Source organism: Zootoca vivipara, chromosome 8 (assembly GCF_963506605.1).
Source record: "Zootoca vivipara chromosome 8, rZooViv1.1, whole genome shotgun sequence".
Taxonomy (NCBI): Eukaryota; Metazoa; Chordata; class Lepidosauria; order Squamata; family Lacertidae; genus Zootoca; species Zootoca vivipara.
Window position 1 is genome coordinate 80,146,945 of NC_083283.1, and position 72,089 is coordinate 80,219,033.

Genomic DNA, 72,089 nt, shown 5'->3' on the forward strand with positions numbered 1-72,089 from the left:
TATTGATCCCAATGGTGGAGCAGTTGCTGTGATTTCATTCAATAGATGAGGAGGGCAGGGTGCAAAGGGGGGGGGGACTGGCCAGGCCTCTGGTGGAATGTCAGTCAGCAAAAAAAATTAAAAAGAAAGAAGAAACACAAACACGAGAAGTGTGTTTTCACCTAGCTAATTATTGTTTTACATTCACTGCTCTTATCACAATCTGACATCAGCTAGCTGGTGTTGAAATTATGTACAAAATATATAATAATTGGGGGGGGGTGTTGGGGAGGGGGAACCACTAAGAAATGCTGCTATTCTTATATAAACATTCTTATCACGTAATTCCTCAGATATTTTACCAGAGGAAGAGGAACTAGAGCTGCCAACTGACCTCATCTAGTTGTCCTTTTGAGAGTAGGTCTCAAACACTCCTGCCTCCACCCCCATGATTTGCTTGGGAATGTAGGATGCCAGGATCCTGGGGTTTGGTGGGTAGCTGTGAGATTAGAAAAAGTTGGGCAGTGGTAAAACAACAACAACACAGAAGTAGCAATGGAATTTGTGTGATCTGGGTCACTGGCAAAGAAAAAGTACAAAAGGCCGAGGTTGACCAACATAAACTTTCAGGAACTGACTCCTTAAGAAGCATCACGCTTCTGTCCACCTACAGCTACTTTTCATATAAAAATACCCCTGCCCACCATCTTAATGTTTAGCACTTAAAAATATTCAGTGGAAGAGGGGTCAGTAAACACTTCTGTGATGTCAAGGGCCACAAGCCAAGCACAGAAGAGATATCAAAATAGCTTTGATGTTGATGGTGCAAACTTTGCACGCCTCTGTTTACCTGAAGTGGTCTTGGGAACTTTGTGGCCAATGAGTCCTGGAGGGATTACAACTGAATAAACTTCATTTGTTTGATGAGAAGAGACTGGGCTTTGAACAGACCTTTAAAGGCTTCTTTCCAATGGAGTTAAAGGGGGAAAAGTGGATGTTTTACAGCTGTCACTGGCATATGTCAATAAATACCTGATTTATGATTATGCCCACGCAACACATCACCCAAGTCCTCCCTCTTTTATTTGATTTAATAGGCCTTTCTTCCAATGTTTTAAAAAATGAGATAGTGGAATATATAGCTATATAAAACATTTGTATGTAAGCCTAAAATCCTCTTGAAGAATCAAGGAGGACAACCAACAGCACAAACCACTGCTTTTCAGAGTTTCTTGATCAACAGAAAGAGGCCAGCTGTCAGCTTTCCAGAATTTAGAATTTAGATTAGCTGTGAGGCCACACTTCTGTTAAGACTGCATCTGGTTAGGAAACAAAGAACAACCTGCCTTTGGTTGCTCTCGTAATGTAAGTACAGTGGTACCTCTGGTTACGAACTTAATTTTTTCCGGAGGTCCATTCTTAACCTGAAACTGTTCTTAACCTGAGGTACCACTTTAGCTAATGGGGCCTCCCACTGCCGCCGCACCACCGCCGTGCGATTTCTGTTCTCATCCTGAGGTAAAGTTCTTAACCCGAGGTACTAATTCCAGCTTAGCGGAGTCTGTAACCCGAAGTGTTTGTAAGCCGAGGTGTTTGTAAGCCGAGGTACCACTGTACAATAACAGTCATCAACACTCTTAAAGATAAGGGCTTCTCTTTCCAGGGACTGTATTCATGGGCGCACAAGCTATGCATACAGGAAGTGCTATCCTAAATCCCTGGTTGCGTACCAAGACCCCCAGAAAATTCCCACCAATAACTCAGACAGACACATTATTTTAGGTTTTGTTTTTTGGCATAATTTTGGCCACAACTTTATTCAAAATTACAAATTAATTTGAGTGTTGGCCTTAGGCTTTGGTTAATCTTCTGCCCCATGGTGGGACAGGACCAGCTCTGACTTCCTACGGTAGGAAAGTCAAGTAAACACCCCATGGTGGAGGAGATAGCTGAGTCCAGGCCATCTCCCCCACCAGAAATGTTCCCCAAGGCTCGTGCTCTGTATTGGCCCCAGCCCCGCACCATTGCGGGGGTGTAAGGACTAGAGCCCCGGAGCCCCAGGATTCCTTTAACGGAATACTTCTATAAGAGCAACACTGAGGGGCATGCCCCTCCATGCGATGCCCCTCCCAAACTCATCAACCAAAGCCTAACCCGCCAACCTAACAAGTTGTGACTATTGCTAAGCAGTAGGCGAAAAACCAGATGGCAACAGCCAACTAGAAAAAAATCCTACTGGCCCCTGAATACAGGCGGCGCCATAGCAAGGTCAGTCTAAACCTGCAAAGAAAAGGCGGTGGGCGGGAGGGAGATTCAAATCTCTAGCAGGAATGAGCTTGGGACTAAAACGCTGAGTACTTAAGCACTCGCTCTGTCAATCAAGAAATGGATACATGCATTTTACCCCAGCAACACTCAGCCCTCCAATCATCTTCACTCTTAAGCTTAGACCCACCCCTAAACACACACACAGTCTTTTTCTGCTGGGTCCGGCCGCAACCCCCATTATTCCCTATGGGGTTAATGAGCTTTCTGGTAGCAAGTGAGAGGAAAGGCCCGAGTCACTGTCAGATAAAAATGCAGATTTGGGAAGGTGGAAATTCAGCTTTCAGGGTCCCTTCCTAACGTGGCAACTTTAGGAAAACCATTTGATTGGAGGTGGCAATTCCCAGATGTGGGAAATTACACTTTCTTGGTAGGTTCAATGGAATTCCTTCTTGTGCTGACTCCAACTTTATAGTATATATCAGAGTCAACATATTGATGAGCAGATGTCTTAAAATAGCAATAATGATAACCCTCCTGTGTATCTACTGCTTGCAGGATGATAGATGGTGCTTGCTCCATGAGAGCTAAATAGCAATTAGCAGTAGTTGTGTTTTTGGGTTCTAAAAACAGAGTGCCTGAGATTAGAACCATAGACCAAAGAGAGTTATGCTTGTACAGCACAAAGGGTCATTTCCATGATCCTTTAAAGAGAGGGCACCATAGAGTTGTCCCAACACAATGGACTGGAGAATGCCTAGAAACCATAGAACATGCCTTGCCCCATTCCTCAATGTTTGCCTCCCTCCTCATTGCGGTAATGTGCCTTTTCTGGTCAACATATATCAAAGTCTATATTTATACGCCTTAACTCTACTGTTGGGAATTTGGGGTTATGCCTGGCTGTCACAGCCCAAGACTAAGGAGGTGTTATGCTGGCATGAGAGGCCCTTCACCACATGAGAATGACTCCATTTCCATAAGACAGCTTCTCAAAATCTCTAACTGTATCCTAAATTTGGGGGGCATGGGAGTGTTGAGCATCAAAACACCACATGTACATATACGTGGCCTTGACAGGATCCTGTAAGCATGGAATTTTTAAGGAGCTGCTTTAAGGCCAAAGGAAAGGAGAATTTAACCAAATATATATATATGCAACAACACAATAGAATCCCACATGAATCAATGTTATATATCTCAGAATGATCAGTACCACTTCAGTTTAATGCATTTTCTCTGAATTATACCATAAAGAGGATGATAAATGAATGACAGTTTACTAACAGGGCTGAAATGTTTAGTCAGTTCCTTGGTCAATTGAAAATCTTCTGCTCAATTTAAAAGATGTTTCCAGTTAATTAGGTAGCACTTTTTATTCCTTCTTCTTTTTTATATAAAAAAAGAACCTTCAAATTTTTTAAATCGAGGTACTTACAAAAATTGTGATAGCAGGCAACATTTTAGAAGACATATTCTTCTTTCCTCACACAATGGAAAGCATATCTCTTCTAAGATATCACCTAATTCAATGTGTCTACAATTACATATGTGATCTAAAAGCAAGGTACTCCCCCCCCCTTTCCAGAATGACTGCCTTTCTACTGGTATGCAAATGTATGCAGATTTAATTGATTTAGACTGCAGTCCTATACCCACTTACTTAGTAGTAAATGCTATTGTATTTGATGGGATATTCTTCTGAGTAGACATGGATAGGATTGCACTGTAAGTTATTTGTGGATTAAAAGTCATGTGAATAATAGATTTTCTTTCATTAGGTGACACTCTCCTTCTAATAGTGCGAGTTTAGAAAATGTTTATCCACCAACAGCCTTTTCCGATCACTTTTTAGAAATGTAAAGCCACTTCAGGCAATACTTCAGCCACATCACTCTTATGCGCAATTACCGTATTTACCTTAATTATTTAAAAACAGTATTATTCATGAACAGTAATAAATGAAGAACACTGTGATATTTTAATTTACTTATAAAGTGTGTCTGGCTGGTTATGTACCGCGTCTGAAGTACCACAGCTGGCTTATATTCGAAGGCATTGGTAAACTTTATAGAATAGTTTTCTGGTGGTAGTGGTTAGAAGGTTTTGAAATATAAGACAATGTTGGGAGTGGGAGGAAAATAGGAACTCCTCCCCACACTTGGCGAATCAGCAGTGGGAAATAGAAGTTGGTTCTCCACATACAAAGTGGGGTAAAAAGGTAAAGGGGCCCCTGACCATCAGGTCCAGTTGTGTCCGACTCTGGGGTTGCGTCGCGCATCTCGCTCTATAGGCCGAGGGAGCCGACGTTTGTCCGCAGGCCAGCATGACAAAGCTGCTTCTGGCGAACCAGAGCAGCACACGGAAATGCCGTTTACCATCCTGCCAGAGCGGTCCCTATTTATCTACTTGCACTTTGATGTGCTTTCGAACTACTAGGTTGGCAGGAGCTGGGACCGAGCAATGGGAGCTCACCCCGTTGCAGGGATTCGAACCGCCAACCTTCTGATCAGCAAGCCCTAGACTCTGTGGATTAACCCACAGCGCCACCTGGGTACAAAGTGGGGTAACTCTCCACAAACATCCATACATTTCCTCTCCTTTGTTCAGTCTGAAATTAATAGAAGCCAAACTCGTGTGGCATTATTTCCAAGTTCTTGCTGCTGGACTGCGGCTGCTTTCTGCATTAGTGATATTGGGTTTCATGGTGCCATGCCTAAGGGATAGCATTTTTGCCCAGGTCCTGCTGGTTCTTTCTCCCTGTCACTCGAACCAAACTACACTTCAAGATCTGCTCTCCCTTTTTTTAAAGGCTGCTTTCAGTCGCTGCTCTGTTTCTCTGAAACAATGGCGAGGATTAACATTGTCTACTATTCACTGTGGAAGATGGGCTGTCAAGTAAAGGAAGACAAATGTGATGTCCTGATTGATTATTTCCTCAGATACTAAATCAATGAGCTTATTATCACAGTAATTATGTTACTAATGCAAACAGATGCTGTGGGCAGACAACTGGTTAATAAATAAGCACAACAGTGTTTCTTTTTAGCTTGTTCTTGCCCCCGAACCTGTGAAATTTGTGATTCTTTAATCTGTAGCTAATATGCCATCAATGCCTTATGTAATTGTTACTCCATATGTTTCAGCTCTATTTTACGACAGAAACGTCTTGGACTGCTTTGAAGGATAAAGGTAAAGGTAAAGGGGCCCCTGACCATCAGGTCCAGTCATGTCCGATTCTGGGGTTGCGGCGCTCATCTCGCTCTATAGGCCGAGGGAGCCGGCGTTTGTCCGCAGACAGCTTCCGGGTCATGTGGCCAGCATGACAAAGCCGCTTCTGGCGAACCAGAGCAGCGCACGGAAATGCCATTTACCTTCCCGCCGGAGCGGTCCCTATTTATCTACTTGCACTTTGATGTGCTTTCGAACTGCTAGGTGGGCAGGAGCTGGGACCGAGCAACGGGAGCTCACCCCGTTGCAGGGATTCGAACCGCCGACCTTCTGATCAGCAAGCCCTAGACACTGTGGTTTAACCCACAGCGCCACCTGGGTCGCTTTGAAGGATAACAATTCCTTAATCTATCCATGGAAACAGGACCAGGCATGACGAATGTGGTCTCTGGGCTACACCCATTGGCTGCACTGCCTATCCCATACTGTTCCTGTTTCCATAAGTTCCCAGAGCACTTTGCTCTCCCACATTCCCAGCACGTCTTAGTGACATCTATGCTGGCTTGGGCATGTCTACAAAATGGAAGATGGCAGGATCCCCAAGGACGTGCTCGAAGGGGAGTTGGATTTGGACACCAGGCCCATTGGCAGACCAACTCCGCATTACAAAGATGTCTGCCAATGGTGACATTAATCCCACTGTGTGGGAATCCCTTGCAGATGACCAAAGTGACTGGAGATAGACAGTCAGGTCCTGTATCCACAGCAGTGACCAAAGGAGGAGTGACCACTGGGAGGAACACAGAGAGAGAAAAACGCCATGGTGCACCTGCAGCAGCACAACCAGACACCTTCATCTGCCCCAGCTGCAACAAAACATGTCACTCCTGTACCAGTCTCTACAGCCACAGCAGGCACTGTAACCTTGCAACTGTTTGGCTTTACCCTCAAAGGCACACACCTCTATTGTCTCCCAAGACAGACAAGTTCCCAGAATGCTGTAGGGCTGGACCACTCCAGGCTTCTGCCATGATGCTAAAATGAAAGTTAGTGTGACACGAGGGATAAAATGCTAGGCTTTGGCTCAGTCACAATGTCTGTGTGGTCCTGTTAGTGCCACACTGAATTTCTCTTTCCCCACCTCTGCCAGGGCTGGCGCGTCCATTAAGGCGAACTAGGCAGCTGCCTAGGGCGCCAAAATGGAGGGGGCGCTGGCCAGCCTGCCCGCCGCCCGCTGCCCCCCCCGGTGCTGCCTGGGGCCACCTCCACTGTGCCTGTCACCTGTTGAGCAGCTTCAGGCTGCTATCCTGAGGCCAGCACGTGCCTCCGGAGCGCGGCCTGAAGCCGCTCAACAGCTGACAGCCACAGTGGAGGCAGCTCCAGGCTCGCGCTCCCCGCGTGAAGCTCCGGAGGCGCACGGGGAGCGTGGGCCTGGGGCCACCTCGCTGCGCCTCTCAGCTGTTTTTTATTTTATTTTTATTTTTTATTTTTATTTTTTCCTATTTCCTATTTTTATTTTTTCTATTTTTATTTTTTCTATTTTTATTATTATTTTATTATTATTAGGGGGGGGGGCAGAAGGTGATCTCACCTAGGGTGCAAGAAACCCTAGCAAGAAACCCTGACCTCTGCATCACAACCATCAGTTAATAATATAAGAAATTGCATTCAAACATTATCAATGGGAAGAGAACATTTCAGAGGAATTGTGCTTACTTTAGAGGTGGTTTGGCCATGCATTCCACAAGCCATTTCAGTGCTGGTCTGCACTCTGCCTCAGTTCAAGCCTAGGGGAAGAAATCATGAGGTAACTCCTCCAGCAGGGCTTTTTTCAGACCAGGAAATGCAGGCATCTGAAGAGGCTGCAGAGCTCTGGAGAAATGTTTCCTAGTCCGAGGAGGGAGGTCCAAGAGGGATGGTCTGAGGCCATCTCCTTACTGAGGCTCTTCAAGGCAGGGCCTGGTCATACCTCAATGAGTGAACCACACAGTATTGGGTTCCATGATGGAAGAAAGGCAGGAGAGAGAAATAAATAAGGAATATCAAAAATAATATAAGTAAAAGAAAGACTGATAAGCAACAGGTGACACACACCTTGCTTACATCCTGTTTGGATTTCTGTAACATGCTCTGTGTGGGGCTGCTTTTGAAAAGGGCTCAGAAACTTCAACTGGCTCAAAGTGCTGCAGCCAGATTGCTGACTGCAGCTGGTTATGGGGAGCACACAACTCCTATTTGTGTGTGTGTGTGTGTGTGTGTGTGACAGTTAAGTCCAGTTGCAGACGACTCTGGGGTTGCGGCGCTCATCTCGCTCTACAAGCCAAGGGAGCTGGTGTTTGTCCGCAGACAGTTTTTCCGGGACATGTGGCCAGCATAACTCAGCCGCTTCTGGTGCAATGGAACACCGAAACCAGAGCAGCGCACGGAAGCGCCATTTACCTTCCCGCCGGAACGGTACCTACTAATCTACTGGCACTTTTTGGCGTGCTTTCAAACTGCTAGGGTGGCAGGAGCTTGGACCGAGCAATGGGAGCTCACCCCATTGCGGGGATTCAAACCATTCTGATCGGCAAGCCCAAGAGGCTCAGTGGTTTAGACCACAGCGCCACCCGCGTCCCTGTATTTGTATATAAATATATACACAGAGAGAGAGAGTTTCTTTAATGGTTGCTTTTTCTATGTTTTTATCAATTCTTATTATCTGTAAGACGTCTTGAGTCCCTGTCAGTAAAAAGGTGGGATATAAATAAATATATATTAATAATTAAAACAACAACAACAACAGGTGAGACAGGTGAGATATTTCTCTACCTGTCTCCAGGGGACTCTTCAGAATTCTGAATAGTCAAGAGCCTGTCTTACATGTGGCTGTTTTTCATGTGATGTGTGTAACATGTAGCCAAGACCTTAAACATTTATACAACAGGAAAGATGGAGACCAGCAGCAGTTTTTTCAGAGCACCAAAGGCCAGTTAAAACAACTGTCATTGCTCATGGTCCATGTATGCCTATCATCTCTGCTCCCCTGTTTGGCAAGATTTCCTATTGTTTCAAAACACTGTCTGAATAGAAATGACAGTGGTTCAGGAGAAATACACGTGTATGCCACAGGATATGCTGCTTCTATTGTGTCACCTTTAACTCTCTTCAAAATTATCATTTGTCACAAAGCCTAAGCCATACATGCCATCTTAGTTCCATGACAGCGGTACCTTTGCAGCCAAATGAGATTATTATTTGATGTTCTCACTTTGGTTTGTGAAGATGTTGAGCTGACCTGTTTCAAAGTTTAAAAACCGGCTAGTGTACAACACAATAGTTGGGCAGAAGAAATGTGATTATGCAGATGAGTTTGTTAAGAAAATTTACACATAAATGAGAACATTTTCTTCACCCTAGCTGCTGTTACACAGAAACACTGGGAAGTAAATTATCTGCAGAAGAGTACAAGATAAAAAATGTATTAGAAGCTGTAAGAACTAAATTGAAATGTCAAACATAGTTACTTATATAAAAAAGCAGGTGATAGCCTCTTCGTAAGCTATCTATTTTTTTTTTAAAAAAAAGAGGAGTAATCAAAATGAACTAGACTGACTTCACTTTTACTACCAATAGTTCTGGCTCAGTTTCACAGGATTTTGCCACCTAATTACAGAAGTCTTCCCCCACCCCTCAGTGTTCAGTGTTTCATTGAAAAAAAGAAAAGAAAAAGATTATACAGCTCACTAACTGCATTAGGGGTCCATGGGGTCATGAAGAATCAGACACAACTAAACGACTAAACAACAACAACTGCATTAAGAAAGACAAGCAAGACTTTCACGGGATCTATGTTTCTGGGCTGTACCATGCTACACTGAAACTGGGGGGGGGGTAAGAGTGGGGGTGGGGGGGTACCATTAGCAAAACCATCTTCCCTTCACCAGCATTTTGGGAGCTTATCGGCTTGGGTGGGTCAGAGTGGCACTAAGTCAGTGCTGGATTTACGTATAAGGTAAACAAGCTATATCTTAGGGCCCCACTCTCTTGGGGCCCCCAAAATTTTTTAAAGGGAATGTACATTTCCAAAATATAAGATTAAAAAAACAAATAAAATAAAACCTACATACAGCAACAGTGTTTTGTGTTGTGGTGTAAGTAATGGGCCCCGCCTGCTAGCCTGCTTCCTAAAACATCACTGGTTTGCTCATTTCTACATATAGGGTGCCTACATTCTGCATGTGCAAATGGCTTTAGATACCTATTAGGTCCATAAATCATAGCTGTCAAGTTTTCCCTTTTCTCGCGAGGAAGCCTATTCAGCACAAGGGAATTTCCCTTTTAAAAAAGGGAGAACTTGACAGCTATGCCATAAATTACCATATAGCATATATACAACACAAAAAGCAATGGCAATTTGTTGTTGCCAAAGGACGGCTGGACGTATAAAGGGCCCCATTACCTTCAGTAGCTTATCGGTAGGTCCTCATCAAACCTAAATCTGGCCCTGCACTAAGTTCAGGGATGTAAAGCCACTTTGATGCTACTTTGGGGGCATTTTCAGCTTTAAAAGACTTAATTCTGTACCAGCAGTCTGAAGAAGTGCAAACAGCAACAGATCTATTGCATGAGTCTAATATGTTTTCCTGTCCATTCATTTGCAGGCTCTTGCCTTCTTACCCTGCAAAGGTAATGTTCAGAATGAGATGGGAAGAGTTCGTCAGGTCAGGCGGCTCTTGTGCAGCAACAGGAGATGCTGAGACTGGAAGGAGTGTCAGCGCAATACTTTTTGGTCCCTAAAGTGGAGTCCCAACTGCACTTCCTGTCCTGCAAGGGCTAAGCCTCCTTGTGTGCTTCAATCCCACTGGCACCTGGTTGGTCATAGTTAGAAATGGATGCTGAACTAGATTGGCTTCTAGGTTCTGTGGCACCATTCAGATACCAATTGCATGCCAAGGCCCCATAACCCACAGTTCCCTTATGGACAATAATTACATGGACATAATCATTCTGGTTTATGGGTTCAAATAAGGCCACTACTTTATTGGTTACAGATGTGAGTGGTTTGGCTTAGGCATTGAGGGGAGGCCAGGTTATATCTTGACTCACGCCCATCTGCAGGGAGTCTGTCTAAGGGTAAACCACCAATAAGGGGAACCCTATCACTTACATCAAATAGGAGAGCCCTGACCATAGCTGCCAAGTACCCCATTTTCCCCGGGAAACCCCCGTTTTTTCATACCGTTTCCCAGCGGTCCCCTGTATAAGTTCGTCTCCCGTTATTCTCCCTAATTCCGCTCCTGCCGGCAGCCATTGTTTTTTCTGCTTTGCCCATCTATGGGCACCGAAAATGGCCGGCGCCGGCAATGGAAGTTGCGTCTACGCATGTCCGGAAGTGCGTAGATGTGACTTCCGGTGTCGGCGGCGGCCATTTTTGGTGCCCATAGATGGGCAAAGTGACACCGGAAGTTGTGTCTATGCAACTTTCGGTGTCATGCGGCTGCCGGTCCCGGATTCTGCAGTCCAGGACTTGGCAGGTATGGCCCTGATGGGTCCCCGTTGGGGTTGTGACATAGCCCTAGCCCACGTCCAGGCATTGGACAGAATCCACACCTTAACGGGATACCCTTACTGAGGAGGGGCAGATGAAGGCTACAACCTCCTCTTCATCCAAACAAAGGCTTAGCCAATGCCTAACCACCACTCAAGCCCAAAAGAATTATCACTTTCATTCTGATGCATGACATGTCCAGTCTTTTATAAGGAGCAACACAACAGAGTCCTTTCCTATGGGGCCTGAGACTTCTGCCATAGCATAAGATGCCCTACATAGACACATGACAGACAGACAAACAAACAAACAAACAAACAAACAAATAAAGGATGGTACATTGGGGTTGGATGAGTTAAACCAGGCATCCCCAAACTCAGCCCTCCAGATGTTTTAGGACTACAATTCCCATCATCCCTGACCACTGGTCCTGTTAGCTAGGGATGATGGGAGTTGTAGTCCCAAAACATCGGTGGAGTTTGGGGATGCCTGAGTTAAACCCCTCATGTTGCAGATAAGGAGCATATTTTTGAATGAGTCTGATGTAAAGGGGGGGGGCAAGCTTATATAATTCTGATCACAAACAAAGGAAGGGAATGTTTTGTGAACTCCCCCCCCCCCCCGGAAAATGTTCTCCCTTTCCATTTTGGAATGACTCCTTCCCGAAGCAGGACTGCTTGGCTCCTTCAGTAGCAGGTTCAGGTGGCAAGTTAAGACCTTGCGATTTGGGAGGGCATTTGGGAACAATTCAATTTTCTTCCAATGCATTTGGAAGATACAAAACAACAGCTGGTGCAAATTACTGCAAGGTATTGGTAGACATTAGCATTGCTACTGGAATTCACCTAAAGCATATCAAATGAACTAGATACACCAGTGCAGGATACATTCATGGGAGTCCAGTGGCCGTGAAGAAACACTCCATACAGTTGGGCCTTGTTTTGCATGCTTAACTCTACCCTAAAGCAAAACGCAGAGGTGAATTTGTTTGGAGGTTCCTGCTTGGGAGAAACGACTGAGGAATTACGAGGAAAGCAATATATAATTATTGCAACCAGGCCCGTGCAGAGCTTGTCTGAGGCCTGGGGCAGGATTCTCGTTAGAATAAAGTTATAAACTCAAACAAAAGAGCAGCCAGTCCGGTTATACAAGATAGCAAGGTAGCACTGATAAACCAGCTAAAATTTAAATTCAGAGGAAAAACGAAAGTTCAAAAGCTTTTTCGACTCTTCACTGATCTATCAAGTATTGTGCGCTTCTCAACCATGCTTGCAAAACTAATTTGCCCATGGCTGTTTCACCCCTGGTTGACTTGAAGGCACAGGGTGTTCCTAGCACAGTGCAAGGCCCCTGGTGATGCCTCCCAACCAGCTTAGCCCTCCGAGGCCCGGGGCAAGTGTACTGGCTGCCCCCCCTTCTGTGCAGGCCTGATGGCAACTCATGAGATTTCCATAGGGGTTCTGCACATTCCCAGTAAAAATTTGGGGGTGGGAAAGTGCTTATTAAATATAGCAAGGTATAAAGCGCTTTATATAATTAAATATAAAGAGGGTTGTGGACATAGCTGCCAAGTTTTCCCTTTTCTCACGAGGAAGCCTATTCAGCATAATGGAATTTCCCTTTTAAAATGGAGAACTTGGCAGGTATGGTTGTGGAAGGGCTGGGAAGAAATTTAATAAAGGGTTTGGCTGGGGCCTAGGCCCCTTTCAAGGGCTGAGTAATGGGGTCGTGGATATTTAAATATTCATAATGGGATTGGCGGTGGGGCCCCCATTTAATCTCAATCCCTTTCATTTTGGCCCACTCTTGCCTTGGCGTTTGAATCTCCCTCCCACCCGCCGCTTTCTTTTGCAGGTTTTAGCCTGACCTTGCTTTGCCTGTCATGGGGGCCACTTGCTTTGCAAGGGTCTAGTAGGAATTTTGCCATTTGGCCGATTGGCTTTGCCTCTTGGTTTTTGCCTGCTGCTTTGCAAATCATCACAACTTGTTAGGTTGGCGGTTAGGCTTTTGGTTATTGAATATGGTTGGAAGAGGGGTGTGGCATCCAGATGACTACCCCCCACTTCTTTTCTTGCTCCACATAGAAGTATTCCGTTAAAGGAATCCCGGGGCTTACGCTCTCGTCCTTACATCCCCGCCATAGGCGGGGCTGGGGGGGGCAATTGTAAGAGTACGAGCCTTGGGGAACATTACGAGCCTCTCCCAGGGGTGTTTACTTGACTTCCCTATACCCTTGGGGAAGTCAGAGCTGGTATTGTCCTAAGTGGACAGATTGTGAGTCCTGTCCCAAGTGGACAGATGAATTGAGTCCTGTCCCAAATGGACAGGTGAAGATGGTCCTTCTTAGTGAAGAACATATGGTTAACCAAAAGCCTAAGCCAACACTCGAATTAAAAAATAAATGTATTTAAATAAAGTTGTGGCCAAAATTAATGCCAAAAACCCAAACCTAAAATATTGTGTCTGTTGTGAATTTTTAAGGGGGGATTTCTGGCAGGCTCGTCACACAATTAAATATTTTTGAGTATGTGATTTGATCTTATTCATGGCTTAATAAAAGGAATAATAAGGAGTCAGAAAGACAAAAGCCCAGATTATCAGCCCAACCTTTCATTTTTTTAATTGGAAATGTGTTTTTGTGCAGTTTGAACAATGTTTTTTTTTGGGGGGGGGAGCCGAGAGGAAGCCAAATGTTTCCAAATTTCAGCTGTCTTTCAAACCGTCTTTTAGAAGCCCATCTTTAGTGTTCCTTTCCCCCTCGCTATTCTTGCCCCATACTTTTGGTTTGGTGGGCACGCCTCCTGCCTAGCCACTTGAATGCAAAGACAATGAGATCTGAGAGCATAAAGCATATCTCTTTGACTGAAGCCTACTAGCCGTCAGGCCTATTCAAGTTGATGGGAAGTCGTGCCACTTGAGCAGGACATGGCTGGCTTGTTAGTTCCTGACAACAAACTGTGTTTGCTACATGGTGCATTCATGGGCAGTGTCTGCTATTGTCCAAAGCTGTGCAAGTCTTTCCTTCGCCTGAATTCTGTCTTCTGTGGCTGGGCAACTGTATTGGGAAATGTAGCCAAGCAGAAAAGGCCCCCCTCTCTCTTCTGTGATTTCTCACATTTAATTACTTGATTTCCCCTTTCCTGCAGTCAGAGAGAAAATGGAATTACATCATGCACCATGTAGCTTTGGAAAAGCATTGATTGTTTCTAATAGAGCCACTGGTGACAGCCACAATAGAAGCGTTCCTTGTTTCACATCGGATATTAGATACCCCAAACAAGGCTGAGTGTCCTTGGTCTGAAGATCTTCAATGGCGAACAAAGAGGACCAAGTTTCTGTTGTGTCATCCTCAACACCTCCCAAAGGGAAATCTTTATTTAGCCGCACTTGCAAAGTATTCCTTGCTTCTGGGGTTTTTTGGGGGGTGAAGCTCACTGAAGTCTTACTTTCCATTCTGAAATTCCAGGTGGTTTCCTTTTCTTTCCATTTTTCTCAATTGTTTACCTATTTTTTCTACACATAATTTAGTGAAATTATAAATCCCCATTGACTTTAGATGTTCTATAATTTTTAATACTACATTACAACTCCCCAGTTGTTGTTGTTTTTCCTGTAAGGTTGATGAGTGAAAAGGTTAGGCTACTGAGTGAACTTCATAGAGGAGTGAAGACTTGAACCCAAGTTTTCTTGACCCAAATCCAACACTTTGCCTGATATATTAGACTAAACCATAAGTGCACAACTTTGTGTGAATAGCAACATAGTAGCTCAAATGGATTGGATGGGTGCATCAGCCATTCGTAAGCATAGGATGGTATTGGATAGTTTAAAGATTGCATCCTGTGCCCTGTAGATTTCTGAGTGCATAAATATTAGATGTCACATTTATTGTTCCAGTTAACATGATGAACACATAAATATAGAATTTTCCAGAGCTTAAGGTGGGCATTTTGCACCAAAAAGAGTTTTGTTTCCCTTGAAAGTTCTCAAATGTTTTTTGTGATACAGGCCTACAAACTCACACCAGCATTTCATTTAAGGTGAGATTTCAGTGATCCGTTAGCTCAGGATGAGATTTCATTGGTGATTCCATAAAATATGGACGTGGGCAGGCATAATGTGGCATGATATGAGCAGTATTTGCTTGTAGAACTTGTGACCCAGTATACTGAACACAGCCTACCCGTCATACATGACATCCTGCTAAACATGTGAAATTCCCCTCCCAGTTTTTGTAGTCCAAAATCCTGGCAGGCTGTGGGGTTCCGGTTTCCACCTGCAGGAATGGCGGACCTGTTTTCCATCCCTCTGACCTTCGTAAGGAATTTGGCGGTTGCTAGGGGAGTAAATGGCAACCCCCTGCCCTCTCTGGGGGTTACGGAGAGGGGCCGCTGGTCCGCGATGCCCCCAGACCCACTCCGACTGTTTATGGAGTGGGGGGAGCTTGGGCTCAAGCCCTTACGACGGCCAGGACTCCCGGACGCTAATCTGCATGGCGGGGATTTCCATGATTAAAGAAGATAATTAGGCTTAAATCTATGGACATACTTCAGAAGGAGGGGCAGAAGCGCTGTTTACTGCCGAGAAATCTATGCTGCTGAAGGTGAGGAGTTAAAGGCTGTATTTCATCTGGAAGAAGGATTGATGGGGACAGAGCGATAAGGGAAGCGAGTCTTTTTTAATTTTTTTTTCATATGAGTTACTTCGTACCTTCCCAGACGCGATGTCCTGGCTTGTTTGGAGTGAAAGAGAAGCAAAAGACTGTGTGAGTTGAACTTTATAAACTGTTGTTATTGAGCATATTCTTTGAAGATGAGGAGTTGCTGATGAGAAAAGCCCCCCTCTAGTTGGACGGAAGGAGTGCCTGGACGCGTTCGGAGGATTTATGAGTTGTGACGCACTTTGAATTGGAGCAGCGACCTGAAGCTAAGTTCAGCTATAGGGCAAGGAGAACCATTAATATACCAAGAGTCAATGCATGGTGTGAGATCTGGTTCTTCGGCCTGGAAAAGCTGTAAATTTTATAATGATCGTTTAATCTACATGGTTATGAGAGAAAACGAAAGTGATTTGAGTTTTTTTAAGATGGCGCTGCTTCGTGTTGAGAGCCGACGCAATAGGGACGCTCCGGACCAAGAAGATTTATGGGGGGGCTGGACTGATTAACTCACACAGGAGAAAGAACATTTGTGAAACTTTGTTTGACATTTATCTCAGCAGCTGGGAAATAATCGGTTGAAAGAGGAAAACATCTATGTGACTGTAAAGGGAAAGATCTGGATTATTATGGATTTGGAGAGACGATTTGAACTTTAGAAAAAAGACGACAGTGGACGGTTGCGAGGAATCCCCAATTTCTTGAAGCATGGGAACCCTAAAAAAAATTTTTAGATGATTTGGCATAACATTCGGTTTGATTGATATATATGTGTATAATTTGAAATAATGAATGTGATATAATTGGTTTTAATTGGAAAAATTAATAAAATATATTTTTAAAAAAAACAAAATCCTGGCAGGCTGCATTGGTGGGTCACAAGGCAGTGCTACAAGACAGCGTTTGTAGGTTTTGTATAGCAGGCTAAACTTTTGGACTCTAGAGAGTGAAGTATCTTTGGTTATCCTAGTTCAGGCTTCCTCAACATCAGCCTGCCAGATATTTTTGGCCTACAACTCCCATGACCCATAGCTAGCTGGACTAGTGGTCAGGGATGATGGGACTTGTAGTCTCAAAACATCTGGAGGACCGAGGTTGAGGAAGCCTGTCCTAGTTCACAGTAATGTCTGTAACTGGTTCTGATGAAGCAAGCAGACCGATGTATAAGCAATGCGTTATGGCCTGTCAGGGATTAGGTTTAAGGCTGATCCGCATTTATTTAAGGCGCTGTGCTGTACCCCTCATAGAGCTATAATTCCCAAATTTAACAAATGCAGTGCCCAGGATTCTTTGGGAGGCCATATGCTTTAAATGAACATTGGTTGGGCTCGAAAACATGCTATGGATCTGCCCTTAGTTATATATTTGTCTCTTTATAATCCTATTGCTAATAGCAAACTCATACGCTTTGTCAATCCATACGTAGCCAAAATGCACCATCCATACTCAAGGAGGAGGCATCAACAGTTTTGAGGAGAAACAGAAGCTTTTCAGTAGTACAAAAAAAAAACCTTCAGAAAAAAAACTTGGGGGAGGGGGAACAGCCCAATGAACACTGAGCACTCTCAGTGGTCATAGAATGCTAACCGACTGTTGTGGGAATATAGAAAACTGGGCCTGGGAAGAACAGAATGTAGTATCCAGAAAAAAGTATGGATGGATGGATGGATGGATGGATGGATGGATGGATGAATGAATGAAACCCTGAACAAGAGCATTCTACACTGCAACCTTTTGTTGCAGGTCCTACTTGTGGTTCTATAATTTTGTGCTTCTTTAAAAATGAGAGGGTATTGGTAGGTTTGCAGTTTTCACGCAAAAGAAGGTCCAAACCACACATGCCCCTCCTATATATTTCAGGTCAAGAGAAGTGTACGGGGAAGTGCAGGGTATCTTTAAAGCTTTCTTTTCCAAACCTCAGCCCTGGCACCACACTGGCAGCTGCTATTTAAAAATGAGCTATGCTATGGCATGGTGGTGATCTTAAGATGACCATAGGAACTATTTTGCCAAAGGACTACCTAGCCCATGATTAGGGGTGTTGAGAGAAACACTCCTCACATATTGAAGGCTGAGCAGGATCACACCCAGTGGCCACAGCCCCTGTCAGCAACATATCCACCAGCTACACAATAACACACACACACACACACACAGGCCACATATCTGGGGTATCACTATCAGTATTGAAGCTGGGATCGCTAAGCCAGTAGAGCATAAACATCTAATCTCAGGGTAAAATATTCCTGCATTGCAGGGGTTGGACTAGATGACCCTTCCGGTCCCTTCCAACTCTGGCAATTCTGTGTGCTTTGGGGGCATAGCTTCTTCGCACACAATTTTAATGTGTGAGGGGGTGCACCTGAATCCTCTAATGTTACCCACAGTAACTAGCCAGAGGTCCCTGGAAAGCTCACGGGCAGACCATGAAGAAAATGCCCATCCTTTGCCTGGCCCTCAGGATCTGACCCTGATTGCCTCTTACATAAAAGGTTTGTTCAGCCATCATAGTTAGTCCTGTTTTCCATGGCCTGCTTCCTTTAATTTGCTGTTCATCGTTGAACGCAATAGCATTGGCATCCAACCACAGGCTTGTATGAGAAAAGTCTGCTGGGAAAGAGTCTCAGCTATTTAAAGCCATTCGCCCATATGAATTTACCTATGAGCACAGGTAATCTCCAGAGATCCTGCTCTGTATCCTCCTGCTGTCTTATTAGAAGAAGGGCAGTGCCTAAATCATGGCCATCTTTCCTGAGGGAAGCACTCTTGGTCACTTCAGTTGTAGGATTTAGATGGCATATTAATTCCATTTAATGAATGGAATTGCTTATGAGCAATAACTAAGTTATCTCCCTTTTGATTCTGTTGTTGGGCTCCTGCTGTTGCTGCAGTTTGATTTCCTGCTATGATAATGTTTTTGGTTTCCCCCTTTGCTATACAGTGTTTGGATGCATTGTGGAGCCTGGTGGGTGGAAAGGTGGGAAACACACACACACACACACACACTGGTACTTTGGATGTTGAACTTAATCCATTCCAGGAGTCCGTTCAACTCCCGGAACCGTTCAACAAACAAGGCATGGCTTCCAATTGGCTGCAGGAGCCGCGTCGGACGTTCGGCTTCCAAAAAATGTTCGCAAACCAGAACACTTACTTCCGTGTTTGCGGTGTTCGGGAGCCAAGCCGTTCAACAATCAAGGTACAGTGGTACCTCAGGTTACAGACGCTTCAGGTTACAAAGGCTTCAGGTTACAGACGCTTCAGGTTACAGACTCCGCTAACCCAGAAATAGTACCTCGGGTTAAGAACTTTGCTTCAGGATGAGAACAGAAATTGCACGACGGCGGCGCGGTTGCAGCAGGACGCCCCATTAGCTAAAGTGGTACCTCAGGTTAAGAATGGACCTCCGGAACAAATTAAGTTCTTAACCCGAGGTACCACTTTACCACTGTGTGTATATATATATATTCGTAATAAATTACTGCTCCATACTTAGGATGCAACTTGTAACCTTGGTCAGTCAGTTTTAATTATTAATATTAATATAGACCTAAATACCCACTATTTGCAGCTAAAAGAAAAGCTTGTAGCCATTCTGACACTGGTTGCTTTGGAGATAGCTAAAGAAAGTCTGGGAATTGAAATGGAACTCTGTGTTGCTAATTCAAATATAATTAATGTCTTTAACAATGCTACCGCATTATTATGGGCATTGCATTATATCTCAGTTCTCCAGTTCTTGTGACTGTTCATATAAGACAATCATTAGAATATCACTGGCAGTTTTTCATTTTGTGATTCCCCCCCCCCCCCTGGTTACTGGTAGAGGGGAGGGGATGGCTTTCTCAGTCCCCTTTGGCACGCAAATATTTTTTCCCCCTCCACCTCTGGCAATTGCCTTCACACACCTGAGACACTCACATAATTGGTTGAAGCATCTAGGGGTCAGCAAACTTTTTCAGCAGGGGGCCGGTCCACTGTCCCTCAGACCTTGTGGGGGGCCGGACTATATTTTGAAAAAAAATATGAATGTATTCCTATGCCCCACAAATAACCCAGAGATGCATTTTAAATAAAAGGACACATTCTACTCATGTAAAAACACCAGGCAGGCCCCACAAATAACCCAGAGATGCATTTTAAATAAAAGGACACATTCTACTCATGGAAAAATATGCTGATTCCCGGACCTTCCGCGGGCCGGATTTAGAAGGCGATTGGGCCGCATCCGTCCCCCGGGCCTTAGTTTGGGACCCTGTAGTACATCATCTGGGATAGGACTGGTGCAGCCTGTGTTGGTGTTGATAAGTCTCTCCTTTGCTGCCAGATCAGTCCACAGTATTGTACAGAACTTCACACAAATATCTATCTATCTATCTACACACACACACACCATACACATTTGTTATATCAAAGGCAACTCTGGGTAATTTTAGGGCATTCTGTAATGTCAGAGAGGCAAGTAAGGCATCAAATTAAAGCATAGAATGGCTTTGCCAATTTAAGCGCTTCCTTAAGTCACATGGATAACTAAAAATAAGGAAATAAAATTGATGAAGATTGAAGATAAGGATTATAGGTAAGATAATATGCATGAAGAAGAGGAAGGAAAATGGAGGCTGAAAAGGTATTACTCTGAAAGCAAAAGCACAGCCAGGAATGCTTTTCCACTCCTCTCTTTCTTATTACTCAGTGACTCACTTGATGAATGCCTTTATTACTTCCATAACCAAGTGACTCACGATTCACTGTGCAATCCTGTACATGATTTCTCCAAAGTAAGTTCCATTAAGTCCAGTGTCATTTACTCTAAAGCAAATGCATATCGGATTGCAATCTTGCTGACTCCTATTCAGGCATTGAAAGAACATAGGTGGGAAGAAAATCTGGAGGGAATGTGGATAAAGACTCGCCGACCTCTTCCCCAACTTAGAGATGGAGGAGAAGTTTGCTTCAGTTCGCATTTAATTTTAAATATACAAAATTCGCACTTCCCCAAGCCATACACGGACCCAAACCAAGCCAGCCTTCAAAATTCGCTTAGTCAAAAGTAATATAGTTTGAAATCGTGTAGAAATTATTGAGTGGGGTATAATGAAAGTTGTGATATTAGATTTGGATTTGACCCGGGAAGGGAGGGACGGGGAAGTCGGGGACAAGATTGAAGTAAGATATTGTTAGAGATATTATTTTTCTTTTTATCCTTTTTGTGCTTTTTTCTCTCTCTTTTTTCTTTTTTTGTTTTTGTATTTTTGCGCTTTATTCTTTATTGTAAAAAATCTCAATAAATATATTTAAAAACAAAAAACAAAATTCGCTTTTCTCTGAATTTTGCAGTGCAGTTGTCCCACCAAATAATTTGTATAAAAATGCACATACTAAGGTACAGCATGCATGCAGATGCATATATATTAGGGAAACATGCTTTGCAAAAAAATGTGTATATTGGACAGAAATTTCTACAAACATGTCTGTTAGGAGAAATTCAAACTAAAATGCTGGCGAATCTTCAGAAGGACTTTTAAAGAGATGCAAACTGTGAAAATGCAGAGCAATGAACCTAAGATTGGAAAAATGAAAAAACTGGGGGAAGTAAGAATTCTTCCATGCCTATGCTGACAGTCCCCACCACCTCCACTCCTCATCTTCCCACATTGAGCAGGGAAGTCTAAAGGGCATCCTCCATGTGTTCAGGTGAACATGTTTCAAATCCTCCCTACGATCCGGATCTCAGTTTCAACATGGCCTCATTGTAGGAAGGTCAGTTGTGGAGAAAGGTAACATCCGAGGCTTGTTTTGTGCACTTTCCCACACAAAGGTAATATTTATGCATAATAAATCTGAAGCCAAAGAAGAAGAAAAAACTACTAGGTTTAATTTTTTTAAAAAAACAATCCCCCTGACACTTGTTCAAAGGGTTCTTTCATTTTTAATTTCCAGGAGCATGAATGGCAGAGAGCGGACGGAGGCAGCCCTTTGCCAGCCCTTTGCTCGTTTACCAGTTGACTTCGTGAGTTATCTAATTAGGCATTTATTTAAAGGGATGCGTGGAACTGAAAAGCCCCATGTCAGGTTCTGAAATCAGAGGAGATAAAGACGAGGCTCTTGCATTTTCCCCTCTCTTTCGAACGGCAAAGGTAATTAGCCCATTTAGCTCTGCGCTGCGCTGCTTTTCTGTGCCTGAAAGGAGTCTGAAACAAGATAGCATTTCAGAAACACTCTTTGAAACACACCACAATGAAAAATTCCGCTTTCTCTTGTATGCCACATAAAGAAAGCCATCCGATCCCACCCTGGTCAAGGGATCAGTGGCAACATGATCAATGATGACTTTGGAATTTTGGCCATTGCTACTAGCTAATTTGGCTTTTCTTGAGATCCAAGACAGTTTTGCTTTCCTTTCTTCTTTTGCTTCTTTTGTGACCATTAATGTTGTAATTTTCTTCTCCGCCTGCAGTTACCGTCTCGGCACTAGTCACTGATATACATATATAGATTTTAGAAACAACACATGGATTTAGTTCAATGTCCAGCCGTTAAGCTTATAGTATTAGTGGTGACTTTCCGATGGCCAACAAAGCCATGCATCACCTATAATTAGGGGAAAGCTATATACATCAAAGCTTGGGAAGTTCCTAGACTTCCAAAAGTTGAAGGGGAGCAGAAATCTTCAAGGGAATAATTGTGGCTTGTCTTGTAAGATACCCCCCCCCCAACTTTATTTTAGATTCTGTATTTGGAAAGAAAGATCATGAACAGAACTGTGAGGGCTGAAATGCTACAGAAATAGAAAAATGTGAGATAAATCTATCTATCTATATATATATATAAAATGTAAAAATCGTGAAAGTGCGGGATCCACTTGACCGATCGTCCTGAAACTTTGACACAACAATCCAGGCCACTCCCCGAGCGTTGTTAGAAAAAAATCCCTCAAATCTCACACCTCCACAGGTACAAACCTCTTTTTCAACAAAGTAAAACAGCGCCCTCAAGTGGATTTCCTCCCACAGTACACCCCTCCCTTCCTGTGAAATCTACACCACACCCACAAACATCCAGCAGAGGTGTTGAAGACCAAACCAACTGAAAACAGGCCTTTTCCAGCAACAAGGCCCAACATTGCCAAGTGGAGGTAGGGGCCTGCCTGGGGGTGGTGGATGGGGGGCGAATAGGGGGCAGGGATATGTAATGGGTCAGAACAGGGTGGGGGGAGAGACACAGGGGTGAAACCTGCCCTCTCCACAGTATCTCGCCTCGACTCAGGGGGACTCTGAGGCTCAGGGGGATCTGAAGGGGGGGTGCTATTACCCTTCATTTCACAGACTAGCGCACAGCAACGTGTGCAGGGCCAGCTAGTTTATCCTATAATATGTTGCTGTGGGGTGGGGGGACCATCTCCAGATTTAACATGCAAAATGGCAGTTGGGTAGCAGAATCCACAGGGGGGACAGATCCCAGGGTAGATCTCTATTCACTCACTCTTCACTGGCAAGGAGGGAGGTGCCATGTTGTGGTTCCCCTCAGGATAAAGCATTTGTGTGTGTGTGTGTGTGTGTGGAAGAGGCAGAAAGGGAGGCTGAAGGATTGCGTGAGCACTCATGCGAATGTGCAATTCACAACTCACTGCCCCTTAGTGCATGCAGTGCCCAGGGCCAAAAAGGTGCCCTGTACAAATTCATTTTAACATGGCATTTGCTGCTCTTCTTCTTTAACGAAACGGAATGAAACCTAATTTGGGATCCGTCAGACAAGAGCAAACGAAAGGGCAATGCCTATTCTCTTCCCCACCCGCTTTTGTGGGATTCACCCTATTTTGACCACATGGGATTTGGAACACTATCCCTGGAGAAAGGGAAGAAGGCCTTTGTTGGCAAAAAAAAAAAAAATCAACCTTCCCGCATTGAAAGATTCCCTGTTAAACATAGCATGCCCCCATTCTGTATTCCTCCCTGGATTCAGCAGGAGGTCGACAGCATGACAGCCTATCTCCCAGACTTCCCACTGTACCAGCCAGACTAGGATATCGGATGAGCCAACATAAAGGTAGCAGTGAGAAGCCTGCCATCCCTGAGCTGCATGTAGATGAAAGTGAATAATGCAACATGCACCATGCAGTCGTGTCCTCCCCATACTGATTGCACCGGCACAACAAATAATTATCCCGGGCACCCAGACGTCAGCTGAATCAATTAGACTCTTCCGAGAAGCTGAAAACAAAAGCTTGCATTTGGAATAAAAGCTGAGCTTACCAAACTGGCTAAAAGAAGACGGAAGTCAGGCGGTTTAACAAAATTAACAGGAATGAGAGTTTGACTATCTGGCTTCCTTTTGCAAGAAATGTAAGGCTGTCCTCATCTCCTGGAGGAATGTTCTCTCTCTCTCTCTCTCTCTCTCTCTCTCTCTCTCTCTCTCTCTCTCTGTGTGTGTGTGTGTGTGTGTGTGTGTGTCAGCCTTATAAATCAACCCACAAATGCTACTGCCCCACACATATGCTACAAACCAGTCTACTGAGCAGTGGTGACCAATGAGGTGGTTCACTAGGCAACATTGCTGGTGGTCACAGTGCCTTTACCTGTAACTCAGTGGTAGAGCACTTGCCTTCGAAGCAGAAAGTTCCAGGTTCAATCCCTGGCAGGTCCAGGTATTGTTGGAAAAAGCCTTCTGTTAAGAGAGGCTGCAATGGAATCCCCGATCTAGATCTTGGCTAGAGTAGAAAAGAATCTGCTCTCCACCACAAGAATGAGTTTCAAAGCTTTACTGGAAACAGTCTTAAAAGAGTTACAAACCAATGTTACAAAATACAAAATAACACATTGTTCTTAAACAAACTAGAAATGCCGTCCCTTCTTCTGTTTAGTCCTTAATACAGTTCAGTAAGAGAGAAATTGCGAGTTCATCATCCTGCTGTTCATCTGCAACTCCGGTTTCTAGGATGATCAATTAGTCTAGACTGGGATAAAAAACATCCAACCTTTTCTGCCACATTCTCCAGAGTGAAACCGCTTGTGCCTAATGCAAATTTCTCTTTGCAAAAAGTTTTCCAACACAATGTATACAAACATGACATTTTATCCATATTAAACTCATATCTTTAACACCTCCTGTCTGAACTCATGGAGATCTGCTGCCAGTCTGTGTAGACAATACTGAGTTAGATCTGACTTAGTCTAAGGTAGCTTCATATGCTCCTATGTCATTCCCAACTGATTGACACCCCAGTCTTACTAAGCAATAATTCAATGGAAAACAGTTGCATGATTGGTCTGGTTCATATGGTGCCAGACCATTAAGCGTCTTAGCAGAAGTCATGGGAAAGTGGCTAAAAGAATAAAAAAAAGAATAAAAAAATAAAACTTGTCACAGATTACCAGGAGAGATCTTTTTCCAAGCATGTTCTGTCTCCTTCAGTCTTCTTCTTGGAAGCAGGTTTTTATAACAACAACAACAACAACAACAACAACAACAACAATTTATTTTTTTATACCCCGCCCATCTGGCTGGGTTTCCCCAGCCACTCTGGGCAGCTCCAAACAGAATATTGAAAACACGATAAAACAAGATCAATAGGAATCAGGATGACAATTCTGTGACCTCTGCCAGAGAATTCTACCAAATAAGCGAACCACAGGTACAAGATGTTAAAAAAATACGATTAATCACAGCAATTGGCTGTGACTCAATTTTATGCCTCTGTAATATCTATATTATATATGAGGTGTTAGGGGTGTTAGGTGAGGGATGGTTAGGGGTAGTAGGGGTAGCCAGAGGATTTGTTAGAGCCACCTGGAGTTATCTGTTTGTTTTTGCAATAAATCCTCCTTTTTAATTACCTACGCTTACTGTGTTATCAAGCCGGGAACCTGGACTCCTGGCACTTGTGACTCCTAAAAGCTGTCAGCATGCTACAGCTGTCACACTCTGGGAATTGGCTTTGACTGGCCAGCTAAACCAGGTGAGGGTAGCTGATGGGCAGGGCCAGCTCTAGGGGTAGGCTGGGTGGCGCGGGGTGCCAGGGTGCCAGGCAGGCAGGGGGGCGCCGCAGTGATAAACACCGCAGCCAGGGCACCCGACCTGCTTGAGACGGCCCTGCTGATGGGTCTCAAACCCTTGGTGAGTTAGGGACTTCCCCTGCATGCAAAGACAGGCTCCAGCGGATTGAGGATGAGACCAACAATCAAGAAGGGAATTGAGGGGCAGACGGGGCTCGCCAACCAGGTGGGAAGGGAGCCCATCTAGGAGAAGGAAAACTCTGATTCTAAACCTCTTCTGCCTTGCAGGACATCTTCAGGAGAAGAAAAGCTTGAGGAGTAAACCCTGCACAAATCCAGAATGGAGTCCCTAAGATGGTTGGATGGCACCTTGTACACCTCCTTCTAGCAACTCCTGCAGCCAAGCTGGTGCTAAACTTCTTGCTCTGCTTTCCTTTGGACCACACCAGTGAGGCCGAGAGGGGGGTCTTGTTGTCTGGCCAGCCAAGCACCTCCATTCACACTGCGCCTCAGGGAGATCACTTCAGTGCTCAGGAGCAGACAAATGTTTCATGATATTTCATAATCCTTTGCGCAATTAGCCCATGGCATATGTTGAACAAAGGAAATCCTTTAAGGGAATATTAATTGGTATACAGAGGAATAGGGGAATAGGAGTCTGTTATGCACACCTCTCAAACCAGCCCCTTTGTGACTGTTTTGAGGGCAAAGCTCCACTGTCAGTTTTCCACTTGCCCTGAACGGCACACTGGAAAATGTTCTCAAATGGAATTTTAAACATCCTCTAGCACTCTAAAAGAACCTATGTTGAGGTCTGGGGTTTCCTTGCCTTTTTTTTTAAGGATTAACTTGGGTTACGTTGAAGAAAGTTCATCTTGTTATGTACAGGCATGTGCCATTTTCAACCCAAGCATTTGCTACGGAGGAGGTGGGGGTTAAAACAGGGATTTAGTGACTACTCAGTAATGATTGCTATGAATTACTAACTAAATCAATCTGCTCGGTTTAAAAGAATCATTTGTAGTTGCCAAAGGCTGGTTTCTTTTCTCCAAGGCAGCTCGTACATTCCCCTTTCCAACGGAAAATTATACGGTTTGCTAATTGCTCGAGTGTAAAGAGGGGTCACTGTGCAATTTCCTTTTACTGTAATTTGAAATCCCACAAATATAACTCGTCATCATCCCAGAGGAATTCGTGGGGTTTTGGCAAAGCCCCAAGCGTAGGTGAGGTTGTCATAATTAAATAAATAAACGAAATACCCTGGCAGAACAGTTGATGTTTTCTGCCTCCCCATAATCTTTGCACGGTTAATTGTTGCTCACAGTAATTGAGCAGTACGGGGGGGGGGGAATAAAAAATGCTATCTATTCCTCAAAACCTACTGCTTCTGCAAGCCTGCAGTTTAACCTGTTAGACCTCGACTCCAACTGAAATGAAATTGTATGTGTGGACGTTGAGAGGTGGACACCAGTTTTGGAATACGACTAGCTCACATGACACAACTCTAATATTATTTTTGTGGGCAGGTTAATCATGTGGCAGCATGACATCTGGGGGAATAGAGGTGTTTCATCCTGATCACCCTCGAAGTGGACTGGGTGTATTTATTTATATATTGAATTTATATATACAGTACTGCCCTATACCCGGTGTGCTTTTTGACCCTTGTTTTCTTGGAGTGTCCTGTTGGAATGTTTTCTTGTTGCGTTTCTTGTAGGATTTCTTTTTTGGTAATGTTTTAACCATTTTGGTTTAACACAAATGATGTTAACAAATAATGCTGCACAACCTGCCATTTTACATATTAAAGTTGATTAGATTTGCTCTGAATTGTTGGGAACTCTCAGGACAATTGCGTTGTTTCCCCCCCTCCCAGTACATACTTAATCCAAAAAAAAAAAAATTACTGTCTTTTCTCAATGAGTGCAAAACAAGCTACCCCAAAGTGAATGAATGAATACTGCAGCCATCTGTAGTGGGGTGCAGAGTGGGGCACAACTAGTGGTGTTAGAACAGGCAGAGGCAAATTTAGGGGAGCGCGGCCAGTTCAGTCAGAGCCTTGGGGGCACAGCCAGGGACATGGCAACAATGATTTAGAATGGGGCGTGAGAGGCAGAAGGGTGCCAAATTTTGGCACAGCATGGGGCATTGCTGAAATTTGAGGCCCCAAGATCTGCTATTGGAACAGGGCCACTAAAAGCAGTATTGGTGCCAGAATTTGGTGGCTCTTGAGGGCATGGCATATGAAAAAGGTGGGGTCATCAAAAACAGTCATTTCTCTTAAACTGCATCTCGTCTTCTAGGATGGCCTGTGCAAAGTGGAAATGAGAGCACCAAGGCCGGCCCTACAGCCAGGCTTGGTGGCGCAGGGTGCCATGGCGCCGGCCAGCCGGGGGGGGGCACCACGCAGCTGAGCCTGCCCGCCGGCCACTCAGCCGCTCAGCAGCGTCCTCGGCAGCCACGCTGCGCGCTAAGCCCGCCTGCCTGTCACGCAGCAGCGCCCTCGGCAGCTGTGCTGCGCGCTGAGCCCAGCTGCCTGCCCGCCCGTCACGCTGGAAAGCAGGGCGGCGGAGGGATCCGTCGCACCACGGCGCCAGGGCGCCAAACGTGCTTAAGACGGTCCTGGAGAGTACTGTTAGGGCAGGGGGGGGGGACTTCTGTTGGTCTTGAGACTCTGGCAAATGCCCAACTTTGCCCCCTTCTGGAGCCAGTGCTGATTAAAACTAGGTAATAAATATTCCTTCCTTGTCATCTCTGGATTATTGGAGGGGTGAAGATCTGGTCATGGAATTATTTTCTTCGATGATACCGATGAGGTTACAAGAGGTTATCTCATACTGAATCTGGTAATTGGTTAGCAAGAAGAGATACTCTTCACATAACAGTGGGCACACTGAGTGAAATCTTGCCAAAGTACATTGTTAGACCTTTTTTTGCAATTTATTTCCATATGTTCGTTTATTCTATGGCAATATTAGTCCTCTAAAGTTCTCTTACAGCTTGGTTTATTGCGAAATAAAATCCTAATGGCTGTAATTAATAACAAATTTTATTTTACATTCAAAAATTACAGGGGCCCTTTATGGTTATAGCTGTGTCAGCAATGCCAGATCTAAAAAATACTTTCAAAATATGCCCTTTGCAAATAATCAATAACCACAAAATAGAAAAGCTTTCTAATTAAAATTAATAAGAAAGGTTAAAAGGACCATTAGGGATTCAATAGTCAACGGCTTAGCCTACTTTGAACCCTAATTCATGAATACAAACACACATGCAGGAATAATCACAAGGATTAATTGCAATAGGAATTTTGCAAACGAGTCCCCTGATTTGAATTTAGACACGAATACCTGATTTACATGAACAGAAGATGAAGTAGTAAAACTCTTAATGGACTGTACCAGTTCAGCCATCAGATAATCTTGATTGTACAGACACGTGTACAAATGGCAGGCGTTTCTATACGGACAACCACGTTCAATGCATGGCTATTAAAAATACAATGATCCAATCGTGCCACAGTCCTACTCAGGGCTGGATTTTGGGGGGGGGGCAAGAGAGTGGGGCCCTAAGCTATAGCTTGTTTAGCTTATACGTAAATCCTGGTCTGTATGTGAGTAATATGTACAGTGGTACCTCGGTTTATGAACACAATTGGTTCCGGAAGTCTGTTCATAAACTGAAGCGTTCATAAACTAAAGCGAACTTTCCCATTGAAAGTAATGGAAAGTGAATTAATCCGTTCCAGACGGTCCACAGAGTACTTAAACTGAAGCATTCATAAACTGAAGCGAACTTTCCCATTGAAAGTAATGGAAAGTGAATTAATCCGTTCCAGACGGTCCACAGAGTACTTAAACTGAAGCGTTCATAAACTGAAGCGAACTTTCCCATTGAAAGTAATGGAAAGTGAATTAATCCGTTCCAGATGCGTCCACGGCGTTCGTAAACCGAAAATTCATAAACCGAGGTGTTCATAAACCGAGGTTCCACTGTACTTGCATAGGGCTTCTATTTCTCACCTAAATTAAAATCAGGACCATATTTTGTGCTCATGCCTAAAATATTAGGTTTAAGAGTAAGAACAAATCGTCCTGCCAGAGAACCACACACCCACCCCGCTTGTGGGGTGTTTTTTCTTCTTCTTCCACACGTCGCTATGGTGGGAGGGTCTCCTCTGAGGCCTGTTTAATCTCCTGCATCTCTGCATTGGGAGTGATTGAATGATCAGGTTACAGGGACTGCAGCATAACCCCAGTGGAGGCAGATGGAAAGACTTCATGGCCAGAGATCATGCAGAGATCAGTGGGTAAAGGGAGCCCCAAAGGGAGCCCCTTTTTATTATTTCATGAGTCCATTTGTCACTGCACGCCAGCAGTCCTCCTCTGGCGATGAGAGTGCCCTGGCACACAGTGTGGGAATTATTGAAAGAATTGGTGCATACCTCATAGAAGAAGGGGCTTCCAAAAAAAAAAAAAGTCGTCTAACTTTTGATGAAACAGCATCTAGCAAAACTGGAGCCCAGATTGCGCACATTACATTCTGAGCCACATCTGATGCAGAGGAATAATGCAAGCCAGGAAATTCCATAGAGCGGTTTTTGGGTTTTTTCCATAGCGGTGTTTGGTTAAACGTTGCAGGAACAACATGCTATTTGCTTGACATGAGTCAGCTTAAAGCACTGAGCTGAAAAAACTTCCCTTCGATGTGAATGCACCAATTACACCTCAAAAGTAACTAAACTGAAAGCATATGGCCACAAAATTATACCTTGGTCCCAGCTGGCCAGCACTTCGCTATCTATCAGTGACATGTGTGAAAGTTATATATATATAAAACTTGCTGGGTAAAACACAGAGCTGTGGGGGCAGGGAGACCACAGGTTCAAAATCCATTGACTTCTACCAGTTTTTTAAGCATTCAGGGTAAAGTTTTGTTCTAAAAAGGGACACGCACATTGCCACTGTAAATATGTGTCTAAGGACAACCCAAAAGGCTCTCCCACATGTTACCATGCTAGACCAGCTGCAGCATTTTGTCTCCAGTAGAGGCCAGATGCGCACAGGAAACTCACAAACAAGACATGATGGAGATAAAAAAATGTGTTTGTCTGCAACACCTGATAAACGGGTATACTGCCTTTGAAACTGGAGGTTCCACTTTTAGCTCTGCTATAGATAGATTTGGTAGGAATTTAACAGACCTTTATAAACTTCCCCCAAGAATATTGGGAACTGTTTCCCCCCCCTCACAGAACTCTGATTTTGGGGAAACTTAAACTACACCTCTCAGGATGCTTTAGAGCAGGCATCCCCAAACTGCGACCCTCCAGGTGTTTTGGCCTACAACTCCCATGATCCCTAGCTAACTGGACCAGTGGTTGGGGAAGATGGGAATTGTAGTCCAAAACATCTGGAGGGTCGAAGTTTGGGGATACCTGCTTTAGAGGAATCCAAGTGTTTTAATAATATTGATCTGATTTACATCCTATGTCCTTTTAAAATATTTTTGTGGGGGGGGGCTTTTGGGTGGTTGTTGTTGCTATAATGTATTTTGTGGTTTTATATCTTGATTTTGTTCTGTGAATTGCCTTGAGACCACTGGGTATAGGGCAGTATAATAATAATAATAATAATAATAATAATAATAATAATAATAATAAATGTGCATTGAAAGTCCTTTAAATGCCTGGTGTGGATCTACCCATAGTTATTTGCCATGCATAAGTATTTCAGTAAGGTCTCAAGCATGAAAACTAATTTAAAACCTTGAACATTTAGTCACAACTCGTCTTTTAAACTAATCCAAGGAGTATCACAAAATTGTATGAAAGACAATAATGGAGGCGGGGGGAGAGTAGCATATTTTAAACATAAAGGTAAAGGTAAAGGGACCCCTGACCATTAGGTCCAGTCGTGACCGACTCTGGGGTTGCGGTGCTCATCTCACGTTATTGGCCGAGCGAGCCGGCGTACAGCTTCCAGGTCATGTGGCCAGCATGACAAAGCCGCTTCTGGTGAACCAGAGCAGCGCACAGAAACACTGTTTACCTTCCCGCTGTAGCCGTACCTATTTATCTACTTGCACTTTGATGTGCTTTCGAACTGCTAGGTTGGCAGGAGCAGGGAATGAGTAACAGGAGCTCACCCCGTCACGGGGATTCAAACCGCCGACCTTCTGATCGGCAAGCCCTAGGCTCTGTGGTTTAACCCACTGTGCCACCTACGTCCCTACAGAACATTTATTGCTGTGGGATTGAAAGCATAAAAATGTTGAAACCTTCCTTGATGTTACAAAATCATGGAGAGCTTGAGTGAAATATGCAGGTTGATGAATCCACAGAGACAGATATCAACTCCTGCAGGAAAAAAATATATCCAGCAGCTATCCTTATAATCCAGACTTCTCCGTTAAACAGCTGCCCACCTGAAATGTCACATGGCAACCTTCGGCCCAGACCAGAGCCAAATCTGACACATAGAGACTCCCTCCTTTCCCTGATCCCAGCAGGCTTCAATGATGAGGGAGGAGTCCCAACTGGTCCCAGGCTGTCGCTGGAGTCAGCAGAGGGGCTTGATATTGCTGCACACCACCTCCAATCTCCAAGCAGTGAGAGATTCCAGCACTTACCCAAAGTTCATGTTTTCTTGATGGACAGAGGAGACCGTGGTGTATTTATGATATGTTGTTTATTTACTGTCAGGGACTGGGCAGAGGAGGAATGGTGGAGACCGCCTCCCCAGCCTGATCCTTCCAGAGAAGAAGAAGACAGTTCAGAATTACAGCAGGGGTTCGAGGGAGGTCACAGCTCAGAGGCAGATGAGGAAAAAAGCGGGGAAATAATGGGAGAGGAGGACGAGGATGAGGAATCACCAGGAGGGCAACAGCTGACAGACACAGTGTCTTTAAAAATCATTCTAGAACATGGTGAGCATTGAAAATAGGAGAGCAAAGAGCTCAGAAGCAAAGGGCCCTCAGCGCCACCCTTAGGGGAGATGATGATGAAAGAGGAAGTGGGAGAAAAGGGGGGTGACTACCTGGGACAACGGCATTATTCCAAGAGGCGCAGGGCCGGCCCTACGTGCAGGCTGGGTGGCGCAGGGCACCACGGCGCTGGCCCGCCAGGAGGGCGCTGCAAGCTGCGCCCACCCGCTGGCCGGCCAGTCCGTCGCACAGCTGCGCCTGCCCTCCCGCCTGCCCGCCGCGCAGCAACGCCTGTGGCAGCTGCGCAGCGCCCGCCCGCCCACCGCGCTGAGAAATGGGGCGGGAGGGCGCCGGAGGGATCCGGCGCTTAAGACTGCCCCGAAGAGGCGTTATTCCAAGCCTCTCTCTGTAAATATTGAATCAAAAGCAGATGGTAAGGACTTTTCCTTATTGCCGTGGGGGGTTGGATCCAGGGCCGCCTGACATTTGCACATATATACAACCTGAGCCTATGATGGAGCATTAACACAGCATTGCCACCCCAAGAGGGACTTGCTTGGCTCATAGATGTAGGCTTGGATTCAAACAGAAATCAAGCATTCCACACACCCCCTCAGCTCTTTGCTTCAGGATCACATCACCCCCAGCTCTGGCCTTTCTAACCAGCAGCAAATTGAAGGAGGGCGCCCACCCACTTCCTTTGTCCCCTTACTGGCCCATTGCCTAGGCTTACCAGAAAGTTACCTTACCAAAAAGTTAGCCTGGCTCTTCCTGGAATTTGAATCCTGGGCTATATTTTAGAACTTGCTGGATCCATGAATTAGAAGAGTCTTGGCATGCAGCCTATTCCTCCCCTTCTGCCAAACTCATAACGCTACAGGTACACAGCCTGGGGTGACTGAACAGGATTGGGGGGGGGGTGGCACAGCATTATTGGAATATATATATATATATATATATATATATATATATATATATATATATGAATAAATATTGGAGAAAACTGGGTATTGAAACCTGCTTAACCTAAATCATATATCCCAGTTTCCAGTGGCCCTTTAAAGTACGCTTCACACAGAGTATACGCAGTCAGAAGTTGACCTGGCTAAGAAAACACCACCAAGAGCGTAGGGTATTATCTCCCTTATATGAAACCCCTTACTAGCTGCACACTTGTAAAAGTATGCAGATGAAAATACAGACGGTTGGGTTCGTTTAACTGAAAAACAAACTGACTCTAAAGAGACTTTAAACTAAAGATAAATGCTTTCTCTCTTAGCAACATTCCAACCTTCAACCCATTCCAAACCTCCCACAAACTCCCACATAACTCCCATTAAACTACCCAAGAATTAACAGCAAACTAGCATTATAACTAAACAATCATACTAAGATTCAACTAAGGAATCTCTTAAACTGAGAACAACTGAGAGAGTGATCTACTTAGAGATGAATCAAACTGAAAGATCTAACTAAGAGATACAGAAAGCTTTCTGGCAGAGCCTTATATACAAGAAGCAGAGCCCATGCCTGTGGGCAATTAACAGAAACACCGGCACCTGTTTCTCTTAAACAGACAGTATTTACATTAGACCAGCTCTAAAGTAACTTGACTATTCAAAAAATCCAACAAGCATGCTGTCCCAGGACAAGGCACCACCTCCAAAAATGGGAAGAGACATACTCACTTAGATGCAGTGCACACATGCATTCCTGCACAACTCAAAAGTGTGCCTTGCCTGGGTTTAAAAGCTTAACAGGTGGTTGTGACAAGGAACATATTCTCAGAGCCAGTGTGGCATAGTAGTTAAGAGTGGGAGACTCGTAATCTGGTGAACCGGGTTCCTGTCTCTGCTCCTCCACATGCAGCTGCTGGGTGACCTTGGGCTAGTCACATTCTCAGCCCCACGGAGTGTTTGTTGTGGGGGAGGAAGGGAAAGGAGAATGTTAGCCGCTTTGAGACTCCTTCGGCTAGTGATAAAGTGGGATATCAAATCCAAACTACTATTCTTCTTCTTCTTCTTCTTCTTCTTCTTCTTCTTCTTCTTCTTCTTCTTCTTCTTCTTCTTCTTCTTCTTCTTCTTCTTCTGTCACATCCCATGTGAACTTAATGCAAACTCTAATGGAATTTCTCACTTATCATATGGATAGGACCAAGCTATCAAGAAATTCCTGGAGCTGGAAACAGGAGTGACAGCACCCATGATTCACATTGCAAAATGGCAAAGGCATTGCTGGAGAACATCGCACATCACAAGGTGAGTGTAACATTTAGACCTACTGTAGAACAGCAACAGGCCAGGTGGGCTCAACAACAATGAGAAGGTATAGCGGCAGGTGAGTTGCTAAGGGGCTACTCAAAAAAATTTTGCAGCCTGCATGAAGTTCACAGTGCAAATTCTCCCTTGCTCGCATTATTACACTGATGACCAATACAACTGGGATAAACTTTATCAGCATCTGACGCAGCCTTGAATATTGTGTGGCTTCTGATTCGCAAGGGGCTCATTTCAGTGTTCGTAGATGCAGAAGGAGCATACTCTCTCACAGTAAGATTTATAGAAGCTTCTTTTTAAAAAACACACACACACACCATGCATTGTAGTTGAAACTATATTTATGCACAGCAGTTTTAGTCTTTCTTTTCCCTTTTTTGACATCTTCACAAAGCCAGTGCTAGCTACCCACCTTCAGACTCTAAGAATGATTACATGGTTTCTTGGCAGGCCGAGATGACAGCATGTGGCTGGTAAGCCGTTTCTAGCTGTCATAATATGTAGCGTTTGAAAAGCAGAAAACAAAGACTTGCTTTAATGAGGCCTACAGCAACAGCAAACTCAAGCTATAAACACTTTTGCTGCTGTTTTGAAATGTTGAGTGAACTTTCTCTCCTTACTTTCATATATCTTTTTATCCTCCTCTTCCTACTTGCCACGATAACTTTGACCTGTGTTTATATGCCACTCTGTGTCAAACATGTAGCAGGGGGGAAATTCTCTTTCTTTCTTTCTTTCTTTCTTTCTTTCTTTCTTTCTTTCTTTCTTTCTTTCTTTCTTTCTTTCTTTCCTTTTGTATGCCTGTTTCTTTTGGATTTTTTTTTGGGGGGGGGGCGTTATCTGAGAAACCCTTCCATTTAATGCCGCTATTTAGCAGGAGTTTAAAAGTGTTAATTGGGGCGATTATGCACTTGGCAGAATAAAATGACACTGTTTCCACATACAGAGGGCCTCCACAAGTACAGTATATGTATATGTTTTCTTTTGAAAGCCTATGCAGGTGGTGTCAGTGCAGAATATTCTGTTTACAACTCATTAATGAAGTGATTGTGCCCTCTCTCTCTCTTTAGTTTACTCACACTTTTGAACCGCTCAGAGCGACACATTCCTAAATAGAGAGCACAAGATTGGAGGGGAGCACACAATGGCCCTATTATGGGGGCCACAAAAACACTGGTAGTGCTGAGGGTTTATTTTAACCCAATCAATTAAAGATGGACGGAAAGGGTTCAGTTAGTAGGGGACTGGGGGGGAAAATGAGAGATGGCAAAGAGTTGCTAGGCACTCGAGTCTGGACTCTGAAATTTCCCCTCGGTGCTGTATCTGCGCTTTCTTTCCTCACAATAAAAGGTCCCTTTCAAAGCTGAGAGTCCTTAGCACCGCAACCATTTCTGAATGAAATAAATGCCTTCCTTTAATTCCTATAAGGATGGAGTAAATTTCCCTCCGCACGGGGCCATTAGAATTCTGCAGGAAAAGTGCATATATTATGCCATACTGTATGCCTATTGTGCGGTAAACATCCACTCTCATGCTACTGATATGGAGTTTGAAAGCTTTTTTTAAAAAAAAGCACAAGGGAAGAGATCCTGCTGCACAAACTAACTGCACTGGCCCCCCAAAAGGAGCCACTTTGTGTAAAACAACAACCTCCACTCTCATTTGAATAAATAACATGGTGTAAGGCAATGAATGAAGATGATAAGTCAGTGTCCAGTTTTTACTGGATAGCTGAACAGAATATCAGTCAAATTATAAAATGGCATCATCATCATCATAATTAACAAATTTACTACAAGCTGTTACTCATCCCAGTATATGAACACTATTGTGCATTCCTAGGTGTGCACACAATTCTATTTCCTTCCAATACTAATACTGCATTCTTCACACATTGACCGTTTTCTTTTTATTCCCTCCTCCTGATTTGCTGCCTAGTGTATACACCAATTTCAAAATGACACATCTTTCAACTCTGTTCCCTTAAAACCAAGTTGTTGGTTTGTTTGTTTTTGCCTTGCATATTGCATCACCAGAACACAGCTTTCAGATTCTTTTGAGAATGTGTTGCGTTTTTCAAAAGCGGCATCAAAAATGAATTAAATTGACAAGGGACAAGCCTATCTGACCGCTGTACAAGTGCAATAGAAAGAACGTATTAATTAGCTTAGTTGCCAGGTTTAAAGTTGGAGAAATATAGTTGTTCTGTGTATTTTCTTGAGCACTCTCTTTCTCACACATAAACCTTTCTTATTATTTCTTATACTGAGGATGAATTTATGTAGCCTAACAAATTCTATAGGGGGACAAGAGCTTACCATCTAAACTCATGCAAAATCACCAAGTAACAAAAATCTATATACAGTAGCTCATATTATTGTGCAGTCTTGTATAACTAGGATCTGGCTGAGTTGGCAGTAGGAATGGGGAAGAAATTTATGTCGTTTGCATTTCATTGCAAACCCACCTAACTTCCTGGCTGAATAGGCAAACCAAAGCACAGCTACCTTTTCAAAGTCACTCTTCTCTGCTTTTGTGATGCAGCTCACCAATCATAAACTGTATGCAGACATTTATATGTCAGAGGAAAGTGTTCACAAAAATGAAAGTATTGTGCAAAAATGCCTTCTGATTAGGGAAAATAGCTTGCAAAAATGCACATATTAGGGGAGGAGTTGAAAATGTGTACATTAGGAGAATTTTTTTTATAAAAAAAATGCATATAGTTTTCTTTTTTACCCATCAAACTGATGCAAAAATGGGGTGAACTGAACCTATGGTTGGAAAAATGAGAAACTGAAAGAAACAGAAATAGGCATTTTCTTCCATCCCTAGTAATTCAGAATAATTATACAGTGGTACCTCGACATCCGAACAACTCAACTTCAGAAGGTTTCAACTTCAGAAGTCGACAAACCTGGAAGTCTTTTCACCGTGTGCGTGTTCTGCACCTGCGCAGAAGCGGCACACGGGGTCAGCGCATGCACAGAAGCAAAAAACCGCACTTCGCGCATGCGCAGAACAGGCGCTTCGACAACCAAAGAACGGATCGTCTTCGTAAGTCGAGGTACCACTGTAATAAAATTCAGAATTTGAAAAGTTACGCAGTCGTGGAGGACAGAAATTCCAATATTAAGTTCTTGGTTGGGCAAGAGGGTTTGTGTACTGCTCTTTGGGCCCCCATGTTGGAGGTGGGAATCTGAACTACACCAATAGATCCAATCTGCTAGACTTCTCTTTTACAGATTCAAGAACTCAGGGATTTTCCTACTAAATCCCACTCTCAACAGTGAGTGTGAAGTACCTCTTTCCACCCTCCAGGTGCAATGGTTAGGGAAGAGGAAGGAATTACCTAGATGTAATCAATATAACCCCATTAATTTCTACCCAAATCACTCCAATAATAGTACTTAGAATTTTGCTCTGGATCCAACACATCATATTGCAGCTCTTGCAACAACTCTTGGAGACAGGTGAGTCTTCTTATGCAACAGAGAGTGAGTGAGTGAGTGAGTGAGTGAGAGTTTCCCTGAGGCCACCTAGTGAAGCCATGGAAGCTATGACATTTGAACCAAGGACACTCTCGGTCTTTTAGCCACTCGGCTCTGCCAGATCTCGGTTATTAATTATTACACATCACAATCTCCTGCACGTAAGACAGCCTTAAATATATTCAGACCAGATTAAACGGAAATAAATTTTATGAAATGACACAAAATGATTATTAATCAAAGTCGTCTGACTAGTAGCCGGGATTATCAAGAGGAAAGTCAGACATCAAAGGGAAACAGGAAACCTCACAAGTTAAGCACTTGACAAACATGGTACTCCTCCTATTATAATTTTGCACTGCCCTTGATGCCCTCTGCCACAGAAGACCATTTTGGAAGAAAAAGTGTGCAGATCCCTTCCACCTCATTATGGTATTGTAAGGGTGGGGATAGCTGGAAGCTTGTCATTTTTTATCAGTAAGTTGTTTGGACCAACATGGGGATCTGGAAAATAATAATGAAGTGTGGCTTATGTGATAGATAGGGATCGGGGTAGGAGCAGAAGTTTGATTGACTTTGCATTTAAAGGTGAACATAAGTCACACATTCCAAAGCAATGCACAAACTGAAACACAGCAATCCTTTGAAATTTGCACTTCTCTCATTTTTGTTTTGTCATCCAAGTAACGTGTAAAAAAAATGCACGTGCTAGGTTAATATTTGATGATGAATTTTATTAGGATTGAAAAGAAATCACAAGCTGATATGGGTATGTGGGAAAGTGAAATTAAGACTGGAACAAGTCTTAAGTGAAGTGAAACTGAAATTAGCAGATTCACCCAAGATGATGATGATGATCCAACAAACTAAAACATCAAACACAGAGAGTTGGAAGAATGAGGAAGTCCCAACAAAAGAACAATGGCAAGAAAAACTGATGAGCTATGCGGAACTGGCAAAGTTAACACACAAACTACGAGAGAAGGACAATTGTGAGTTTCAGGCAGAATGGGAACTTTTTACAAACTATTTAAAAAGACAACAAAAGGATTTGGACTCCTTGGCAGGTTTTGAATAAACATCCACAATTTATTAATAGAACATAGGACAGATAATATAAGGATACGTACAATTTTACAACATGCAGAGAATAACATGTGGACACAAATCAGAGGGGGGAGCTGAGGGAAGTCTTGGGAGGGTGGGAGAGGGAGGGAGGGGAAGGTATAAAAAAGTGGAATGTAATTGGTTACAATGATTGATAATGTATTTTGTTAAATTTGTTCAATATTTTTTTGAAATAATAATAATAATCAAATGCAGGAAAACATCAAACATTAAAAACTTCTCTATACAGGGCGGCCATCAAATGTCTTCTAAAAGTCAGATAGTTGTTTGACATCTGACAGGAGCACAATTACCAGGAAGATTCCCTGTAACCTCACTTCTTGCAGTGAGGGAACCACCAGAAGGCCCTTGGAGCTAGACTTCAGTGTCCAGGCTGAACGATGGGGGTGAAGAAGGTCCTTCAGGTATACAGATTAGCAGATGGCATTGCATGGTGCAGAGGTTTGCTTTTTTGCTTGCGCTGCATTTGGGTGAATATGGTATGCTTTTTCTGCGGTCCAATCATGCATGTAATATTTTTGGGGGGGCATGACCGGGTGCCCCCACGACAGTCTTCCTCATTAGAGCCAGAATCGGCCCAACACCACCAACTGCAGCTCCACTCTCGGGTCAAGCCAGACCCGGGGACGGAGTGAGGAGAGTCGCGGCAACGCTGCCGCCCATTCGCCTGGCCAACAGTGGGCCAGTGTGGTTAAGAGCGGTGGACTCGTAATCTGGGGAACCGGGTTCGCTTCCCTGCTCCTCCACATGCAGCTGCTGGGTGACCTTGGGCTAGTCACACTTCTTTGAAGTCTCTCAGCCTCACTCACCTCACAGAGTGTTTGTTGTGGGGGAGGAAGGGAAAGGAGAATGTTAGCCGCTTTGAGACTCCTTAGGGTAGTGATAAAGCGGGATATCAAATCAAACTCTTCTTCTTCTTCTTCTCCTGCTGGGTGCTGGGTGCCCGCCCTGGGTGGTGCTAGCCTACGCTCCACCACTGCATATTGGGAAAACAAAGGAGTGGTCACAATGTAAGAGGAAAACTGGACTGTTTTGAGAGATTGGGGTTCAAGAAAAGGCGTAGAAGGGAGTAGAGTTAGAAATGGAAAACATGTAATACATCATTTGTCCCATGCTATCAATAAACCAAATTTCATGAAACCAAAGTCTAAATTATAAGAAAATATAATGAAGAACACACACACACACTCGTGAGATGCCTCAAAGCTAAGTGGCAACTACAATAAGCAGAAAGTTCATATACAATTGAAAAGGTGAGCCCTTCTACTTCTCCCTGAAAGGCTAGCTTTTGACATGCATGGAGGATTTTTATTTCATGGCGATGCATTGGAATTTGTAACTTCCTACTGCAGCCTGAAGAACAGGTCCGAGAAACCTGTAGTACATGATTCTACTGATTGTTTATATCGTATCTAAGATATGGAGTGGGACTTCCTGGTGGAATTCACAGGAATTTTGGAAGCATTGTGGGACTGTAATAATCAACCGGATGCTACTTTCCTAGACAGAAAATAAATTGAAACATCAGAGTAGATCATGTTGGAGGTGGTATTGCATGGCACACACACACAAAAAGGTATAAAGTTCAATAGCTTAGGAATCCAACAAGAAACATATCTTCCCCAAGAACAATTATTGGTGGAAAGTTAAGCCTGGGGCGAGTAGAGGGACAGGGCACTTTTTCTAAGTCTGAATGTCCAGTTGTACTGGCTGTAAATCCATTTCCACAGAGAGGGGAGGGGAAAACCATATTGAGGATGTCAATCCAAATATTTCCTTGTTACAGGTAGGTAGCCGTGTTGGTCTGGATCGAAGTAAAATAAAAAAATTCCTTCAGTAGCAACTTAAAGACCAACTCCTCACCCACAATAATACAACCACCAGACTTAACATGGACACTGGTACCAGAGCCTGCAATAAACCCAGATGCCAACTTTGCTGCCACATACACCCAGACAACACCATTACTGGCCCCAACAGCATCCAACATACCATCTCAGGACTATTTAATTGCTCATCCTCTAACATTGTGTATGCCATCAAATGCCAACAGTGCCCTTCAGCTCTCTATATTGGACAAACAGGCTAAACCCTACGCCAAAGGATAAATGGACATAAATCTGACATCAGGAACCAGAAGACAGAAAAACCAGTAGGAGAACACTTCAATCTCCCAGGACATTCTATACAAGATCTCAAAGTAGCTGTCTTACTACAAAAGAATTTCAGAAATAGACTGGAAAGAGAAGTTGCTGAATTGCAACTTATCACCAAGCTCAAAACCATGGAGGGACCTGGTTTGAACAGAGATATCGGGTTCTTATCTCATTATACATGATAAGCGATCTTCAGCCATCTCAACCCTTGCTTTTTCATGCAAAACCATTTGCAGTCGTTTGCGGTCATCAACAGCTATCAGTCAGTCAATCACCCATTTCCACCACCCTTCTGAGTGATCCCCCCTCCCCATCCCCACCCCTCCCCACCCCTTCTCTACATAAGTGCCTGGAAACTTCCTTTTCACTGTATCTGAAGAAGTGTGCATGCACACGAAAGCTCATACCAAAATAAAAACTTAGTTGGTCTTTAAGGTGCTACTGAAGGAATTCAAATATTTCCTTGTACGTGTTTTGGGTGTCCAGCCAGATCTCCTAAGACTTTAGGAGATTTGCTGGAGCCAGTAAGAAGCAAAACAAAACAAAACAAGGAACAGTCTGAATAACGAATGTCAGCTCAGACCCTCCTCCAGAACAGAAAAAGAGTTCTTGAACAGGAAACTCTAGAACTTGTTGCTTAAGAGACAGGTCTCCTCATGTGTAATGTAATGTAATGCCCCCTCTTGCGCATCATCTGTGCACATTTTTGAGCTTTCCACAAGCCTGAAGCAAAAAGCATCAATTCTTCGGCGATCAGCTTTCTTTATGGTCCAGCCTTCTTTATTATTTCTTCGTTGTTGAGAAAGGAGCCCAGCACACACACAGTTGTGAGTCTGTAGGGCCCATCACAAATATACTGGTCTCAACAGCACTCTCAAGGTGACCATAATATGATTAGTAGAGTAGTATCACCCAGTAGGACCCAGGTGGCGCTGTGGGTTAAACCACTGAGCCTAGGGCTTGCTGATCAGAAGGTCGGCGGTTCGAATCCCTGTGACGGGGTGAGCTCCCGTTGCTTGGTCCCAGCTCCTGCCAACCTAGCAGTTCAAAAGCACGTCAAAATGCAAGTAGATAAATAGGAACCGCTACAGCGGGAAGGTAAAACGGCGTTTCCATGTGCTGCTCTGGTTTGCCAGAAGCGGCTTTGTCATGCTGGCCACATGACCTGGAAGCTATACGCCGGCTCCCTCGGCCAATAATGTGAGATGAGCGCGCAACCCCAGAGTCGGTCACGACTGGACCTAATGGTCAGGGGTCCCTTTACCTTTACCTATCACCCATTAAAAGTGACAGCTGGTAAGAAAAGAAAGAGAATTTCACAGTCCTTGGTGAACAACAAACTCCTTTACAATTCAATGCACCAATTTCTTTCTGATGATCTTTTTTTCTCATATATTGGGGTCTTCACAAGTTTTCTTCCTAGGGAAAAGTATGTTCTAATAGCCCTTGGTTGGCTTGGCACATCTGGCTGCCTGTCAAATTAAGAAGTTAGTTCCCCGCCATCTCCCCAGTCTCACTTGTTACCAAGAATCTCTTAACTGTGTTTCTAACAAAGATTACACTGATATTTCTCTCCAGCTACATGTCCTGCAGGGCTGTTTTGTGGTCTTCTGATCAGTAAAAATGTAATAACATTTTCACATAGTCAATATTTAATTCTGTAAATGCAACTGGTAGTTGTAATCTAGGTTATTAACCACACTGTGATTTACGATGGAGGGCAGACAGCGGAGGGGAGGGGAACACCAGGAAGGTCCTCTGGTGACAATAAAAATGTTATAAATTTCATAGCTCTGCCTGAGAAATGTATTTATATCCTATATTAAAAATAGCTTTTTATAAATTTTAATGACCCATGTTATTAATGGTGCTGTCATCATTACTCCCTCTGCAAAACTGTATTCTTTTCTCTCTCACTCTCTCCTTTTTTTACTTTTCCATCTGTTTTTTGTTTTGTTTTTTAGTTTCAGAAAAATTCGTATTACTCATTTTCCAAGAAATCTTTAGGAGATATATAAGTCTAGCTTTGTTTCACTAGGCTGCAAAGAGCAGTTAGCATAAAGTTTACAGCCATAGCAAAGGCTGGACTAATTGGAGACGAAAACAATTGCTTCTCTATCATATCCCACCTACCTCCCAAAAAACAAGGCATTGGCCGGGGGGGGGGGCAGGGGGAGCAAACAAAGCCCCGAAACAGAAAGAGAAATTGAGACATGGAAAGTTATTTCAGTCTCTGAGGTGAACCATTAACACTCTACAATGATCAGAAGCATCAATGGTAGAAAAGTCTGTCAACTTAGTTCCTGGAGAACAAATCACATATTTGAGATAGCTGGCAAGTGTCACAAATTTAGGAAATCTTTATCCAAACAGTTACCACAGAGTCATGGAGGGATGGAAGAACAACAATTGTGACTTGGCCTTCAAAATATACTGGGTTGTATCCAATGTATGTATGAGCAGGAGGCAACTCACACAACCAGTTATCTTGCTGTCCTCTGAAGACCCCTCAAAAACTGTCTCTAGAAGGTTGGGGGCTCCAGAACACTGAGGGCTGTGTCATGTGTGGTTTCAGAGAGAGGAGGAAATCACCCAAAAATTGGTGATCTATTATCAGCTGAATTCCCACAAGATCCACCCAGTCTGGAGCAATTCCTCCCTTGGATTGCAGACCCATACAGTGGTGCCTCGCTAGACGAATTTAATTCGTTCCACGGGTCTTTTCTTATAACGAAAAATTCGTCTAGCGAATCCCATAGGAATGCATTGATTTTTTGGGGGGAGTTTTTTTTGCCCATAGGAACACATTAATTGAATTTCAATGCATTCCTATGGGAAACCGCGATTCGCTAAACAATTTTTTCATAAAACAAATTCGTCTAGCGAGGCAACCTCCACTCGAAAAATCCTTTCGTTAAGTGGAAATTTCGTTAAGCAGTGCATTCGTTAAGCGAGGCACCACTGTATATTACATTTGCACTGTAGGCTGGTTTCTACACACATAAATGTACACATTGATCTATCCTCCACCCAGGCAAGCAAGAGGCATCATCAGAGGTGAAGGAGGCATTCTGGCGAAACAAAGACACTTGAGATGTCAAGCAAGGACAGTATAATAATAATAATAATAATAATAATAATAATAATAATAATAATATCTTTATTGTCATTGTACAACCTGTGTACAATGAAATTAAACGAGCATCCCTCTCTCTCCCCAAACACTCAATCTCTTGTCAAACAACACCATGGGAAGTAATAGTACCACTGTATTCTGCTCTGGTCAGACCTCACCTGGAGTATTGTGTCCAGTTCTGGGCACCACAGTTCAAGAAGGATACTGATAAGCTGGAACGTGTCCAGAAGAGGGCAACCAAAATGGTCAAAGGCCTGGAAACGATGCCTTATGAGGAACGGCTTAGGGAGCTGGGTATGTTTAGCCTGGAGAAGAGAAGGTTAAGGGGTGATATGATAACCATGTTCAAATATATAAAAGGATGTCATATAGAGGAGGGAGAACGGTTGTTTTCTGCTGCTCCAGAGAAGCGGACACGGAGCAACGGATTCAAACTACAAGAAAGAAAATTCCACCTAAACATTAGGAAGAACTTCCTGACAGTAAGAGCTGTTCGGCAGTGGAATTTGCTGCCAATGAGTGTGGTGGAGTCTCCTTCTTTGGAGGTCTTTAAGCAGAGGCTTGACAGCCATCTGTCAGGAATGCTTTGATGGTGTTTCCTGCTTGGCAGGGGGTTAGACTGGATGGCCCTTGTGGTCTCTTCCAACTCTATGATTCTATGATTCTATGATTCTAACACATCACCTCGCAAGTCAATTTCACTATGCTATTTTTCGTTCAACAGCCTAACAGCCCACGGATAGAAGCTATTTTTTAGCCTGTTGGTACAGCTGATTATACTTCTATATCTCCAGCCCAAGAGTAGAAGATTAAAGAGGTGGTGGCCGGCGTGTGAGTCATCCCTGTCATCTAGCGGGCCCATGATATCATGTGCTGTATTGACCACCCTCTGTAGGGACTTTCTGTCCGTGGCTGTCAGGCCAGCGTACCACACTGTGATACAATATGAAAGGACACTTTCTATTGTGGACAGGTAAAAGGAGTTCATCAGTTGTTGCTCAACATCAGGCATCCCCAAACTGCGGCCCTCCAGATGTTTTGGCCTACAACTCCCATGATCCCTAGCTAACAGGCCCAGTGGTCGGGGAAGATGGGAATTGTAGTCCAAAACATTTGGAGGGCCGAAGTCTGGGGATGCCTGCTTAACATTATTCTTTCGCAAGACCCTGAGGAAAGGGAGTCTCTGTTGGGCCTTTCTGACCACCTGAGTTATGTTGATTTTCCAAGTGAGGTCCTCACTATGGTAAACTCCCAGGAAGTCAGTATGGCCTGTGGGGAAGTTATTAGGGCCTGATAAAGGCTTTGAGGGTCACATTTGGCCACAATCAAGTGCTGAAAGGTGCCACCCCCCAAAATCACCCTCAGTGGAATGTGGCAGAAAAAGGTGTCCCATCCTTTCCTTAAGATCACCTTTGGTTGGCATCTGTCTGTCCCAGGAGAAAATGTAGGATTGCACCTTTGAGGGGGAAGTCATTGGAGAGTTACAGTGCCTGCTGTGGCTGTAGGAACTGATACAGGAGAGACATGTTTTGATGCAGCTGTGGCAGATGAAGGTGTCTTGTTGTGGCTGCTGCAGATGCACCATGGCATTGCTTCTCTCTGCACTCCTCCTAGCAGCCATTCCTCCTCTGGTCACTGCTGTGGATCTTCAACCTGCCTGCCTGCCTCCAGGCATTGCAGTCATCTGCAAGGGATTTCCACACAGTGGGGCTGATGTTGTCAACCTTCATGTCATGTCTTTGTTATGCAGAGTTGCTCTGCCAACGGGCCTGGTGCCTGAAGCCAGCTGCCCACAGAGCACACCCTTGGGGATCTTGCCATCTTCCATGCTGTGTACATGACCAAGGCAAAGTAGACATCTCTGAAAGAGGAGTGTGAACATCACAGAAGTAGTGACAATAGGATCCAAGACTGGTAGGCAATATCAAGCAAGGGAAGGGGAAATCCATTCATTGCAAGAAGGCAGAGTTCTAGTCAGTAGCCAATCAGATGCACACCAAAGCTAAGCAAGAGGGGGAAATCCAGACCTAAATGGAATGATAGCCTAATCTTTTTGAGTAGCAGATACCAAGGCAGATTCTGAGCAAACCCTGTAAAAAGAGGCAAAAAAACCCCCTACCCCACTTTGGTTTTTAACAGCCATTCAGTGAAAACAGCAGGTAATTGTGGGGATGTGCCTGAGGCTAATTTGAATTTCCAACCACAAATCATCCAGACAAAATTCACTTCAATTTGCAGTAAACGTTGGCCATCTTGCAGCCCCATAGCAGGCATTTCACAGCCCAAATCCAATATTCAGTTTCATGCAGCAGGCTTGTGCTCCAGAGACTTAGGTACATAATGTGGCATAACTAGCAAATGGTTGTCATGATATACAAATTTCAGGTTCCCGGTTTGGGGGACTAAAAATTGGTAACCTGGAATGCAGTTCACATCCTCCTCCCTGTGTACATGCTATTCTATTTAGAGTCTGCTGTCCACAAGCATGGGGTATGGTTACTTGATATGCATTTGAAAACCCACTCCTTTGATGATGCTATCTATATCTTATCCTCTCTGCACATTCCCCAAGTGAATGAAGGAAGCTGTAACCGTGATCTTGATATACACCCACCCACAATGTCATCTGGTCCTTGTGGATACACCCCCATTGTTGGGAATGCTTGCACCTATTTTCATCCCTTTTCCTGTGAACACTCTGAAGGGTGCTGCAGAACCAATCTGCAATGAGAATTTAGCTTTCAAATGAGACCAGTTTTTCAATAAGCACTTATAAGGAACAGAAAAAATGCAATAGCTCTAGATTGTGTGTGGACTACTGTACATAGAAACACACACACACACACACACACACACACACACACACACTCTCAATCTCCATTAATTCTAGAATAATTTGTCATGAGTATGCAGCCTAAGTCTAAAATGAGGGTGGCAAGTATGGATGAAATAAACAATTCTGCCAGAGAGAGGATTTGTATATCCATTGCTGATTGGCAAGAAGCAGTTTGGGTGGACCTGAGCATGTAAAGACAGTAAAGCTGCTATAAACTCCATGCTCGTACCCATGAACATTGTACATGAACTAAAGCGAGGGGATGTTGATGTGATGATGTGTGAGATCACATGCAGAAAACAAACATTGCATGGCTTCACTGCACACAACTGCTTGTGTGCATAGCTTAGCAGAGGCAAAGAAAAAAGAGGGGGAAAAGCCAAATCCTGTGAATGAATGGAACAGCTGTGGCAAGAGCAAACTGCACATAGGCCATTTCTGAAATTAATTAGAGAAATCCTCTATGGAGAATTGGAAGGCAGGCAGAGCGGAACACCAAGCACAGGTAAGCCACAGAAGACTTAAGAAACAGAATGTAATGGGATAAAATCCATCTAGCCTTATCTCTAATGGGTCATGTTCACAGTTCCATAGAGAACTGTACGTGGTTCCTCTCCCTAATGTAGCTGCTGGGGCTCCCCATATGGACACGTCTGAAAAAGCATCACCAGCACCAATCAGCTCTTTGGGAGGGCGATCCAGATGACTGACACATTTTAAAGGACTCTGTGCACACAGTTAGATTGGAGACATAGCTTCCCAAAGAATAATGCGATTGCATTCACTAATGCTTCAACTTAAACATATTAGCAAAAAATGAGAAATATATGTGCAATTCATTTACTGCATCTCATGTTCTGCTTTGGGGCAATGTGGATTCTAGCAAACACAGTTTGTAGTAATGGGGTTAAAAAAAAAAACCCCACCCAATCACTTTTCTTTATTTAAATCAAATAAACGGTAAAACTGTATGGATTGCGGAGAGTTGTTCAACAGCTATATACTCTGCATATGGCTTAATGAAAACCACCCTCACAGCTTAGTACTGATTGCTTGCAAAACCCTAGGCTTCACAGATGGAAGGCTGTCACTGATATTGTTATTCTGGATAACTCACTTTTGCATCACCAAACTGGGCCATAGAAATTATTGTTAGACACTTTAGGGACAAAATCATTCAGATACAGCTGGATCCCACAATTAAAGGAAGTCCAGTAGAGATCACTTTCAGGAAGTAGTCCTGGAAGGGAGACAAGAACATATTCGTTAAACAAATGTCCTCTTTGAAATCAACAGGTTTTTTAAATAAAATAAAATAAAATAAATCTTAACTTAGCTTCACTGATGCCCAAACTTGTGTGTCAACTTGCAGTCCAAAGTAATAGTCATTGAACTTCCAATGAAAAGTCCCTGGGTAATGACTGCCATTCCCACCTCTCTTTTCTGCTGTACAATTTATCTGTCCAAGAAAAAGGAAATGGGTTACTTATGTGTTTCATTTTGCCAGCCATGCGGCCATGACAGTTTCCTTACGCCTTGAGCAATGGATAGTGCCAAGAGAATTATGGTGCTGCCTCTCTCATTAAGATCACAGGCAGAGAAACGCGGAATACCACAGGTGACTGACTGATGGCCTGTAATTCCTATGGAATGACCTGCCAGTTCCAAACAGAAGTTGTATAGATTTGTATAGGTGATTGATCAACTCATTGCCAATGCTGCACTTTATTATCCCGTTCAAACAGGGGGGAGCACAATTGACAGATGTTCCACAGTTGTCTCTGGAGAGGGTGGAAAGAGGGGCCTTATTTTAATGCTCTAAAAATGCGAGGAACAATCTGTCAGCTTCTTTAAATATCAGTGGCATGCACAGAAATGCAATGCCTGGCAAAGTACATTGTGTAACCATATCCTTCAAGTCATTCTGGTTTAGAGTACTTTTGCACCAAGCAGAGGAAGGAGAGAGAAATGCTAATCTCCTTTACCCCTCTTCCTTCCAAACTCTCTGCAGCTGCTCTTTCTGGGCTACGAACATGAGTTTGACCAAACTGCGGGAGGCAGTGGAAGACAGGAGTGCCTGGCGTGCTCTGGTCCATGGGGTCACGAAGAGTCGGACACGACTAAACGACTAAACAACAACAACATAGGTGCTAGCTGGTGAAGCATCCACACAACTCCAACTTCACATCTAATTTTCTGGGAAGAAGTATTTTCCTTTAAAAAGAGCATCAGAATATATTACCCTTTCATGTGCCATGCTTCAAGCGCAGTATTTGTTGTAATTATAAAACTTAGTTAATATATAATTGTTTATGGAAAATTGGGGCCAACTATCCATGGCATATCCATATTTCAGGACGCGGGTGGCGCTGTGGGTTAAACCACAGAGCCTAGGGCTTGCCGATCAGAAGGTTGGTGGTTCGAATACCCATGACGGGGTGAGCTCCTGTTGCTCAGTCCCAGCTCCTGCCAACCTAGCAGTTTGAAAGCACGTCAAAGTGCAAGTAGATAAATAGGTACCACTCTGGCGGGAAGGTAAATGGCCTTTCCGTGTGCTGCTCTGGTTCACCAGATGCGGCTTTGTCATGCTGGCCACATGACCTGGAAGCTGTATGCCGGCTCCCTTGGCCAATAACACGAGATGAGTGCCACAACCCCAGAGTCGGTCACGACTGGACCTAATGGTCAGGGGTCCCTTTACCTTTACTTTATCCATGGCATTCATCCGGCTGTAGTCACATACAACAGTTAAGAGGTTGCTCATCCATTTCCAAGAGATGTATCTAGGCAATTCAGTAGAGAGCACATGAGCACCACAATACAGCTGTGGACTAGGATTCCTATGCACATTTGCATCTATATTGGATATGCACATGGAGCCTTGCTTCCACACAAGATCACCCTCGATAGAGTCAGGGACATGTTTTTATTCGGAATGTATTATTGTCCCCAAACTTTCTGCACAGCTAAGAGGTTCTTCTCATTGGATATAAAGGAAATGAATGTTTGAGGTTCTTTGTATGGATTGATGGACAATCCAGCTCATGTTGGTACTATGTTTTCACTGGGCCGTGTGGCTCTGGTCACAGCCTGTAGATGATCCTGCAGGAGAAGTGGGATGGTGGTTTAGAGGCCTTTCTAATGAAATGCCTGGAAATGAATGAAGCTTAAGCACATAAGAAGCTCTTTTCATCTTTAATTGGCAAAAATGCTGGCAAAGAGTGAAATTGTGCATTGGCTTGTGGGAAGAGAATTCCAGCACATGTAATTATAGATGGGGAAATGGTAAAGAAAAATAGAATCTGGATTTTCAAAGAAAGCAAAATCAGGGAAGGTTTCTAAAAAAAGAAAGAAAAAGGTATTCTCCATTCATAGTCCTTCTTTTATGGGATTCTAACTAAGGATTGGTGCTTTTGAATTATGGTGCTGGAGGAGACTCTTGAGAGTCCTATGGACTGCAAGAAGATCAAACCTCTCCATTCTTAAGGAAATCAGCCCTGAGTGCTCACTGGAAGGACAGATCGTGAAGCTGAGGCTCCAATACTTTGGCCACCTCATGAGAAGAGAAGACTCCCTGGAAAAGACCCTGATGCTGGGAAAGATTGAGGGCACAATGAGAAGGGGATGACAGAGTACAAGATGGTTGGACAGTGTTCTTGAAGCTACCAACATGAGCCTGATCAAACTGCGGGAGGCAGTGGAAGACAGGAGTGCCTTGTGTGCTCTGGTCCATGGGGTCATGAAGAGTCGGACATGACTAAACAACTAAGCAACAACAACAACAAACTAAGAATTGTGGGTTTTGCATCAGCTTTCTCTCACAAAATACATATATTCAGAAATCAGTTCTACTGATGGAGGGAAATTAGTGCGGGGTAGCCCTTCCAATAGAAAGTTTGACAATTGTGGCTCATCACCTGGTCAGAGTCTGTACCCCAACCGTAGCAAGGGACTGGATATAGTGTATTGAACTTGGGAGATTTTGTTAACGACACTGGATGCATGCATGCTACCACTAATCCAGCAGCACATTCTGTTCATTTCTTCTAAACTAAAGCATAGATTAGCCTATATTAATTCAACTTAGAGTCTGACCCACTGTGACACACCACTGTCCCTAATCTTTATTAATGGCTTTTTCACTATGCACTGTGAAGAGCGGTAAAAAAAATTCTTTCTTCTGATCAATGCAAAGTGCGTTTGAAGAGAACATTTTTTTCATCCTTAAAAGGCATCCTTAGCAATCAATGGTTTTCTGAAACAGGTGCTGATCAAGCACAGGCAACTGTGGGGCAAGGTACTAAATTGATCTCAGCTCAGAAAAGGAAATAACCTTGTAGTTGTTGTGTCTTATGCAATACGGTTGCAAATGAATCAAGATAGGTTGACTTGAAGAGCAAGTCTTATGCAATACAGTTGCAAATGAATCAAGATAGGTTGACTTGAAGAGCAGTCCACTAGGAACACTTCTGCATCGTGCAACTTCCACAGGTGTCCATGACTCTTGCTCAAGTCAAGACCCACGCCCTGTGCATTGTGTCCTTGATTGACAGGCTACTGGATGCCTCTAATGATTAAGCAGTTTGCATTGGGGAAAGGAACACACTGCCACTTTTTAGGTGCATCTGTGATCTTATTAGGGTTAGCATGCTTTGAATACCCTCTGAATATGTGCTTCACAAAAAGGATCAAGTCAAGGCCTGGATGGGAAGCTGCCTGGGAACACTACTTCTGCCCTTTGGATTCCACCACAGAAGAAAGAAAGGATCCCAAACAAAACGGCTTTCAAATGGATTCAGTTCCTGTATGTATTATCGTCTTCTAAAGCAACTACTCTATTCCAAACTTTTAACTGGAAAGTGTAATGCTGGTGGTCAACAAAAAAGGCTTAAAGACTGTCTCAAGGCAAATCTAAAAAAAAATGTAGTATAAACATCAACAACTGGGAAACACTTGCCTGTGAGTGCTCCAATTGGAGAACAGCCTTTACCAAAGGTGTAATGGGCTTTGAAGACGCGCAAACTCAGGGCGCAAGGGTGAAACATGCTAAGAGGAAGGCACGCTTGGCAAATCCACACCGTGCTCAACTCCCACCCGGAAACCAATGTCCCCACTGTGGAAGGACGTGTGGATCCAGAATTGACCTCCACCGTCACTTACGGACTCATTCTTAAAACCGTGTTTATGGAAGACAATCTTACTTGGCTATGAGTGATCGCCAAAGAAGAAGACAGAAGAAGTATCTGCAAGTCATCAAATGCCGAGCAATCAAGTGGTGAGACATCAAATAAGTTACAAATATGTGTGATCCAATCCTTGCCTTGACAGAAACATCTATGTGATTCAAGTTTTCATTTTATCTTTCTGATACAACTAGCCATTGTTCGCTTAGAGGTCGGTCATAAGGCATCAAAACTGATGTTCCACCGACCTTTAGCCAGGTTTTCACAAATACTCCCTGTGACAGAATGGCATCATCTATCCTGCGGCTTCTAATGGATCTCATCTCCCATTCCGCCCCTTATACCCACCCATTTCCTCTTTCCTTAATCATGACCGGTGGAATACTACTAAGCCATTCAGTCTGTTGTGATTTACATCATGGGACTTGTATCACCCAGAGCTCCCTTCCATCTGTTTAGGCATCTCCTTCTCATGCATACACTTCTCCCATATTTTGTCTCTATTTCCCTGATTCTTCTTCTATGGCCATCAAAGTAAGATTGTCTTCCATGAACACGGTTTTAACAGTGAGTCCGTAAGTGACTGTGAGGCCAATTCTGGAACCACACACCCTTCCACAGTGGGGACATTGGTTTCCGGGTGGAAGTTGATCACGGTGTGGGCTTGCCAAGCATGTCTTCCTCTTAGCACATTTCTCCCTTTTGTCCTGAGTTCGAGCATCTTCAAAGTCCATGACACCTTTGGTAAAAGCTGTTCTCCAACTGGAGTGCTCACAGGCCAGTGTTTCCCAGTTGTCGGTCTTTATACTACTTTTATTTTTATTTTTTAGATTTGCCTTGATTTGCCTTTGTCTTTAAACCTCTTTTGTTGACCACCAGCATTACACATTCCATTTTTAAGTTTGGAATAGAGCAGTTGCTTTGGAAGACGATAATCAGGCATCCTCACAACATGAACAGTCCAACAAAGTTGATGTTGAAGAATCATTGCTTCAACACTATTTCCTTGTTACTAAGCACGTGACAAGTAACCTTAGATCTCTTTTGTATTACTACCAGAAAGAGCTCCTGTATCTCAACAATGAAGTATAACAGCACCAATTCCCTTGCGAGATATTCACTTATCCTGTATTATCAAGTGATTCCTTATAGTCATTTATGTTTACAGAGGCTTCAGCTATTGTGACATTAAGGTTATTTGGTGGGGGGGGGGGAGTGGAGTGGTGTACAAGACCTAGGGGAAGATTCTCCACCCCTGCAAAGTGGGCAAATTTGACTAGAATATGTGCTCTGGTTGTGCAGCCTACCAACCATTTTATGAAGACTGTTTAGACAGCATGTTTAAGTAAAGAACTAAAAATGTTTGCAGTAACACGTGGGTTTTATTTGCAACTAATATAGCTCTTTAACCCATTTTATTCCTCAAATGCACTGAGATGATCTTTTACTGTGCTGATTGTTAGGGATGGATGAATCTATCAGTTCTGGTTTCTCTCCGGTTCTCATTTTTCCAATCTTAAGTTCAGTTCTTCACATTTTCACACAGGTTTGCAATTCTTTAAAAGATAAAAAGTCCTCATAAAAACTATTCAGCATTTTAGTGCATTTTCCCCACCCGATATACACATGTTTTGTACGCAACTTTGCCTAATATAAACATTTTTTCCTAGCTATTTCCCCCAAAATAATGCATTTTCTATTTTTTTCACAATATATACATTTTTATGGATGCTTTATCCCAATGTATGCACTTTTGTGCATATTACCTGGCTGGAGAATGGCACAGCAAAATTCAGAGAAGTGTGAATTTTAAAAGGCATTTGTGTTTTGGTTCTCGTATTGTTTCAGAAAGTGCAAAATAGCTACTAGATGCATCTTTAAATGCAAAGTGAACCCCACCCCCCTTGCATCCCTATTTATTTTAGGGGTTTACAATATAATTTTCTGTAACTCATTATAAATTTTAAAAAGAACTAAATGTTTCAGATACAAACAGATAAATACAAGAAATATTTTGCAAAATGCTCACCCTGGGCATAAACAGAAAATCACCATTCAAATCATCAACTTAAATGGAGAATAATTTCCCTGACAGCCAAATACCCTTACTGAGTATTTCAATCTTACTGTTTTTTCAATAGCATAGATGTTCAAAGTGGTAGATTAGCTGTTATCTACCACTTTGAACATCATGAGACAATTTAGGCTTGCGCTGATCAAAGGTCATGTTCATATGTTTCATTATATGTAAATAATAAAGGTATAGAAATATATGTAGGAAATCCTTTATGCTCCATACTCCAAATCTGGACACATGTAGGTGTTGTTATAATTACAGATGGTTGTGATGTCCATCATGTTATGGGTACATTTAAGTCCTTCTTTTTATGTCTTTCAAACAATAAGTAGCTCTGGGTACCCTGCATCTAAGTTTCTCCATCTTCAAGGCTATCTTGAAACCTGAATAAAAAAAATTCCTTCAGTAGCACCTTAAAGACCAACTAAGTTTTTATTTTGGTATGAGCTTTCGTGTGCATGCAAACTTCTTCAGATACACTTGAAACAGAAGAGTCAGACCCATATGTATATACAGAGGGTGGTGGGGGTGGGTGGGAATGGGTGGTGGGCTGATGGGAGTGGTAAACCTGTAGATGGCTGTTAACGACTGCTGATGACTGCATTTGGTCCTGCGGGGGAAAAGCAAGGGCTGAGGCGCTAAAGAAAGCTTGATCATGCATAATGAGATAAGAATCCTATGTCTTTGTTCATCCCAGGTGGCTCCATGGTTTTAAGCTTGGTAATGAGTTCCAATTCAGAAACTTCTCTTTCCAGTCTGTTCCTGAAATTTTTCTGTAATAAAACAGAAAAATAAAACAGCTCTCTATATTGGACAAACAGGCCAAACCCTACGCCAAAGGATAAATGGACATAAATCTGACATCAGGAACCACAAGACAGAGAAACCAGTAGGAGAACACTTCAATCTCCCAGGACATTCTATACAAGATCTCAAAGCAGCTGTTTTATTACAGAAAATCTTCAGAAACAGACTGGAAAGAGAAGTTGCTGAATTGGAACTCATTCGACTCCAAAGTGTTCGACTTCCAAATTGCAGCTTCTGATTGGCTGCAGGAAGCTCCTGCAGCCAATCGGAAGCTGCGGGAGCCCTGTTGGACATTCAGCTTCCAAAAGAACGTTTGAAAACCGGAACAGTCACTTCTGGGTTTTGGATCGTTCAGGAGCCAAAACGTCAAGAACTAGGCCTGTTCGAAAAACAAGGTACGACTGTACTGGGCAAAGAGGCAAAGAACCTGAGGTGGGGAGCTAGGGCACAGAGAGATGCAGGGCAGCTGAGGGAGAAATGTAAAGATGGCCTCACTTTGGGATTCAGAAGCAAAACTCTGCATAACTGCATGAGTTGAGGTAGGAAATCCCCACCCTCTTCCTCTGTGCATTGTCCATTCCATTCTGGGCAATTGACATAGCTGAATCTCCGGTGCCAAGGAGTTAACACAGTTTGGGTGTTAATTATGGATCACAGCGGGCAATGGAACATAGAGGAAGTTCAAAGAGAATATTACATCTGCTTCCCCCCCCCATCCCAACTCCAGCAGATGTGCAGCTCTGAGGTGTAAGGAGAAAAATATTGTGCGAGCAAATCTCTCCAGCTTCCTAAGCAGCTAGAAACAAACTCAGATCCCTGCAGGCAGCTGCAGGATCAGAATAGCTGAAAATAGCCTCTGCCCTTTGTAATTTGCCTTTGTTTCCCCTCTTCCTTAAAGATTATTGTTTCTGTGCATTATGCTCATAAGAGCCCATAACACAGCATGAGGGCAGACATCTAGGGTTTCATCTTGGGTATAAGCTTGCCAGAGAATATAAACCTGTTGAAAACTGTGTTAAATCTGATTCATGTTTAAAAAATTGGCATGAGCATTCCGATTCCAGTGCTCAAAGACCTTCCCTTTCCTAGCCACTATAATTGAAGGGAAATATGTTGTAACCGATCCTTTAATTCTGCCCTTTTTGTTCACAGATGGATGGAAGAGATTGCTGGCTGTGATTGCTCCCTCAGATCCATTCCTTCTGCTAAGTTAGGTAAAGATGCTTTAAGAGTAGAGGTAAATGCCTACTGGCAGAGAATGGATGCTGGCTTATTGATGCTTCAGTAGAGATAATACTGCACATTCACCAGTCTGGTGGGATTCAGAAGCAAACAGAGGTAGACAATATGCTCTAGAGACTGAAACTCATGATATTACAGCACTTGCCAGAAGCAAAAGACCACGCAGCAAAATAGACAGCAACATTCTTCCAGATACAAGATGAGCTGTTTGTACAGAATGGAATCTTATTCCAAGGGAAAAGAGCAGTGATGCTAAAAGTTCTTTGGGAGGGGGAAAAACCATTCACAAAGTGCATTCATCAAATCTGGGAACGGAAGAACATCTATGATGGGCCAGGAAGACAGTCTACTGGCTGCAAATGGATGAGCAAATGAAGACATTCACAAATAACTGTGAAATTATTCACAAGTCCTAGGAAGACCACCAAATGACATTCCAGAGATACCTAGGGCAAAAGTAAGTGTAACTAGGCGAGTGATGGCGAACCTATGACACGCATGTCAGACGTGACACGCAGAGCCCTCATTGCTGGCATGCGCCCCATCAGCCCATTCGCGCTGTTGTTGTTGTTTTCCCCCCATTTGTTCTTCCGCTCCTCCTCACGCTACAGCTTGTCTCCGCTGTTGCTGGTAGCCAGAGATTGGTTTTTTAACCCATCCTGTGCTGGTTTTTTCTGGTGCTTTGGCAGACTATGATTGGGCGTAACAGCGTTCGTTTTTTAACCCGTTCTGTGCTGGGTTTTTTTGGCGCTTTGGCAGACTATGTCGGTGCTGCGTGTTAGTTCCAGCGAAGGTATTATTCATCATTTATTTCTGTTCTCTTTCCCTCAAAAAAAAGCACCTCAGCTTTGGGGCATCCCCCCCCCCCCCAAGCAAAGCAACTTTTGCACCCCCCAAAAAAAACCTCAAAAACTTTGGTCAGCAGCTCCCCCCAAAAAGCTCAGCAACTCTGGGCACTTTGTGATAAATAAGGGTTTTTTGGTTTGGTTTGGTTAAATAATTAGTTTTTGGTTTATTAAATACAGTTATATATTACAATTATACATTTTTTGTTATTTAAACTATAAATATCGTGAAATTATGGGTTTTTTTCTCGAAGTGACACACTACCAGAGTTATGCTCGGTTTTTTGGCGAATTTTGACACACCAAGCTCAAAAGGTTGCCCATCACTGAGTTACTAGGCAGACAAGAAATATGTGATAATTGTAGATTACCTCTCGGATTTGTAGCGTATAGATGTGATATCTCAGACAGTACGTAAGATAAAAGCACATGTTGAGCACTATAGAATACCAGACAGTGTGTATTTAGATAATGACCCTTGGTTTGTTGCAGAGGAATTCTAGAAATTGATCGAGAACAGGGATTTTGATCGCATTGCTTCATAGATATTCCCAATGTAATCAAAATAGAACCAGCAGTAGAAACAGCTAACAAACTATTGAGAAAAGCAAAAGTTGTGGAGCAGATCTTTATCCGGTGGTACTAGAAGACTCCATCCCAAGCCTAAACAAAACGAAGGTTAAAGAGTTGAAGGATGGACAAAGCAATCCTAACTCCCTGAACAACTGACTAGATGAGGTTCAGATTGTGTGGCGATGCCTCCAAAGTCTCTCATTCACACAAGATGTTTCAGGGGGAGTGCATCTCACCCTCACCCACTCAATGAATGGTCTTTCCCCCCTAAAATAAGAGGCACGGTTCTAGTGTGTAATGCTTTGGTTATTTTTTATACAGTATATATATTTGGAAACAGAAGGGATGAAACTGTGTGGGAGAGCCACTAGATGCATTCTGATTATGTTGTGCTTTGTGGGAGGAACCATGAAAGAGTTAAGAGAAAGGGCTGTAAAACTTACTTTCATACAATTTGTTAAGGGTGGAATTCAAAGTCGTCTTAAGGAGACTGGTCCTTCTGTGCAAGCTCTTCTGCTTACCCAATGGAACAGACTCACCTTCCTTTGCTGCTGCTCTGGAAATTCTGTGCTACAGGGTTCTGTCTTGGGCCCAGTCTTATTCAACATCTTTATCAATGACTTGGATGATGGGCTTGAGGGCATCCTGAGCAAGTTTGCAGATGACACCAAATTGGGAGGGGTGGCTAATACCCCAGAGGACAGGATCGCACTTCAAAATGACCTTAACAGATTAGACAACTGGGCCAAAGCAAACAAGATGAATTTTAACAAGGAGAAATGTAAAGTACTACACTTGGGCAAAAATAAAATAAAATGAAAGGCACAAATACAGGATGGAAGGCACCTGGCTTGAGAACAGTACATGTAAAAAGGATCTAGGAGTCTTGGTAGACCACAAACTTGACATGAGTCAACAGTGTGATGCAGCAGCTAAAAAAGCCAATGCAATTCTGGGCTGCATCAATAGGAGTATAGCATCTAGATCAAGGGAAGTAATAGTACCACTGTATTCTGCTCTGGTCAGACCTCACCTGGAGTACTGTGTCCAGTTCTGGGCACCACAGTTCAAGAAGGATACTGACAAGCTGAAACGTGTCCAGAGGAGGGCAACCAAAATGATCAAAGGCCTGGAAACAATGCCTTATGAGGAACGGCTTAGGGAGCTGGGTATGTTTAGCCTGGAGAAGAGAAGGTTAAGGGGTGATATGATGGCCATGTTCAAATATACAAAAGGATGTCATATAGAGGAGGGAGAAAGATTGTTTTCTGCTGCTCCAGAGAAGCGGACACGAAGCAATGGATTCAAACTACAAGAAAGAAGATTCCACCTAAACATTAGGAAGAACTTCCTGACAGTAAGAGCTGTTCGGCAGTGGAATTTGCTACCAAGGAGTGTGGTGGAGTTTCCTTCTTTGGAGGCTTTAAGCAGAGGCTTGACAGGCATATGTCAAGAATGCTTTGATGGTGTTTCCTGCTTGGCAGGGGTTGGACTGGATGGCCCTTGTGGTCTTTTCCATCTCTATGATTCTATGATTCTCCTGACCCTCCAGATAGGACTTGGGGGAGTCCTTGAGATGGCTTCCGCTAATGGAACCAGAGAGTTGAAACCAGTCTGATCTTTACAAAGCAGGCTTCCCTTGATACTATAAGCAATCCAACAGTCTTGAAACAGGGGAAGGACAACATTTGATGCTTATTAGCTGAACCAGAAGCCCTTCCCATTTCCCACCTGCCTTCTAGCATACATGAGCAGCAGGCAGACCATTAAAAAGTCTACTTGGTGGGAGGTGGGGAGAGACTCTCTGCTTGCTTATATGGGGTTGCTTCTCCTCCACTTACCCATCCGGTCTGAATACACCGAGGGGGAAATGGAGCTGAAGAGAAGAAGCGAGAAAGCAGTGCTGAGTGATGTGCTCCCTTGCCTATACTTCTTTTCCTTTCTCCTCACCTCCAAATATTTTATCACGCCTGCATATACCAAATACAACTTTCCTCTGGAATATATTATTCCTGCTTTCTTGGTTTGGGAGTTCTAATGTTCTGCATCTCAGTCGTGGAACAAGTGTGAGGGACCCTTCATCACCCTGATATTTTGGATTACGACTCTCATCAGCCTCAGCTCCAGATTTCCATTTCACAATCACCACTGGAAGGGGAACAACTCTGACACACCTTAAAGATCAAAACAAAGGCAGTCCTTCTTGCAATGCTACAAGCTTGGCACAAAATTAGTTAAAACCTTAGCCCTCCTATTTCACCCCTCACATCTACACTATGCTGTGCTGGACCCGATTTTAATCAGAAAGAAATGTTGATGCTTTCAGATTTAGATAGCTGAAGGCTTCAGTCAAATTGTTGACTTCTATATACATAATGAAATCGCCTCATATGCTGAAATATTTATGAGAATGGAACAACCACCTCTCTTTTTCAATACTTACAGATGAGGTATTTCGATGCACTTGAAAGAGGAGAGCACCTCAACGACTCTCTCTTACATAATTTGAATTACAGTGCAGAATCACAACAGTATCAAAAGGTCTGCTAATAGCTGTTTGAAATAGCTCATGTTTAAGACAATCAGCAGACCCATTTTGTTGAAATAAAAGAAAATGAGAGCAGGATATGAAAGGGATTCTCTGGGCTGGTGTCTTTTGGCAAGTGTATTCTGCAACACGTCACTGATGCATTAGTGCATAGGGGATGGATGGTATATACACCATTCTGCATTATTAGTTGTTCTGCTGTGTTTTCTCCATGTTACCACATTAGGTAAAGGCAAAGGACCCTTGGGCGGTTAAGTCCAGTCAAAGGCGACTATGGGGTGTGGCATTCATCTCGCTTCCAGGCTGAGGGAGTCGGCATTTGTCCACAGACAGCTTTCCAGGTCACGTGGCCAGCATGACTAAAGTGGTTTTGGCGCAACAGAACACCGTGGCGGAAACCAGAGCACAGGGAGACACCATTTACCTTCCCATCACAGTGGTACCTATTTATCTACTTGCAATGGCGTGCTTTCAAACTGCTAGGTGGGGCAGGAGCTGGGACAGGGCAACAGGAGCTTACCCCGTCAAGCAGATTCAAACCGCCAGCCTTCTGATCAGCAAGCCCAAGAGGGCTCAGTGGTTTAGACCACAGTGTCACCTGCTCCTGCTTCTTCAGATAGCACATTATTGCTATCTGAAGAAGCGCTCTTGTGTTACAGCGCACCTTGCTGGATCCCCATCCCTATTTTTGCTGTGCCACTGGCAGGATGCCACGGCTGCTTTGCCCCCCACTCACAAGCCCCTGTTGGGCCTACCTTTCAGTGGAGGTGAAGCACAGAGAAACAGTAAACCCAGAACTCAGCTATACAGCTGCAAATAAAAAGCTTTAAGTGTATACAAATGTGACACTAGATGGCGATGGTGAACTATGTCAAATTCAACATATTTTTCAAAACGTTTTTTTTAAAAAAGCATTTTCACAACATATATATATATATATATATATATATATATATATATATATATGCCTAGATTCCACCCCACTTTTTCATCTCAACAGGTTACTGATTTCCTGATTCAAGATGCTGCCCTAAATGGCTTATGCTGATCATGCCTGAACATGTAGCTTCTTCCCCATATTCCTCCTAGTCTATGGAGGACATCTGGGGATAATGTGAATTGAATTCCATCCTTTAGGAATCTGTGAAGGCCCAGAAAAGACCTTGGTGGTTGATGATATGGAATCCCTGCCCAGAGAGAACCATTTGGTCACCCCCTTCTATTTTGTTTTCAGAAGCAAGTAGAGACCGGGGTGGAGTTCAGTGTAGCATTAAGTGGGGTATGTGTGAATGAAACTAGGGGTACATTAGCGCCATACATTTAAAGCACTATAATGCTACTTTAAACAGCATGGTTTCCCCAAATAATTCTGCAAGCTATAGTTTGTTAAAGTGCTGGGAGAGTTGCCAGGAGCCCCTGGGGCAGACAGGAGAAGTCCTGTTACACAAGCAGAGCTTGTTCTGCTGGAGCATTACACTATGTTGAATTTCACCTTTACACAATTATGAATTTGTAATTGTAAAGGGGCCCCTGACCATCAGGTCCAGTCGTGTCCGACTGGGGTTGCAGCGCTCATCTCGCTCTATAGGCCAAGGGAGCCGGCGTTTGTCTGCAGACAGCATCTGGGTCATGTGGCCAGCATGAGAAAGCTGCTTCTGGCGAACCAGAGCAGCACACAGAAACGCCGTTTACCTTCCCGCCGGAGCGGTCCCTATTTATCTACTTGCACTTTGATGTGCTTTCAAACTGCTAGATGGGCAGGAGCTGGGACCGAGCAACGGCATCTCACCCCGTTGCAGGGATTCGAACCGCCGACCTTCTGATCAGCAAGCCCTATACTCTGTGGTTTAACCCACAGCACCACCTGGGTCCCTGGAGTTGCCAGGAGCCCCCGGGGCAGACAGGAGAAGTCCTGTTACACAAGCAGAGCTTGTTCTGCTGGAGCATTACACTATGTTGGAATTTCACCTTTACACAATTATGAATTTGCAATTGTATTTCCTCTCAAATAATGCATTAAGGAATGTATTTCCTTAATGCATAAGAACTGCTTTGGAACATTCGGGAAATGCAAAAGCTGGTGAGTTCTGATCTGCATATTAGTTCAGGAGGTGTTGACAGTCAATATTTGAATTCACAAAGATGGAATTCCTCAAGCATCCCTTGGTCTTGCATCTATCAGGGGGAAAGGTGGGAGATACATAATAATCCTGGCTGGGGGGGGGGGATAGCTGGGATGAACTGCAGAGAGGAGAAATTTGTTCTTGTCCCATCCCTTCCTGCTGGGGGACTCCAGATGCTGCTGGACTCAACTCCCATCAGTCTCAGCCAGCATGGCCAGCAGCCAGGGTCAATGGTCAGAGCTGTAGTCCAAAAACAACAGGAGGGCCAGAGCTTCCCTATTCCCATCCCAGCTCTAGCGTCTGACTTAGATTGTATGCCTGCAGAAAGGGATTCTCTTCCATTTTACTCTCGCACGTTGCCTGGTAGATTTATTATCATTAGCACTGCCGTGATCATCATCATTATAGATAATAAAGCATTCCTCCGCCCGCCTGCCACTTTTCTCCTGCAAATTGCCCACTTTCAATGCCATTCAGCAGCAAAGTGGCACCCAGGTGTTTGGGCCTTTTTGCGCTCTCTCTCTCTCTCTCCCTCTCTCTCTCTCTCTCACACACACACACAAATGGAAACTGTTAGTTCATTTGTCCATTTATTTCCATAGGTTCAGCCACCTCTCAAGATATCATCACCAAACTCAGCACAAGCATTCCTAAGACTTCATCACTGTTTGGACACCAGGTGCCATTTTGAATCAAGTTGCAGGATAAAACGTCACTTAGGCGTGCCTATTTTTTTAGGATAGGTTTGGTTGCCTCTCGTGATATTGTTGACCAAACTCAGCATGAGAGTTCCCTGGGTGGGGGTGGCAGTCTCTGTCAACATTTCAGTGCCTGGTGCCATTTTTGTTGCAAGATGGCAGACCAAATCACGACTTGGGTGTTACTTGGCCCATGTTTTGATGCCCGAGAGCTGTACGGACGGTGGCAGGACCCTCTGCTCGTGGCTGCCCGGGCCAGGGCAGCAGGGCAAGCACCCCACGGGGTGCCTTCTTGTCACCTTCCCAGACATTGAACCTGGGGTGCACTGCCCCCCGCCCCCACCTTGTGACGCCACTGAAGGCAGTCTCACCGAATGATTCCCCAGTGCAGCTCCTATGACCCACCAGCACACCATTCAACAGATTTCCTTGACCCTAGAGAGTGGCTTTTCAAGGGGTCTGGGGTGCTATAAGTGAGGAGAGGAGCCAGGAAAGCCCCATAGCATGATCAGAGCTCCACAAAGCTATCTCAGGAGTAGGTCATAATATCTACAGAATTCCAGAAGGTTTTAAAAAAAAATCCTGCTTGGTCTACATATGCTGCCTGAAAATATTTTGGAGGAAACAACTCTTAATAGGAGAATTAAAGACATGCTTTAAATCTTTTCCATGGAAATGAATAGAATTGAAAAGTCCTTAAATATAGGTGGAAATGTGCCCTATATTTCTGATCTTTGTGCTTGGGGTGTAATCTGCATTCATGTTTAATCAACAATGTGCAGGAACATTCTCGACAGGATGTCTAACAGAGAAAGAATTTTAAACTGGAATACATACTTTCAAAGTTTCATAAGATCCCATTTGATGCAATCTCACTTAGAAAAACACGAGCCTGCCACCTGATGAAGGATAACCATCTGAAGACTAATACATTGTTAACATCCCCACTTCCTACTTATTTGCCTTTTTGACATTTTCTAAAATATTTTGTTTTCATGGGAGGTACAGGCTGCTTTTAATAAATTAGATTAAAATATAATTAATAACAGCCATTGGCTGAAAACTATACAGGGAAAATGTGTATATGTAGATCTTTGCTTTTAGAGGGGGGAAATCAATATTTGAAATTCTGTAATGCAGTATGACAGATGCCTCTGAGTGCAATATGTCATTTCTTGCATGCAAAATCAATAAGCAAAGATTCTCAAAATAAATCAATATCACATATTCATACACTGTATTATATAGCACTCCACAATGCTAGATGTTATTTATGCCAGAGACAAATTGATTAAATGAGATTTTCCCCCCAAGCTTGGTTAGAAGTGAGATAATATAAGCTGAATATTCAGTTTGCATGCTGCCCTTTTCCTTTTGCATGGAAAAACAAATATTTTTCATCCATATTATATTTTTTTTAATATTCTGCTTTTTAAAAACCCCAAATATGTTACACTATGCAAAAATATACATTAATTTGACTCTCAGCCAACTTCGAACAGGTCAGGTTTATTAACTGATATTTATCACGAAGCAAAACATAACCTTTTTAGTCATAGAAATTGTAGCCATTTTCAATCCCATCTTCCTCTAGAGGTTTTAACAGTCCAATCAATTATCTTTCTGCTTCCTTCAAAATAGGTGAGATGTTTCACTTGAGGAGAGACCACCAAATTCACCTCGTTTTTTGTTGTTTAGGCAACATCCAGCCACAAGCCAGATACACGTAAGTAATTTAATTTGCCATATCCCATTCCTTCTAGCTTCTTTCAAAATGCCCAAGATGTTTCTCCTGAAGAGGAACTCTAAAATATTATTCAGCAAAATCAATCAACACTTCGGATTGGGCTATGAATTGCCAAGTCTATAATGTGCCTTGATCATTAAAAAATACATGGCTTTTGTCTTTAAAGCCATCCTAGTTGGTGACTATCGCTAAGCACACCCCATTATTCAAATAATGTATGTGCTGTGTGAAGAAGTGTTTTCTGTTGTCTGTCCTGAATTTTCCAACCTTCACCTTTGCTAGGTGGCCTTGACTTCTAGTATTATTGGAGAATGAGAAAATCAAAGCCCTGCCCACTTTCTCCATATCACAAATAATTTTAAACACCTCCACCCTGTTCTTCCTTACTTACCGTTCCCCCATTATACAAAAAAAATCCAAACATTATGACCTTTCTTTGTAGGGGAGTTGCTCCACCCCTTTTGTTTGCCTTTTCTGATTCCCCCCCCCTGCCACTAAAAAAATCCTTTTTTAGTACAACAACTAGAACTGTCCAAAGTTGAAAGTGTGTATTACAAGTGTGGTTGTAGCATATATTTGCATATATATGCATTATGATATTTGCTGTTATTTTCATCCATCTCCCAATGATCTCTAGCATGGAATAAGAAAGGAAAATGTAAAACTGGCAAGAGGGGGGAATAGAGTGGAGTAGGTGAAACAAGACAATAGAATCTCTTGGAATTCCAGAATCATAGAATTGTAGAGCTGGAAGGGAACAGGAGGTTTATCTCATCCAACTCCTCTGCAATGCAGGAATCTTTTCTCCAACATGGGCTCAAACCCACAACTCTGAGGTTAAGAGTCTTGTAATCTACCAACTGAGATGATTAGATAGATAGATAGATAGATAGATAGATAGATGATTAGATAGATAGATAGATAGATAGATAGATAGATAGATAGATGATTAGATAGATAGATAGATAGATAGATAGATAGATAGATAGATAGATAGATAGATAGAGCAATGAATTATTTCAAGAGGGTCAACACAAATCTCAGGCTTCATTTCCTTACTATGAAGCAAACTGAAGACAGTGATAGCTTTGTGATATATGGTTCTATCTAGACATATATATGGGCTGACTACAGTGGCAAGATTCCGTGCAAATACTATCAGAATTCGGTGCACCTACACAGGAAGAACTTAAATTAACTCCTGAATAGAGCCAGACAGATTCCATTATAACTTATGGCGCAAAGTAAATAATTAATATAAAAATAAGGATCAAAGGTTGATTGATCCCTTTTAGATAAGTTATTTTCATTTATTTAAATTTTTAAAAAATATTTTAAACATTAATGATGTAATGCAAATTACTGTGCTGGTCGGTGACCGTAATAAAGATTTACTACTACTACTACGGGCTGACCATAAGATGGGAGAGCCCACAGCAAAGCTCTTACTCTACTATTGCCTTTCCTTGACCACCCCCCGAGCTATAGCTTCGGATTCAGCACAGAGAGCAATTTAAACCTCTGGGTCCCTTCTCAGCCTAGTCCAGGCACCCCCAAACTTCGGCCCTCCAGATGTTTTGGGCTACAATTCCCCGACCACTGGTTCTGTTAGCTAGGCATCATGGGAGTTGTTGTCTCTGGAGGACATCCTACGTCACAGGCCCAAACAGCATTGCGTTCCCAGAGCCTCTCCAACAAACGCCTAAGTCTCTCATCACCACCTCCCATTTTCATTGAGTCAACTAATTCAAACAGAACAGCAGACTATAGATCACAGAACAGCAGATTTCGTTTGAGTGATGGGTACTCCTAAATGAGATTCAATGAGAGGTTTAGAAGTCGAATATGGAGCACTCCAAGAAACCTTTGCAATGTAAAGACAAAGTCTCAATGTTTATAGTAGCAGTGGCTAACCTTTTTTTTTTGCCTCAGGGCCACATTCATCCTCCAAGTGCTATATCTTACACTCATCCATGCACACACAGAGACACAAGAACACAGAGCCCTCTCTTCACCAGAGCCATGCAGATCAGCCGAGGAAGGGGGCTATTGCCCACTCCTCAATCATCAAATGATCAATTCCTCACCATCTAGCCAAGCATTGGGTCTACTCGATTTATTTTATTTCCCCCCCACCACCAATATCATTACTTGGGGGACCAGATCAGGCCCCTGGCACTGTGAATAGGGATCCCTGGTTTAGAGGATTTTGTACAAGAAACAGGGAATCCCATTTTTTTAAGGGGGGGGGCAGGGCCGTCTTAAGCATATCTGGCGCCGTGGCACCGTGGTGCGAAGATCCCTCCGGCACCCCCCCGCGTTTCCCAGCGTGGCGCCCCCTGGTGGCCCGGCGCCCTGGCGCATTGTGCCACCCAGCCTTGCCTTAGGGCCGGCCCTGGGGGGGGGTGTCCTATTAATTTTCCCTTCTTCTAGGAATAGATCCTGCCTCTTGTGTCCTGTCCCTTTGACATTTTTGTGTTTGTTTAATGGGAAAGAAGCTAGTACACACATTTACGACTTAAATAAAGTGGTTTCCCTACAATAGGCAGCAATGATTTTACAGACTGGGCAGAGGTGTATCCTTTTGGGGAAGATTCAATGTGATGAACGCAAGCTGGCTCCTTTTTCTCTGAGATCTCACTTACAGCTTTGAGTTTAAGCTTGCAGCTTACACTGTCAAAATGCATGCTGATTTGATCCCCCCCTCCCTCCAGTTTTTATGGGGCTGGATTGGTAGAAAGGCTCGGCTCTGTTGTGGTGATAAAGTCCTATTCACTGTGGGGTCTGAACTGTTGGATTTGTGGGCCTGCAGGACTCCAAATGGAGTTCTTGCACCCCCTACAGTCTGAACGTTAACCATTCAGACAGAAAGGAAACTAAATCTGCACCGTGATGTTTTCCCATAAGAATTTCGTGACTCATATTGACTATTAGAGAAGCATACAGAAGGTCTGGTTCAGAAAGAAGCCTAGTGGGAGAAACCAGCTCTCTCTGTTTTCTCCTCACTTATTGGCCAAGGTTTCAAGATAACAGCTTCCAAGCAAAATTTAGAAGTCTTCTTTGGGTAATGTGTTCATTCACCCTGGGCACCATGTTATTTCCCATTTACTTGTAAGCCAGTCTTGTGACCTAGCTACCTTGTGGGTCATTTGCACTATCAGGTATCAAAAGCGATGCACGGGGCTCCCAAGACAGGCATATGACGTTGGTTGCTATAAGACCACATATAACATAAAGGCACAGAGAGTGTGTTAGGCCAGGGCAGGAAGTGAATTATTATAATATCTCTCAAAACAATGTGCATTCATATCACAATATGTCACACAGGGCTAAAGGTATCACTGAAAGCTCAAAGGAGGCAAAATCTTAAGTACGATGGAGCGTCACTATTCAGTTGAAAGTTCTGAAGGACTCTATAGTGCTGTCAGGTCACAAGGCTCAAATTTCAGTCAAATTGCAAGAAAAAAAACCCTCAACAGATTTCAGGCAGGAATGTGCTGAGCGTCTAATTTCATTCTGTTTCAGCCGCACTGGCACTCAGTCGCCAGTCTGTTCCACCCCCTTCAGGCCATTCTGTCCTCATGTTTATTGTTCTGCCCCATTCCATCCCACTGAGTGCATTTTGCACACACTTAAAATGAAAACAAACACACAAACAAACAAACAAACATGCAGTCTATACATAAAAAACTCTTCAATACTTTTCAATGCATTCATTAAAATGTGTATTGTAACTGGGAGATCCCTGCCCCCTCCTGCTTTCACGCAAGCTCTGATAGGCAGCATGAAGCCTCCCTTCACAGCTTAGTTGCTGGGGTCAGGGAAGGTGGAGGCAGCCCGGAAGCTGCCTCTTAGAGCCCCTGCACCACCATCCTATGGGGACTTCCGAGCAGCTCCTGAAGCCAGCCAGAGCCAACTGCTCCGGGCTGCTGAGACTGCCCCTGCTGCGTTTCCCAGGGACATTAGATTAAATCCGGGGACATTCCGGGGATGGAATTTGTCCGGGGACTTATTCACAAATCTGGGGACTGTCCCCGGAAATGGGGGTGTCTGGTAACCCTACTCTATGGGGCCCTATGCCTCTTCCTCAGAGGAAGGCTCTTTGAGGCTCTGGGTAAGGTGAGTTCTTCACAAAACACTAACATTCAATGGCTGGAGTGGCTAACCTGCAGCCCTATTCTCTCATTTTGTTTAAGAAGGCTTTCCCTGCATTATTTACAGAACAGTTGTACATTTTTGGGGGGGGACGGACGTGTTTGGCTTGTTGAAATAATGTTGTTTTTAGAACTTTTTGTGTTTTTATCTTGCACAAAAGGATGGGACTCTCCACCAAAGTAGAAGCATCGTGCTGGAGAATGGTTTTTCATTAAGTGAAATGCTGCATGTGCCACTGCCTGGACAATGCATATGAGAAGATGGAAGCTGAAGCTGCACGCTGGCTCCTCTACAGAGCTAGGGTAAAGTGGACCTTGCTCTCAAGCCAATGACCTTTGCTTGTGGTAGAGAGACTTGGAGCCAGATCTTTGCTGACAAGAACCAGAAAATAACGACGGGAAAGCCTCTAAATCATATATATGCATGATCTCTCAGGTTAGCAGATAATGTTTGAGGAAATGTACCCATTAACCCAGGACTCGAGAGAGAAGAAATATAAAAGAAATGTTTTATGTAGACAAAGTCTAGAGAGAATTTTTATCATGTGAAATTGATACCCAGGTCAGCACATTAATAAGCTTCTGTCTCAAATTAGACATCCCACATACAGGAAGATACCGCTGAGCTCTCAACTAGAGCTCCTTCATAGCATGAGGCCTTTCTTGAGAAGCAACTGCCAGTCATAATAAATTATGAAATGAGTATATCATGCAGATAAATATTCATTAGTTGTCACAATGTGATCATGGATGAGAGTCTAAACCAGAATGCTATTCTCCACTGTATTGGTCTGAGAGACGGAAGCAGGGAGAGAGTAATTTTTTAACAGATTCCAATATCAGTAACCCTGACATAAATGTGAAGCAGCTCAGCTGACATCGATAAAATTACTTGTGAGATTAGCACCAACATAATCTAGATCAGAACCTGCCTGCTTGCCCGTATAGCACTTCTGTTTGATAGAGATAATATAGTTACAACACTCTGGGCCTAAACAGGGACCTACGTCCTATTTATTTCAGCTACAGTTACTTCCATGAAATCTGGTGTACGTAAACTCTGGTGACATTCGAATGCATGCATATACACTTCCGTGTGGCATTTGAACACCTAATGCTTCATAGGATTCCTGTGTGATGACCCAGCCACAAAAAATTGTACATCAGCAGAGAAGTCCCAGGACCCTCAGGATGGTGGAAATTATCTCCTTAGCCCATCTTGAGTAGCAATCAACAAGGCAACTCCTCTGCCAGGGCCACAACTCAGTAGGAACACTGTGAGATTCCGAGGTTTGTATTCAAAACCAAAGAATTATAAGGTTCAGTGACATATCTAAGCTGTCATTCCACCCATAGCTGTCAAGTTCTCCCTTTTTTAAAAAGGGAAATTCCCTTATGCTGAATAGGCTTCCTCGCGAGAAAAGGGAAAACTTGACAGCTAGGATTCCACCACTCCTAGCTCCTGAGGAGGTATTCTGCCCATGACCTTAGATACAGAGATGTCTTCCTACGAAGATCCATCACCTCTAGGGATCTCCCCTATAGCACTCTGATGGGAAACATCTTAGCCATGATGGGTGTCACTGAGACCCAATTTTCTCCAAGAAGGCAGGCCAGATCACAGCCTTCAGTAGGCTCCAGGGCATTGCCTGGATATCACTCTAGGTTGCTGGATCCTTGACTGAGGGCTTGCTGATTAACTTGCTGGTTTATGATCACCCATTTCTTGGTGTGAGACATTTGTTGCATGTTGCCGCCTTCATGTGAGCTAGCCCCTGGAATCAGTTTAAAGAAACAAAACACACTCTCTGCATTCCAACCCTGCCAGACAGGGCCGGCACGTCCATATAGGCAGACTAGGCCGCTGCCTAGAGCGCTGAAATTAAGGGGCGCTGCACTGGCCAGCCCGTCCGCCGCAGCCATCCGCCTCCACCCGCCACTGCCTGCAGAGCCGTCTCTAGACTCGGGCTGGGGGGCGCCGCTGCCTGCAGAGCCATCTCTAGGCTCGGGCTGGGGGGAGCCAGGGCGCCTGGAGAACAGGGGCACTGTGGGGAGGAGGACGCAGGAGGTGATCCTCCTCTGAGGCCGCTGCTGCTGTGCATGCCTTCTGGAGGCTGGGCTGGGCGGCGGACGCTGTCTCCATGCCGCTGCTGGTGCCGCTTCTTTTCTGCTCTTGGCCGCTTCCTCCCGCTCGGCCCAGAGGCACCCGCAGCTTCTGAGTGGCTGCTTCCTGCAGCCAATCAGAAGCTGTGGGCACCTCTGGGCCGAGCGGGAGGAAGCGTCCAGAAGCGGCCAAGAGCAGGAAGGAAGCAGCCCCAGCAGCGGCACGGAGACAGCGTCCGCTGCCCAGGCCAGCAGCATGGGCTCTGCGCCCCGTAGAGGAGGAGGGACGCAGGAGGCAATCCTCCTCTTAGGCCGCCGCTGCTGTGCGCGCCTTCTGGAGGCTGGCCTGGGCAGTGGACGCTGTCTGCGTGCCGCTGCCAGCACCGCTTCTTTCCTGCTCTCTTTCCATAGAGGTGCCCGCAGCTTCTGATTGGCTGCAGGAAGG